Genomic DNA, 69,897 nt, shown 5'->3' with positions numbered 1-69,897 from the left:
TATATCCTTTCTGATTGGTGTTTCTGGTTTCTTGGGATATATTCCTAGAAGTGGGATCACTGGGTCAAATGGGAGTTCCATTTTTAGTTTTTTGAGGAAACTCCATACTGTTTTCCACAGTGGCTGCACGAGTCTGCATTCCCACCAACAGTGCAGAAGGGTTCCTTTTTCTCCACATCCTCTCCAACACTTGTTGTTTGTTGATTTGTTGATGATAGCCATTCTGGCGGGTGTGAGATGATACCTCATTGTTGTTTTGATTTGCATCTCTCGTATAATTAGTGACTTTGAGCATGTTTTCATATGTCTTTCGGCCTTCTGTACATCCTCTTTCGAAAAGTGTCTATTTAGGTCCATTGCCCATTTTTTTTCTTTTTAAATTAAATCTTTATTGTTCAGATTATTACATTTGTTCCTCTTTTTTCTCCCCATAACTCCCCTCCTCCCAGTTCCCACCCCACCCTCTGCCCTCACTCCCCACCCACTGTCCTCATCCATAGGTGCACGATTTTTGTCCAGTCTCTTCCTCCATCCCCCACACCCCTTTCCCCCTCAAGAATAGTCAGTTCATTCCCTTTCTATGTCCCTGATTCTATTATAATCACCAGTTCATTCTGTTCATCAGATTATTTATTCATTTGATTCTTAGATTCACTTGTTGATAGATGCATATTTGTTGTTCATAATTTGTATCTTTACCTTTTTCTTCTTCTTCCTCTTCTTAAAGGATACCTTTCAGCATTTCATCTAATACCAGTTTGGTGGTGATGAACTCCTTTAGCTTTTCCTTATCTGTGAAGCTCTTTATCTGACCTTCCGTTCTGAATGATAGCTTTGCTGGATAAAGTAATCTTGGTTGTAGGTTCTTGCTATTCATCACTTTGAATATTTCTTGCCACTCCCTTCTGGTCTGCAAAGTTTCTGTTGAGAAATCAGCTGACAGTTGTATGGGTATTCCCTTGTAGGTAACTGAGTTTCTTTCTCTTGCTGCTTTTAAGATTCTCTCTTTGTCTTTTGCTCTTGGCATTTTAATTATGATGTGTCTTGGTGTGGTCCTCTTTGGATTCCTTTTGTTTGGGGTTCTCTGCGCTTCCTGGACTTGTAAGTCTATTTCTTTCACCAGGTAGGGGAAGTTTTCTGTCATTATTTCTTCAAATAGGTTTTCAATATCTTGCTCTCTCTCTTCTTCTGGCACCCCTATAATTTTGATGTTGGTACGCTTGAAGCTGTCCCAGAGGATCCTTACACTATCTTCGTATTTTCGTATTCTTTTTTTCATTTTGCTTTTCCGGTGGGTGTTTTTTGCTTCTTCGTATTTCAAATCTTTGACTTGAATCTTGCGATCCTCTGGTCTGCCGTTGGGAGTCTGTATAATATTCTTTATTTCAGTCAGTGTATGCTTAATTTCTAGTTGGTCCTTTATCACAACATCGAGGGTCTCATTAGATTTCTTGTACATCTCATTACGTTTATCGGCAGTCTCTAGAAGACTCTTGAAAGACCTCAAAAGTGTGGTTTTGAATTCTATATCCAGCAGTCTGCTTTCCTCCATTTCTGTCATTTGTGTCCTGTTTCTTTGTCTCGGCATTTTTTATGCTTCGCTGTGTCGATAGAGTGGCTGTATGTGCTAAGTGTCCCAATTACTTGAGGTAGACACTCTTGGTGCACACCCTTGTGGTCTTTGTGCACAGCCTTGTTGTAGCTAAGCCTTGATTGTTGTAGGTAACACTGGGAGGGAATTGACCTCCAGGCCAATTGGCTGTGAGAATCAGCTGTGTCTGCAGTGGGAGAACTTCTGTCCTGGAGACACCCCTCTGGGGCAAGACTTGCTTCAATGGGGCTTTGGTGCTCACTGAGTCTGCCCCCTGAGTGCGTACTTTATGTTTCCACAGAGCTGCAAACTGGATGGTCCCACTCTGACCTCTGGGCTTCCAGCAAATACCTCCGTGCAAGGCTTGGGTGGGGCGGGTCCCAGGGGATCAACAGGACGGTGGAGCAAGCAGTTATGGCTGCTCTCAGTCCCGTCCCCAGAGGCTCTGCCTCTCAGTGTCCCAGCAACCGCTGCAAGTACCTCGGAGAGAAAGCTGCCCTCGAGTTCCGACTGATGCCAGACAGTCCCGCTTCTCCCGTTTGAGTCTGGGTCCCCAGAGACTCGCCCAGAACTGGAGCCCAGAGCCTGAGACTCCCTACCGATTGAAAACGACAACTGCGTCCTCAGCCGCCAGTCCTCTCTGCACGCACCTCCGCACCTTTGTATTTTACTTCAGCACCGCACCTCCTCTGAGTCTCGGTATGTTTTTCTCTTTCTAGTTGTAGAATTTCCCCTCAGCCAGCCTTCCTGTGGTTCTGGGTGATGTCCTTTCCATCTTTTAGTTGTATTTTTGAAGTGGTTGTGCGAGGCAGCAATCTCCGGTGTTTACTTATGCCGCCATCTTGGTTTCGACATTGCCCATTTTTTGATTGGATTGTTCATCTTCCTATTGTTAAGTTGCATGAGTTCCCTGTAAATGTTGGAGATTAAACCCTCATCGGTGATATCGTTGGCAAATATGTTCTCCCATGCAGTGGGCCTTCTTGTTGTTTTGTTGATGGTTTCCTTTTCTGTGCAAAGCTTTTTATTTTGATGATGTCCCATTTGTTTATTTTCTCTTTAGTTTCCATTGCCCTAGGAGCAGTATCAGAGAAGAAATTCCTTTGGCATATGTTTGCGATTTCGCTGCCTGTGGATTCCTCTAGTATTTTTATGGTTTCCCGTCTTACGTTTAAGTCCTTTATCCATTTTGAGTTTATTTTTGTGTATGGTATGAGTTGGTGGTCTAGTTTCATCTTTTTGCATGTATCTGTCCAATTTTACCAACACCATTTATTGAAGAGACTGTCTTGACTCCATTGTATGCTCTTGCCTCCTTTGTTGAATATTAATTGGGCATAGTGCTTTGGGTCAATTTCTGGGTTCTCTATTCTATTCCATTGATCTATATGTCTGTTCTTGTGCCAGTACCATGCTGTTTTAGGAACAGTGGCTTTGTAATACAGCTTGATATCTGGTATTGAGATTCCACCTACTTTGTTCTTTCTCAGGATTGCTGCAGCTATTCGGGGTCTTTTTTTATTCCAGATGAATTTTTGGAGCGTTCATTTTAGATCTGTGAAATATGCTGTTGGTAATTTAATGGGGATTGCATTGAATCTATAGATTGCTTTGGGTAATATGGACATTTTGATGATGTTGATTCTACCAATCCATGAACACGGTATGTTCTTCCATCTGTTTATGCCTTCCTCTATCTCTTTTTTCAGTGTCCTGTAGTTTTTCGCATATAAGTCTTTTACCTCCTTAGTCAAGTTTATTCCTAGGTTTCTTAATTTTTTTGGTGCTATGGTAAATGGGGTTGCTTTTTTAGTCTCACTTTCTGTAAGTTCACTATTGGTGTAAAGAAATGCCTTAGATTTCTTGTCATTAATTTTGTATCCTGCTACATTTCCAAATTCATTTATTAAGTCTAATAATTTTTTGATGGAGTCTTTAGGGTTCTCTATGTACAGTATCATGTCATCTGAAAATAAGGACAGTTTTACTTCTTCTTTTCCAATTTGGATGCCTTTTATTTCTTCTTCTTGTCTGATCACAACTGCTAGTACTTCCAGTACTATGTTGAACAGGAGTGGTGAGAGGGGGTGCATTTTTTTTTTTTAGTTTATGTCTGAACCTCTTCTATGTGTGTGGGGAGGTTCAGGGTGGTGAAGAAACACAGTTACTGAAAGCCTGTTATGGGCCACACTCTATATGGCTCTACACCTATTAATTTCAACAATGGGACCGCAAATTAGGTGACAATTAAAATCATTTTATAGATTATGAAAGTGAGTTCTAGAGACTATAATTATTTTTTTTGGTCATATAACTTGTAAGTAGTGGAGCCAGGATAAATCCTGGTATATCTGACAATACTACCTTGCTAAATTTTCTACTGCTTGGTTTTGAATCTGGTTTAGCTACTTACTATGTATTTATGTGACTTTCATCAAGTTTTTTTTAACTTTCCTGAGCCTTAGTTTCACTATAAAGTGGGAATAATTATTCCCACTTCATAATCTTAGAGCTGCAGTATTCAATACAATAACCACTAGACATGTGATTACTACTTATGGCTAGTATTAGTACTGTTGGGGGCCAAAGCAGGCCTCCCCAAGATATCCCACAATGGCATATTGATTATTTATAAGTAAAGTTTGAGAAGCAGTAGAAGCAGAAGGAGCTCTCTGACTCTCCTCTGCCTTTCTAAAAGCAGGAAATATCCATGTGATAAGTGCCCTCCCTTCTCCCGAGGACTAAGAGACAACCGTATCACAAGAGTTAGAAAATCCAGAGTCAAAAAAGTCTATATAAACAGACCTTATAAAGTTTTTAGTAATTTACTACCTAAGCCCAAACCTTGCTTAGATCCCTTGCTAATGAGCACTAATTTTTGTCCTGTCAATTGTTTACAAATTTATTGTTTCTTTGTGGGAAAAGGTTAAAAGGTGCCTAGTTTGATCATTGTTTTGAGCCTCTTTTTATGATCTGAGCATCATAATGTGATTATCCAATGTGCAAGTATTATATCTTTTGTTTCTTCTGTTAATGTAGTCTTGTGTCAATTTTATTACTGTCCATCTGTAAGAATTAAAGAAGGGTAGAAGTGGGGAATTCTTCTCCTCCCCAACAGTATTATATTAGATACCAGTAGATACAGAATATTCTATTACAGAAAGTTCTATGGGAAAGTGCTAATTTAGAATATATGTTATGTAAAAGGGCCAAGCATAGTGCATATTCATGGCAAGTGCCCAAGAAAATGATTTCCTGCTCTTTCCTTTCAGTATCAGAGCTAAGCATGTTCTCTTGTTTTATTGATGGGGTCAGGAGTTGGGAGTAATTTACCCAAGGTGATGTGTCTGGCATTGGGACTGACATCTCTTGACTCTTGTTCCCATATTCTGTCTAGTAGACTCCTTATAATCTACTAAGGAAGGTTTCAAGGCCAAGGGTGTTAATGTGCATTAACTTTGTAGTCAGGGTAGTAGCAGAAAAAGACATAAAAACTGAATGCCTTCTATGTGCCAGACAGCACTGTGCTTAGTTAGCTCTTTACATCTATTATCTTAGTCTTCTGAAACCCCCAGAGAAATTAAATACTTCAAGTTGCCGGCTAATAAATGTCAGAACAAAGATTCTGACTCCAAAGCCCATGTTTCCCCCCCATTATGTCATGCTACCCTCATATATGTGAGTACTCTTCTGTCCCTTCCACTTATTAGTGGGATTATGTTTCAGCAGATTCCTGAGTCTTAATGGGTATTCAGAAAATGGGAGTTACGAACCACTGTCTTTACTGTGTTTCAGCTGGAAGGGAAAGATAGCTTAGGTCAGTGCTTGTTTGGCTTCAAGACCCAAAGCCAGACAAAGACTACTTATGGCCCTAGCCTTCACAGAATGCCCAATGGCTACAAGATCTGTGTTAATTTTCAAGGCCACCATTTGCTCATACAATGTCTTTGTGCTGATTAGAAACATGTGCCACCTGGGGGCAGACAATTTGCAAAGAAGTGTCCACTCTAGTGGAACAAGGAGAAAAATACTCTTCTTCTTCGGGGATGTTGGAACTTCATCAGGACAGTTGAATGAATTTCAGCCTCCACTTGTCCCCTTTCAGTTCAGTAACCTTATACAGGGTGCAACATGCCCTGTCCAATAGTATCTGCTGGCCTTGCCTATCTTGTGGCTATGAGAGCCTTCCTGGAAAGTAGTGGTCAGTCTGTTCTGGATGATGGAGAGGGACATTATTGTCTTCCCATGACTTCTGGGTAGTAGATAAAATTGCTCCATTCTAAAGTCAATTTGATATTTTTTCATTTGGTTCCCACTAATTTATTGGATAATGTTTAAAAGAACATTTGGTTAGTTTAAAAGTTAAAAAACCCTAATATTTCAAGGCTTAGCAAAATGATATTTCTTTAATAAGTGTTTTCCTATCTATTTGTACCTGCCTCATTCCATAGGGATTTCCTAAAACCAGTTCAGCAAATTAGTCTGGATCAGTCTAGTTAGCTAGACAGGGCAATTAGTCTGGATCAGTCTAGTTAGGTAGACAGGATGGAAATAGTAATGGGAAAGTTTTATATCCTTTTAGGGGTATCTATTCTCTTCTATCTCTCTTCTCCTCCTCTAATCAACCTTTTCCCTTCCTGCTCCAACTGACCCATCCATTGGCAGAAATAGGTTACTTCAAATCACTGAGAACTTTAATTTATTGAATGTAGTTCTTGAGTGACCTTGGGATGCCAGACTTGCACATAATCCCTTGTTTTCCTCTATCTCAGTCAATAGTTTAGTATGCAACTTACAGAATTTGTGGCTTTACTAACCACAGACTTCACTTGGAATGATCATGTTAAATCATCTGTGTTACACATCAACCAACAGAGATGAGTACTGATTTCTACCAATCTATGCTGACTCCTGCAATACAAGCATTGCCTAAGAGGCTGCCTTAAGCCAGTTCTCCAGAGGTAACTTTGTTCATGCTTATACCCTGCACCCAAAGTCCCCATTTTACTGAAAATCTTAAGAGCTATACCTTTCAGAGATTTAAGTTGTCATATTATTGAAGAGGACAAACCAGGAGTACTTAAAATACTGCATCTTTGGTCTAAATCATCTTGTAAGTAGTGGAGCCAGGATGGGTAGAAATAAACTATGCTTCCCGCGAGTGGACATCAGTTATACAAGGAAAGCACTAGCACCGGAGGTCGCCAACTGGTGGTTCGCAGACCACTGGTGGTCCGTGAGGTCCGAAAGGTTGGTGACCACCGATTTAAGGAAACCAATTGTTGAAGCTTAATGATGGCTACATAGAGAGTTCATTATACGATTTTTCCTACTTTTGTGTATTTTTGAAGGTTTCCACAATAAAATCCTATATAATAAAAGCCCAGGGACCGAAATGGCGGAATGACCAGAACAACCAGAGACCAGAACGCCTGCGGCCCCTCCTCCCGGCTGGCCCTGCCCCATAGCAGGGACCCCCACCCTGATTGGGGGGTGGGGCCAGCTGGCAAACCATCCCTGGCCCCTTGCCCCGGCCGGCCTTGCCCCCCAGCGGGGACACCCACTCTGATCTGGGGCCCCCATCAGGGTAGGCCAGCCAGTCCCCACCAGTGCACCGGGACTCTATCCTATATAATAAAAGCATAATATGCAAATTGACCAAATGGCAGAACAACCGGTTGGTGGGGGTTGGGACCAGTGAGCAGGTGGTGCCAGGCCAGCCAAGGCATATGCCAATAGGAAGAGGGAGGGGATGGTGATGGGAGGGGGTGGCGACCAGCAGAGGGGCATTGGGGGCCAGCACCATCCCCTGATCGCCCGCCCAGTTGCCTCCTGCAGAGGGAGGCTACCAGCGACCACAGAGGAGCGAATGGGGGCAGGGCCGGCCACTTGCTGTCCCCAGATTGCCTCGCCAGGGTTGCCTCCTGCAGAGGGAGGCCACCAGCAGTGGTGGCGCAATGGGGGCATGGCCAGCGCTTGCCACCCTTGCCGTCCCCTGATCTGCCCGCCAGTCACCCCCCTGCAGAGGGAGGCCAGAGTGCAGCTTATTTGGACATCCCTTGAGGGCTCCTGGACTGTGAGAGGGCGCAGGCTGGGCTGAGGGACACCCCCCCACCCCCCCGCCGAGTGCACGGATTTTCGTGCACTGGGCCTCTAGTATTTTATAAAGACACAAAATTAATGTCCTGGGGAGGAGAACACACGTGGGTTTCTCTTTAGAAGAGTACTTATTCACCAAGGGGTTGGGTGGAACGCACACCTCTTTAGTAGCAATGTGCCATGTAAAAAGCTGGGGAGGGAGGTGTTTTAGGTTGAAAAAGCCTCTGTGCCAGAAATTCTAAGGTCTCCTAGAAGGGGAATCATCTCCAGCCTGTAGTTCTCCTCCACCAGACCCCTGAAGAAGCCTTGCTGTAATGAGCTGCTGATAATGAAAGAGATGAATTATTCCTTGGGTGTTTGGGAATTGGGGGAGGTTGAAAACCATGGAAACAGGCCCAAGTGAATTGGTGAAAACTCGGTTAGACAGCAGGCAGAGAAACACAGGCAAAGGGAACCTGGGGACAAGAAGCAGTTAGTGTATCAGGCCTTAATTCTCACCTCAGGTGAGTGGTGAGTGCCAGAGGTGGCAAAGTTATTAAGGAAGGAGTAGACCAGGGAACAGAATGTGGCAAAGAGGCTCTCATTTGGGATCTGAAAGGATATTCTTTGAAGGCCTCAGGACCCATCTGATTTGTATGTCTCCAGCATGCCCTCCACTGGGGATCGTGCCTGCAACCGGGAATCGAGCCCCCCATTGGAATCGAACCAGCTACCTTTTGGTGCATGAGACCACCCTCACCTAACTGAGCCACGACAGCAACAGGTTTGATTTGAAGGTTTAAAAACAGTGGAAAAGCTGTCTGAAGGCAAAGATTACACATGCATGTGCACAGCCCAAGGACCTGAATCCAGTCTACTCAGCTTAGAAAGGCAAGCTCCATAACACATTGAAAACTGTGGTTTGGTCCTTTTGTGTGGTGATTTACTATGTGACTGAGCAAATGAGAGTGTTGGTACACTGCCGAGAGTGAGAAGATATGGTTGGAGACATGGGGTATTGTTTAGGGTGAGGGGACCTAGGAGGGCATGTTCATGCGAGGCTCTGAGGTTGAGGTAACATGATTAGAAACTGGGGACAGAGAAGAGAGTAAGGGCAGTTCCTAAAAGGTACAAAGCTGAGATTCACCCAGCTGCTCCCAGGCCAGAGTTGTGGATGGGACATCAGTGAGACCCAGGCGGTGTAGCCAGCTTTCAATAGAGCTGGTCTGTGAAACTTGGCTGAGAGGACAGAGGAAGATTGATATTTGCTCCAGAGTGGGGCTGTCAGCTGTGCTCACCGCCTCACCATGGTCCCAGCTGTAAACAAAAGTCCTGGCCCTTCATGGCACTGTGGAGCAGTCCTGGCTGGTGTAAGTCTCTGAGGACAGCTAGACCATTTTCTCATCCTGGCTGACAACCAGAAGACAGAAGAAACAATAGAAGGTGGTGGTGGTGGGAGGGGGCAGGATTGTAAGGGGGTGAGAAGCAGTGACCAGTGAGAAGGGGCTATTGACTTCACATCTTAGGACTTTGGATGCAAGTAGTAGAATCTTTTAGGGAAAGCAGACCCCTTTTCCTTGTCAGTTTTACAGATAATAGTGAATCACTAAAGGAGGCCTGTAGGGACTCTAGGGCCTCATTCATTCATGTATTCAGTGAGCACCTTACTGATCAATGCCCATCACTGTGCCAGGTACTCTGGCAATGCCAAAATAACTGAAGACAGTTCATAAATTCAAGGCGCTCACAAGGGGTTTGGGGCTATGCATCGAGTTAAGTAATAACATTAAATAGTGTATTTTAAAAAGCTAAGTGACAAATATGGAATAGGAGTCTAGAAACAAGAGAAACCACATCTGGGTGTGGTCAGAAAAGGTGGGATTTGAAAGGGCCTTAGAGAGATAGACATCATTTGGTTAGGAGTAAAAGGCACATGACATTTCAGGTTGGCACTAAAGCATTAGCAAAAATGAGGAGTGTTTGGCTAAAGCAGAAGATTACTGTTCTGGAGCCCTCTTCAGTCCCCCTGCCCCCACCACACACACACCTCAAACTTCTTACCATGGCTGACCCAGCCATCAAGTCTCAATTGAAATGTCCCTACTTTGGGGAAAGTACCCTTGCTTGCTTACTACTATGTTCCCCTAGGGGTGGGCAAACTTTTTGACTGGAGGGCCACAATGGGTTCTTAAACTGGACCGGAGGGCCGGAACAAAAGCATGGATGGAGTGTTTGTGTGAACTAATATAAATTCAAAGTAAACATCATTACATAAAAGGGTACGGTCTTTTTTTTTTTTTTTTTTTTTTAAGTTTTATTCATTTCAAACGGGCCGGATTCGGCCCGCGCGCCGTAGTTTGCCCACGGCTGCTAGCATCTACTACTTTCATCCTTTTAAGCCACGACCATTTTCACCTAATGACCTACTCTTGTCTCCCTACAATTTGTTCTCCACACTGCACTAAGAATGTTCTTTGCAAAATGTAAATCTGTTACATCACTTCCCTCTTTAAAACTCTCCTATGCCTAATCCCTTCATTCTTTTTCTACATCCCTTTATGTCCTTTGTGCTTCCTTTCCTCTTACTTATTTTAAGAATTCTATTTAAAATATTTAAATATTTTAGAGAGAGAGAGAGAGAGAGAGAGAGAAACATCAATGATGAGAGAGAATCATTGATCAATCAACTGCCTCCTTCATGCCCCCCACTGGGGATTTATCTCATAACCCAGGCATGTGCCCTGACCAGGAATCAAACCATGACCTCCTGGTTCATGGGTTGGTGCTCAACCATTGGGCCACATCAGCCGGGTCCTTGAGGTTATATCTTAAATGTCTCTGTCTCAGAGAAGCCATGATATCCCTCCCCCAACTTCTACCACAACTAGGTCAAGTCCCCCTCATATGTTTCCATAGTACTTACACATTTTCTCCATTTTACTATTCTCCAATAATTTAGTCCAAATTTGTCTTCCCCACCAGGATATAAGCCCGTTGAGGCAGTGGCTATATTTCTTCTTCACTGTGCTGCCCTTATATTTAATATAGTGCCTGGCATACTTTGGTAGATGTGCCACAAAAATATGTGAATTAATACAAGGGAAATGAGGCAATATTGGTTTGTGAAAGTCAGCCTGAAGAGATTGTTTTTACATTTGTGGGCAAAGGGAAACCTTTACAAATTTTTGATTATGGGATGAAGAAATCATTAGACAACACTGACTTTTGAAAAAACAAACAAACAAATAAACAAAAAACCTCCCAACTCAAACAAAACCAAGAACTCCATCCTCAGCTTACCCCAAACCTTAGCCTCCTAATTATTGTGTGGACTCATTTTCTCTCTTTATCTCTTACCACCATCACTCCCTCCTCCAAAAACACAAGAAAACATTGGTTTTTGTAACCAGACAAATTTGACAGTAGGACCAAATGCACTTATTTCTACATGTGCAATTGTTCATTCAGTAGGCATTTATTGCCCACCCCCACTGTTTCAAGCACTTTGCTCTTATCCACACATTAAGAAGACCTTTTTTTTCCTGCCTTAATAGAGTTCAAAATTGAGGGAACCCCTCTTACCGATTACTCACTTGATGACTTCACATTTCTGGTGAAAAGCTTTGCCTTATCTGGACTCAGTTAGGGAGACTTTGCAGGGCACTAAGTGACTAAAAGGACCTAAATGTCAGGGGTAGGTCCTCTGTAAAACAGCGTTCAGTGAGACTCAGAGGATGGATGCTTATGCCAATTCACTAGACTTTTACACTTTCATGAGGAGGCTAAATGGCAGGGTGGAGATTGTCTGGAAGGGTGTTCAGGCAGTAGCCATTCCTTAACCTTATGAGTCTGGGCCTAATAAGGTGATTCACCACTTGAGTGAGGCAGAGTGGAGAAACTCAAGGAATGACAGGAAAAGGAATTAGATTTCTCAATAAAAATTGAGCACCTGTCCTGAAACAAAATGTGGCTTCAAGAAAACTTTCTAAGATAGTCAGAAAGCACCCAACTTCACCCTTGGGTAGACATTAATGTCCGGGGATGGTTTCTTTTCATTTTAGATCCAGATCCCATATGGCTAGGAAGATTTCAATTGAGGATGTCAGAGAGGCAGTACACCCCTACTCCCTCCCCAAGGAAGGGTAAAGGGAAGAAATGTGTACTATTTTGTAGCTGCAGTCCTAACTGGTTATTTCTTGATTGAGGGCTAACATCAAACATGGTATAAGTTATACTTTGAAGATATATTCATTAGTCTTATCCCTCTCTCTCCTAAATCCTTTACCCTGAACTCAAATCCACCACCAGGATACCAGGGAGAGAGGTTACATAAGTAGTAAATAGACAAGAATGAGATTAATTTTCATGATTCATTGCTCTACTCTGTTAGGAAGCTTTGGGTGAAGAGGGTTCATACACCTGGAATTTGAAATCCTGAGAGATGGGACAGGAAGGGTTGACTCCCAAATCAATAGAGTATATTTCATAGAAGGATAACAGTGTATTAATGAGAAACCACATTGTGTCCTCCCTTAAAGGAACAACCTGAAGCTTAAGCCAATCACACTATGATAACAGGTTATGTTTCTATTAGGGAAAGGCTAGAAGAAGTATAAGTCTAAGGGATTCGTAAATAAATTCCCAAAGGAACTCTGAAGAAAGATAGCCTGAGTTGGTAGAATTTGGAGATTAGCACGACTATTTCACACCTGTAATATAATAACTGTTGCCAAGAATTGTGATATCCTCTTTCTATGGGAACTATGGACATCTAATATGGGTATCAGCCAACAGATTAACATGGCAGAGATTGGGGACTGAATGATGATCACAGGAAAAGTTTTCTTAGCTAAAGCCTTGAATCTGTCACAATCTATGTGTCAGACCAGTCTCAGAAGTGAGACTTTGGAGCTAATAAATTATGAGACACTTTGGTTTTTCACTTTCTATTTCATTCTTTCCTTTCCCAGGTTCAACTAAGTTGCAAAAATGAAGGAGTTACACTTAGGGCCTAAATCAGATTCCCCATATTGTGTGATGAGCAGATCAGACTAAAAGATCTGGGAAGGCCCTTTCAGTTCTGGTGAGCCAGGTTTCAGAATTCTAAGACATTGTGATCCATTGACTCAGTTGCCTTATGGGAATCCCATCAGAGATTAGTTTTCTAAAAAAGCCAATTATTTGTTTCTCTGTGTGAGAATAGTGGTACATGCAGTCAAGATAGCAAATGTTCTGCTATGACCAATGGCCCCAAGCAGTCTTGCCCTTGTGATGGTCAGGGATTACTTTATAACAATGATTCTCATGGCCTGAAGTAGTAAAGGATTAGTGTTAAATTGGGAATGATAAATCAGGAAGGCAATGTTAGTAAGTGTAAGGCAAGGGATGCTGATAGGATTCAGGACTTATGTAGGTTGATAACTTGAAGAACTTCATATAAATGTTCAACTTTTAGATTCCTTTGTTATTATAACCCTTCATTTTGGCTTATTCTCAAAAAACCAAGATCTTTCAATACTATTATCCAAATAATACAGTTATAATAGTCATTGATCTAATAAATGGATTATCTCTGAAAGTTGTAGATGATGCAGTATTTTTTCAAAAATGTAAAAGCAGCAATAAACTCTCCCTTTGCCCCCCTTCCCACCACAAACAAAATATTATGGTGAAGGAAATATATCAGCTTACAGTGACTCTGCCTGAAAAGTGTGTAGTGTGTGTGTGTGTGTGTGTGGTGGAGGTGGCTGCCTGTTCTAGGACTCCTTGAAGCTGACTTTGAAAATCCCTTGCCCAGTAGATAAGTATTGAACTGAAAAATAGGAAACCTGGAATTTGGTTTTGCAACTGTCACTAACTCGATGTGAGATTTGGGTATGTCACTTGGCTTCTTTGAGCCTCACTGCCTCATCTTCTGCATGGATACATGGTTATTTTACTCCTAAGGTTTGCTTTGAGGGTGACATACCACTTAAGTGCTTTGAAAAGGAAAAGAATACAGGATGCTTGTTACCTTCATATTATAGTCTTTCATGACACAAACCTTACAAAATAAGTATAGTTGGTGAGGACTAATGCTGCAATTGGGTGGTTAAATTTTTTTTTTGGAGAACTACAGTACTCACTACTTAAAAAAATTAACATACACTAATTCATTTTGTGCTATGAGCTTGGTATGGGGAATTCAAAGGTAAATACATTATAATCCTTTACCTCAAACTCATGTTTATTTATGAGGGAGAGACAAAAGAACACTATATAATCTCACAAATACAGATGTAGAGTTATGTACAGGACATTATTAGAGAACCCAAATCTATCTGGATGCTGAGGTGACAGGGGTTTGAGAAAGCCTTACAGGAAATGTGATATCTGGTTAGAGTCTTGATAGATGAGTAGAGTGAAAGAAGCCAGAGGAGGGCATTTAAAGCTAGGGAACAGCATGTGCAAAGTCACAGAGCATTAGGCAGAATGAGTTATTGGGTTCAGGGGTATGTAGGTGGATCAGCATCCCCAAATGCAGGGTGAATTTAGGGGAAGCAGGGGAGTGATGAGAGAAGCTGGAGGCACTGGCAGGAGCCAGAGCAGAAAATCTCTTGGGGGTCAATTTAAGGAATATGGACTTTTCCCTGAAGACAATAGGGAACTATTGAAGGATTTAAAGCAAGGAAGTGTCATAAATAGATTTATGTTTTAGAAAGGCCAAATTAATGATACTGTGGAGGATAGGAAATGAGTCTAGACTCAAAATCTGAACCAAGATGAGGTCAGGGAGGATAGAGAAGAAGAGACAGATTTCTGAAATGTAGACTCAATAGGACTTGGTGCTTGATTTGATTTGAGGGCTGTGGAAAAAGAAGTTATCAAGTCTGACTCCCCATTTTCTGTCTTAGGTGACTGGGTAGGTGGAAGTGACACTCATCAAGATTGGCAAGATTGGAGGATGGAGTGGTGGAGGAGGAGGTTTGAAGGAGATGATTGTGAATTGTTTGGCTCTAGACATGTTGAGTTTGAGGTACTTGTGGTATATTCAGTTGAAATTATTCAACAGAGAATTAGAAAATAGGACTAGAGCTGTGGAGAATCTGAACTGAAGGTAGAAATTTGAGAATTGTCATATCACATCCATAGAAACAGTTGACAACAGCCAAGCAGTAAGTATATAATGAGGAGAGGTGAAGGGCAAAGATGAAATCCTGGAGAATAAGAACATCAAGAAGCAATGGCCAGAGGGGTGAGAAAAGAAACTGGAGAATGAAAACCAAGGGAAGCCCTAGCTGGTTTGGCTCAGTGGATAGAACATTGGTCATGTGATAGCTAATTTTTATCGAGCACTTTGTGCCAAGCACCGAGTTAAGCACTTTATCTACACACTCTCATTTAATTCCCACAACAACCTTATGAGGTAGGTACTGTATCACTTTCATTTAACATATGTGAAAAATGACCCACAGAAAGGTTCAATGATTTGTTCAAGGCCACGTAGTTATTCTGTGCTAGATTTTCAGAGCCTTCAAATGACCCTTTAGTGGAGGAAACTGAGGCCGAGGGAGGTGAAGTCATTTGTCCAAGAACCCATATCCAGTGAGTGTTGGACTTGTAATGCAAATCCAGGCTCTGCCTGGTACCGTAGCCGCACTCTTAATCACTACATTGTCATGAATGAAAGCTATTAAAATAGAGAATATGTGCATATTTTTCTAGATTCAGCTCTGTAAGACAAAGCATTCCCTGCACTTAAGGGATGTTGACAGTGAGCATGTACTCCCTTGGTAATGCACCACCCAGAATAATGCAGCCAGGACATTTGTAGAAAGCCACATGGTGAAAGCAGCAACTGAGAAAAACAGCTACTCAGGCAGGACGGCAATAGCTGAATTCTCATGTGAGTTTTTCACATGACTTCATGACAGCAGCCGTACTTCATTCTTCCATGGAAAAAATGTTCTGAGTGAGAAAGCCCCTGAATCAGCTGTCCTTCCTCCTCCTGGCCTAGGACTTTCTAAAATGCTGTTCTGATGTTACCAGTCCAAGTTTGTAGACTTGTAAATGTTATCCTAGATGTGAAGTATAATGGAGCAAGGAGTGTGAGGCTAGGAAGAATAGCCTAATTGCCACCCCTTCAGGGATGACTGGCTCTCCAGTGGGAACAGTATGTGGATCAGGGAGAGGCAGGTGGTTGTATTGACAAAAACCCCTCGACTGTACTCCCTTGTCACTTCCAGAGTTTTCATTGGTAATTGGTTTTTGAAATATAACTCGATACTAGTCTTCATATTTGGAATATGATTAATGTTTAATCAGATCATTATTGTTCTTTATTCAAAAATATAATTTACTGGGTTTTGATGTCTTTTTAACTTTGGTTCTGTTATACCCAAGGAACAGCCTGTATATGTGTGTGTGTGTGTGTGTGTGTGTGCACGCACATACGCACGTGTGTACATGCTATCTGATTTTATGTTTCCTTCCAGGTCTGTTTTTCTGTGGTGAATAGCTGAGTGGAAAAAGAATGAATAGAAATATTGTATATATAATAAGCTATGTGAGAAGTATACTTTTATTATTTATATATATATATATATGCTCTATATCAGGAACTGTGTGGACTAAAAAGTTATATAAGAGCCCTGGCTGATATGCACAATGGTTAGAGCATCAGCCCATGCTACGGGTTCAATTCCCAGTCAAGAGCACATACCTGGGTTACAGGTTTGGTTCCTGGCTCCAGTTGGGGCACCTGTGGGAGGCAACCAATTGATGTGTCTCTCTCACATCAATGTTTCTCTTCTCTCTCTCTCTCTCTCTCTCTCTCTCTCTCTCTCTCTCTCTCTCCCTTTCTCTCCTCTTCCCTCTCTTCCCCCTTGCCCCCTCCCTCCCTCCATTCTACTCTTTCTAAAAATCAATGGAAAAAGTATCCTCAAGTGAGGTGTAAAGAAAAAAAATATATATAAGATGCAATCTCTACTCTCAATGGGCTGATTCTACACTTCTTCCATTCAGCAAGTGATCATACTACCTGGGTTCCTAATTCCTTGGTGGATCCAATGCTTGGCTCATTTGTCTTTCATCAGCAGGGCAGCCTGGGAAGATCTTTAATCCCAACACAGTGAATTGGAATTTAAGGTTTTGAAGCCAGAAATGATAAGATAATAATAATGAACACAACGCTAATAATAGTAAATAAAAACTGGAGAGAGGTAAGTGGAGACACATATAAAGATTTCCAAGAGGTGATATGTTCTGGACAAAGTTGGGATATTTTCATGGCTCCGTGAAAATGGAAAAGCTTCAAGAGTCAACATTTCAACTAGAAGAGTGTCGGTTCTTTGGTGATGGGTGGGGGAAATACTTGTGGGAGAAAAATAAAAGGAATAGATTGTATTCCTTAACTTTTCTTCCACACAGAAAGCTCTGTTTGATTTGATTGTGAATTCTGGGAGAGGAAGAGGCCCTGCTAGTACATTGAAGGGCAAGAGGAAGACAAATCACTGGTGCCGGGGTCCAACCCCAGCGGGTCCAGGGCTTCCCAAAGGCGTAGACGGAGTCGGCGAAGAAGGAATGACACGGAGACAGCGTTCAGTTGATCAGCAGCCTAGCCAGGATCTCCAGCCAAGTTCTGGTCTTGATCTCCAGAGAGGCTCTGCTGTTTATTGTCTTGTTACATCCGTATTTATCCCAGTTGATTTTAATCCTGTCAATTTCTATTACAAAGGTTAGGGCGTTTCTTATCTCCATTCCAGGGAGTAAAGATTATGTAGCTTAAGCATGATTGTTTGTAGTGATTAACTACCCGCCTGGCACTTAGTTAAGGAGTTTCATCCCCTCCCTGACTTCAGGGAAAAATTCCTACCTGGGGAAACAACCTTTCTAGGAGAGGCATCCCCTCCCTGACTTCAGGGAAAAATTCCTACGTGGGGAAACAACCTTTCTCGGAGAGGTGACCTTGGTTAAAACACACAGCGCTAAGGGGAGCAAACATATTAAGAACAGTATGCTATATACGCCAGGTCCCTTGAAACATATGCTGTGCAGATGTTTCTTTCCTGCAGCGACTGTGTCAAGCAGCAAGGATGGACCGGCTTCTGGCACACTGGTTTTTCAAAGAGTAGAGAAAGTTGAAGAAAAGATGGAGGTACTGATAGCCTCAACACCTGAAAAAGCATTTTCTATGGAAAAATATATGTATAAAATATTTAACTGGCATTAAATATCAACAGTGAATCAATTAAAACACCAAAAACACTTTATTTATGTATGAAGTTTTTTTTGTTTTAGAAAATATGCTGTTTTAAAACCTCAAAATCACTTCATATGTAATCCAGGCAAAAAGTAGTGTGGGCCTCTGGAGGGGTGAGTACTATTAGAATGAGGAATAATGGACGTGATCTCCAACTGACTCTTATATTACTTCCTGCCAACTCACTGTGGTGAGAAGGGTCCAAGTTCAAGAATTTCATGATCAAATGGATTTATAGGTATCAGATGTTTCCAGTGGAACCCAGTATTCCTCCCTTCCCCAATACTTGTGTAGGAAAGGTGAAGAAAATGAAAGCCATTTGTACCTGATTCTGATACCATGTGTCTCCCTTCTCCACTTGGGAGCACTGATGGGGAGGGAGAATACCTTCCACCTGGCATATCCTCTGAGTAGCTTTGTGAACTCCTTTGGACTATTATGTTGGTTTGTACTTTGGCTTCTTTGGCTCCCGGAACCAGCTGATGGCCTGATCTGAGTCCCAGTTGGGCAGGCTCTTTTGCTCAGTGCTATAGCTGTCTCCAGGGCATTGTTCTTGAGACTTCCAACAGGGCAGATTTGTGCAGTTGGCCCATCTGGACAAGATCTATAACAAGTAGAGCTCTGTGCAATAAGCTCATCTCCATAGTCCACCCCCTACTACCCCCGCTTTCGGGCTGCAGCAGCCTGACACCCCAGCCCTGCACAGAGAGTATCAAAGAGGCACTCTCTGCTTCTTTCAAAAGGGTATTGCTTGTGGCATCTCATTGATTGGCACTACCTTGGCAGAAATGGGAAAACAGGGACTCTCTGCCCCTTAATTCAACCTCTTCCCTTCATCTGGCCCTTTAGTTTTGAATCTCCTTGGCACCAGAGTCAATATCATCAATAAGATTAACTTCTGGTCTAGCTATCTTGGTCAGCTCAGAATGCTCTCTTCAAAGTCAAGAGATGGGCAAGAGATGTATCTCAGTGAACAGGAAAGAGCAGGCAAGATCAATAGGAAAAAGGGAGAGGGAGTGGGAAACTGAGTTCTTGGTTTTAATATAGGATTTACTTTGGTTACTAGATTTATTGACTTTTAATTCTGAACACTATTTTGAGGAAGAGAGGAAGGAAAGAGAAGGATGGAGAGAGGGGGGAAGGAAGGAAGGGGAAGGAGAGAGAGAGAGAGAGAGAGAGAGAGAGAGAGAGAGAGAGAGAGAGAGAGAGAGAGATTGGACTTACATAGTTATTTATTTTAGGTCCAGGGAAAGGTCAAGATGTTTAAGAGATCATTTGATCACCTCTGCCTTCCAACTGTTAGCTCTGAACTTTAATATTGCCTTTTTCGTTCTCACCACAGTTGGGTCATTTCAAAGGACTCAGTGTACCAGGTCCATGCTTCCCCATGTCCATGTGGTATATCAGGCTCAAAATGGACTCTCCTACATCCCCTCTATTCTGACATTTCTGGTATCTTCAAATGACTGCTACCCTTCCTCATTATAGAAGGAGAAAGCAAGCAAGAGAAGGGTTAAGAAATAATTCCAACTTATGGCTGTCTAACTTCTATAACTGCTACCCTAAGGTTGGCCAAGTCAATGTTTGTTCACGATAGGGGTCCTCTATCCTGGGAGGATAGAGTTCCTCCCAGGCAAATCAAAACCCACTTTATCCTGGAAAAGGTTGCATAACACTATTGTTTGCTTACTAAAAGGAAGTAATGGGGCAAGTTGGAAATGAGGGGCCCTGGGAAATAAAGAGACTTTGAAGAAAAGAAACAAATGAAACCCTAGCCAACAAAAGACCTCTCTGAGGATAATTTCTCCTGGGTTCTACTACCTTAGATTTCACTTTTCTTAAAAGTTTTCTAACATCAGTGGGTAAATTCTTTAAAAAGTAAGCATTTTTAATACTCTCCAACAGCTAAACATGCCCTGTCACCATGCTAGTTAGGGAAAAAACATATTTCGGAGACCAGGAAGTTCAGGTAGGTCTGGAAGGATGGTCTTTTTGAAAGTCCAAAATTCCTGATCTCATTCTGACAGTGTTGAGCATCGTAGGAGATCTGAAGACCTCTTGTTGGCTTGTATAACAATGCCCTACCCCAGTGCAGCCCATGACTGTTCCAACTTTGCTGAGAAGTGGGGAACCTGTCACCTTGCCTTTCTCCTACAGTCAAGAAAACCTGGCTGAGTCATGCAGGGGAGCACCTGTGGATGGGAAAGACTTATTATTTGCGCTTGTGGTAGGAGGAGGACAGAGGGCACAGTAAAGGCCCGGCTCTGGGTGGGAGGTGGCAGAGCAAAGAGTGGTGCAGTTTAAGATGATAAGTGTTGGAATCTAGTAGCAGTGATCTGTAATCTCCACTAGAGAAATGGAAAACAGAGGCTTCAGCAAGGGAAGGTCATCCAAGAGTATGTCCAAGATTTACTTTCATGAGCAACAGGATAGCATGGAGAAAATCCGGATTAGAGTAGACAAACTATCTTGTGCAGCCACTGTTGGCATTATATAGTATAGACCCACATAGTTTTGGGATTGGCTAATGAAGTTCTGTGTGGCAGATCATGAAGAAACTGTTTAACCTCCTGATGGAATCTAACAGAAGGGGAAAGTCCATCCATGAGGAAGAAGGAGGCCAACAGTTAGACTCTCTAGTCCTGATCCTATTCACAGTGCCTGGTGGATATCTTCTGACCGTAATACTTTATAGACAACCCAGTAGAAGATGTTGAAGATGAGGAAAGTGAAAGGGAAGACAGCTCGAGAGATGGTGTCAATCCTCTTGGCTTGGTCCACGTAGAGTTTCTGCATGGTTTCTCTCTCCCTTAGAAGAGGGGCTGGAGGCTGGGAGCTATAAATGCTAGAACCTTTTATCGGACCTTCATCCCTTGCCTGCAGGAAGTGGCCCAGGCCATAGCCATGGAAATAGAAGCGACTTTCTTGGATGATGTCTTCCTCCTAGAATTACATGGGAGAAAAGACAGAATGTAAGGACACAGCTCTAAGACAGAAGGATAGAGAGCCATCCATACAAATATCTCACAGGTGAGGCGATGCAGACAAGGTATCTGGGTACACAGGCCCTTTGCATGCTTTTTTTATGGCCACAAAACTACTCATGAGATACATAAATGTTAAGTATCATATGGTATGTTACTATTCCATTTCCATTTGCAGATAAGCCCCAAGGTGCTTTTTAAAAATGCATAACATCATTTAGAACCATCTAAAAGCTAGTGAAGTACCAACCCACTGTGGGAGGAACATTTCAATGTTAAATTATCTCTGACTGATAAACAGAATAAACAAAAAAAAAGAAATCTTTAGAAAGCACAGTTGAGATTTTTAGACTTGTTGAATTTGAATTCAATGACTTTCAAGAGCTACATAATTAATTCTCCGTTTACATAGACATAGTATCTTTTAAAAATTGTTTATCTCCACTCAAAGATAAAAATTCCAAAAATTTAAATAACCTAGTAGGTTATCCAAATGAGGGTAAAGCTGATTACTGTATTGCAGATACATATGTTTCTCTGCAAATCAGATGATTTAGACATAGGGATCAGTTCATCTAGGGTAACATTTCTTACCCAGTACACATTCTTTTCTCTATGCTACCTGCATTATGATGAACACATTAACATTGAGGAAGTAAATTTTATATAAGCACTAAGTAAGGTAGCAGACTATGCAAAGTTCATTTATCTAATCTTCAGCTGACAACTTTGCATAGCTATAACACAGCTGAGAACCAGGAAGTAAGGACAGAAATATAGAGTTAAGAGTAGAGATAGAGAGAAATATAGAGATAGAGAATGAGAGAGATAGAGGAGGGGGGAGAGAGAGAGAGAGAAAGAGAAAGAGAGAACCAATGCCCCTGGATGATGAATAGAGAGAGCTTTACTCATATAAGAGCCTTTCAGGCCCCCCACTCAGATCCTATTTACTCTTTGTTTATATACAACTCAAACTCGCCTAATTTTGTCTACACTGCTATCAGAAATGATAGTTTACAGCTTTGAAATTAGACAGAAGACAAGTAAATATATCCCAGAACCTAGAAATACTTCATTCAAAGATGGTTACAATTTTTAAGAGAATTGATGTTTACAAGAGTAAAAGCTTCAGCTAAGAAAACACCTGAAGTGAAATGCCCTCTTGTGTGATGATGTTAACTACTTTCTTGGTTTGCCCAGGACTGAAGGCTTCCTGAGACTGGGGGATTTCAGTGCTAAAACAGAATAAGAAATATGCTTGTTGAATGGATGTGACATAGATATACATAAGATGTGAATAGAGTAGATTTTTACACATGCCGTGCAATTAGAAGGACATCATAAGGTTCTTATAATGGGACCTCTGAAGTTGTGATAACGTATTGTAAAGTGGCTTCATAGATAAGATGTTGGTCTGTTGGGTCCCAATAACCTTTAATTATTATATCACTAGAAGGCCTAGCCTATCATCAGGCATCAGGGAAAGGCAAGCTCAAAGCAGAGATTCAACAACAGATCCCATTTCTTTTCCTGCTTCCTATGGGCTCCTGGTACCAACTTGGGAAAAAGCATTAGTCCTGTTCACTGCTGTGTCCCCCATGCCTAGCACAGTATCTGGCATCTAGTAGGCATCCAGTGGATAGCAGTTGAATAAATGAATCATCTGATGAGCCACATTCTTCAGCATATAGGACAGGGAATGGATTTGTTCACATGGAGGCAGATCTTACTCAGTTACAAGTCTTTGCCAGAAAAAAATTACTCCTTGCCCCACCTCCGCACAATGTCCTCATGCTCTCAGCCTCTAGAAAGGGTAGCACCTTTGGCATAGGGAAAAATCTCTCTTAAATCTGCCCACAAGAGAGCTTTGCTACCCAATCATTGATTTTACAAGGTTTTGTGGAGATAGTTGTATAAATAGTAGGCCAGAGACAATTCACAACTGTGGTTTTGCTTTGGCCCTGAGTTGTTACAGTGGGGCAGCCTTAGCTCTCTGCTCAGTTATTTATGTAACCTTAGTCACCAAAGTCCCTGGCTCACCTAACCTGTATTTTCAAGTTCATTTACACATTATTCCTACATGAGAGATTGTGCTAGACCCATTTTAGAGATGAAGAACCAGAGGTAAAGAAAATAACCCCCAAATAATTGAAAAATAAGTGAGTAAATAAAATGATTTTCTGTTTTGCTTTCCAGTTCAGGTTCCTCAGATCCCCCATTCCTCACTGCTCATCTTGATCCCCTCAGTGCCCCCCCTCCCAGCAAGAAGATACAAGCATGAACTATATGTTTGCAAAAAGCTCTGAAAGAGAATTGAATCCAATGGCTGTTTCTATAGATCTAATTATTTACCCCTTTCTGCAATCACAGTAAATTTAAAGGAAAATATTTCCAAGGCTGAAAAATGCTATTTTACACAGGAGAAAAAATGTGGCTAATATAGAGTAAGTGGTTCTTGGCTTTAAGAAATTTTTAAAAATGTGTTCTACCAGTTGTAGTTGGGGGAGCAAAGATAAGTGGCCTGAAATCCAAGGGCGGGGGTCCTGGATTTGGTTATTATCTATTTAGGCCCAGATTCTGAAGTGTGTGTGTGTGTGTGTGTGTGTGTGTGTGTGTGTGTTGGGAGGGACAATGGAGACTTACACAACACATTATTGCTTCCACAGTTATTGAAATAGAATATTTTTTGTTGTAGCTATATATAGGGGAGGAGGGCTGGAGAACTAGAGAGGGAGGATATTCCAAAACCAAGCTGGTAAGGGAATGCACAGTGTGGGAGGTGAGGTGTGGAGATGGGAAAGAGTGATAGGTATTGAATTATAAGTATTAAAGTGAAGAGAAGAGATTGGAGAATGGAAGAGGGTGCTGGGGAAGGGACAGAGGCAAGCAGCATTCTGGGGCCAAGCCCCTGAGAGGACTTGGCAATATTTTGAAATTTCTTCCATTTCTCAAGGTGTTCTATTGATAATGTCAAGGCTTCCTCTCTGTCCAGCTTGAAAAATAGCCCTCACCAGTCAGCCTACAAAGGTTGGTGAACTGGGTTAAATGGTACTGTGTCCAGAGCCTGGTGCTAGGCTTCAGTGAGGTTATAAAAACAAGAGAGACAGACCCTTCCCTGTGACACTTAGACTAGCTGGGAAGACAAATCAGAAATATATGGGAAAAGGGTAAACTACTTTAGACAGTGACATGGAAGAAGACCATCATGCAGTGGAATTTGGTGGTTGAGGAGAGAGTAGAGAAGAACAATATTAAGCCTGGAGTTGGGTGATCAGTTGGCCAACTCCTAGAACACACCTAAAATTCTCTTGGATATGGGTTCCCTGAAAAGCATATGGATTATCTTCCTTCCCTTAAAAGGGCTTCTTTCAGACTAAAAACTGCTGCTTCTCCAGCAGGGCCCGGAGAGAGGTTCCAGAAATGGATCAACTCTGCATCAATTTTTCCAGCCAGCTTAGTGATTTCCAGGATCCCTGCTACCATTCCTCTGGGATAGCAGTAGCTTTAGGAAACTTGAAGTGGGCCATGGACTAATGGTTTGGATTTTCAAGTTTTATTTACATTAATAGTAAGCCCAGCCCACTTTCAGGCAGGATCCATGAGCCTAAGCAGGGCCCAGGCTACTGTTATAACTGTCATAATTGAGCACTGGTTATGACAGACTCCATTATGAGATCAAGATCCACCTATATACAAGTAGGAGGGGATAGGCTGTGGGCAGTTCGGGGAGGAGAGGTGAAGGGGAGATGGTGGGGCTAGTGTCAACCAGTAGCTCTACATTAACTGCAGCAGTCTTATGTTGCTAGGACACTCACACAGGCAATTGAGCTGTAAAAAGGAATCTGGAACTGTTTGGAAGTCTACTCTTTTTTTCCAAGGTAGGCATTGAGAAGGCATCAAGATCAAAATTCCTATAACAATAGGATTTTGGTAGCTGCAGGAAGGTTTGACTTAGCTAAAGAGGGGGTAGGGACAGTTATATTAGACAATAGTGCACCCTCTTGCCCTTATGCCAAGTCTGTATATTTTTTCTATCCTTCAGCATGGGATAGGAAGGGCTTATAACAGTAGGTCTGTTGAAGAATGGGTCTTACTCAAGGAGATGCAGTTACGAATAATTCCACTAGAGGGCGGAATTCCTAGGTCCCAACCAAAGGATTAAAGCAGGGCAAGAATTGATAAATTCCTAAAAACCGTAAGATGAGACAGGAGCCCTGCCTTCATCATGACATATGGTAGGGGTATCTCGGGAGCAGCTCAGGTGGGAGGTGGGGTGTTAGGAGGAGAGGAGCGTTAGTGCTAGAGTGGCTTCAACAGTGGGCTCAGAACATCATTTTTCTCCCCCCCTTCCCTCTTCCTCCTCCCCAGAGATAATATGTGCTTGCCCCTCTGGCTTTTGAGCATCCATACTAGGCAGAAAGCAATGAGACAGACCTGAACTCTGTGTGTGATGATTAAGCGACTAGTATGTAGATCAGCAAAGCTTTCAGCTTTGCTCATACATTGGCATTTGTTTCTGTGAGTGGCTCAGGCACCTCTGTTGCCATGACAATGTACCTAACACCTACTGTCTGGGCAATGGGGGTAAACTGCCTCCGTTGTCATGACGACAAGATCCTTACTCAATTTCCCCAGGTGATCACTCTATTGTAGAAGATACGGGGTTAGCAAGCAAGAGTAAGAGAGAACAATTCATATCCAACAACTCTGATGCATCTAATGAAGATCAAGGCAAAGAAATCTAACAGCTAGAAGAGGCAAGTGATGGCTTCTCAATTACAGCATAGCTATGAGAGCCCTTATAAAATCCTCCCCTAAAAGGCACCAATGCTGGACTCTTGAATTCTTTTGTTCTGTTTTGTTTTGTTTGTTAATCCTCACCCAAGGATATTTTTCCATTGACTTTTATTTATTATATTTTATTGATTTCAGAGAGGAAGGGAGAGGTAGAGAGAAACAGAAACATCAATGATGAAAGAGAATCACCGGATCAGCTGCCTTTTGCATGCCCCCTATTGGGGATTGAGCCCACAACCCGGGCATGTGCCCATGACCAGAATCAACCTCGGACCCTTCAATCTGCAGGCTGATGTTCTATCCACTGAGCCAAACTGGCTAGAGCTATTGAATTCTTAATCAGTATATGACAACCTGGAGTACCTTTCTCTTGGGTGGAAGGAGAGCCAGGAGCAAACATTACTAATTCTCAAAGCAATCTCATATGAACAAATTTGATAAGGTTCTAATACTGGCTAACATTTTTTTCAGTGTTTATGTGCCCAGCCCTGTGCCCATGCTCTTAATCACTCTAGGAGATTGCCCTATAGGCATTAGTGTTCCAATGGACAGATAAGGAAATGGAATCAAAGGTGTTAAAGTACTTAACTTCTCTGTGACCACACGGGGACTAGAATCCAGGGTTTCTGATTGCCTGTCTAGTCCTTGCAGACCTAGGTTTGGTCTAGTTTGTGGGAGTAGTGGTAGGGAGAAAGGAGTCCTGGGAAGAAAGGAAGTTGGCCCCTCCCTAATTATACACACCATGTGCTGGCGCCTCTGCCTTCTTCGAAGTCTTATAAATTCTTTATGCTGACAGGAGACAAAATTCACAGCAGCGTACTCCAGCAGGGCAGCGAACACGAAGAGCAGACACACAGCCATCCAGATGTCGATTGCCTTCACATAGGACACCTGTAACATCCATCAACAGAACAGTCAACCTTTCTAGAGTTCTTCCATGGCCTATCCAGTGGGTTGTCAGCCCATATCAACTACCTGCTATTCTTCAGTTTTATCTTGAATTTCTTCTGGTTTTTAAAGAAGCTTTTTTTACCATATGTTCCATTGTCTGAAGTCCTATGTCAGATTATCCTTCACCTCTCTACACTGTTCAACCTGCACTTCCATCTGCCTTTCCTCCCTACACCTCTCTCTCTCTCTCTCTCTCTCTCTCTCTCTCTCTCTCTCTCTCTCTCTCTCCCTCCCTCTCTCCCTCTCTCCCTTCCTTCCTTCCTTCCTTCCTTCCTTCCTTCCTTCCTTCCTTCCTTTTGTACTTCTAATTCTGATTATTCTTTTTATTCTTATCTTCTTCTGATGCTTTTTTTGGTTAAACCTTACCCAAGGATATTTTTTCCCATTGATTTTTAGAAAGAGAGGAAGGGAGGGAGGGAAGAGAGAGGCAGGGAGAGAAAAAGAAACATCAATCTGAGAGAGACACATAGACTGGTTGCCTCCTGCATGCACCCTGACTGGGGCTGGGGATCAAATCTACAACCCAGGTACGTGCCCTTGACTGGAAATCGAACCTGTGACATTTTGTTGTGTAGGCTGATGCTCTAACCAGTGAACAACACTGACAAAGGCATCTTCTGAGTCTTTTCTTTCAATAAATAGCAAACAACATGAGTGTTGCATTTGTTGGCCCTTTTCTTTTTTCCCCCTTTTATTTTCTAGAGTTCTTACAACCATGGTGGTAATTGGTCAGGGTTCGTTATTCCCCTATGAGACATGTGAGGACAGTTGAGGCCTAAGAGAAAAAGTCTTAGCCAAGATCACCCAGTGAGAAGGCATAATCTTGGAGTTAGGGGTTCTGAGCTTTTGATTCGGTGACACTGCCATTTACCTAGGCTGAAGTCTCAATATCATATTAGGAGTTCCTCCCTTTTCCTCCTCCACCCCTGTTCTTCCCTTGACATTGTGGTTTTTCCTACAGCTCTTTGTGAGAGTCCTCTGCTAAGGAATTGAGCTCAGTGGCAAGTTGGGGCCTCATATCCTACACAGGAGAGCAGAACAAGGAAGGGGTCCTCAGAGAGTGCTACCCACCCTGGCTATGGAAACTTCTCTATGCTTGCCATCTCCAATCTGTTTTCAAAACAGTAGCTAGAGTTTTGTTTTCAAAATGTAAATGTGATTATATCACTCCCCTGCTACCAACTCTTCATTAGCTCTTCAGTACCCTTACAATACAGTCTATACTTCCCAGAGTGTAACATCTTAGTTACCTCTGCCTACTTCTTCAGTTCCATCTTACCCCTTGCAATCTATGATCCTGCCATGGTGAACTATTTCAGTAGTTTCCCCAGGAGACAATATCTTCCTGTCTCTCTTACCTCAATAGCTTTTACTCTACTATTCACTTCAGATACCACATTCTTTAGGAAGCCTTTCTTAAACATTCCAATCTGGATTGGTTGCCTCTGCTCTATGTGCCCATGTTACTTAAAATTTCTTAGCATCCATCAAATACAACTGGCCATTTCCTTCACTAGACTGAACTCTTGGATGGCACGGACTATTTCTATCATATCCACTGTTCAATCACAGTGCCTAGCTGAGTGTCTGGCACATAAGTATATATTTTTTGAAAGAATGGGTGGATGGATGAATGAGTGGGTGGTTTAGCAATGTATTTTTCTGTACTGGTTTCTTTTTCCTGTTTTTGTCTTCCTCACTACTACCTACCCCAAGAACTATGGGCCATTTAGATTGCAGGATCTTGAGAGAATTGGGTCACTTCTCCAACTGTTGTGGCTTTAGGTCTAATCTTTCAGTCCCTGGTAGAATATTCCATTTAGCCTTTCAGTTCTACACTGAGCCACCTGGCATTGTATACATCAAGAATGGCAAGGAGACAGAGATCAATGCCTTTGGGAACCCCCATATGGCAATAAAGAAGTAGTTTCCTGGGGACATGAGGAATGACTATCCCAGCCGAGTTCCTTCACAAAGTGAGCCTCTGCGTCTCTCACCCTCCACACTAAAGTTGTACTGGGGTGGGATTGGCGTGGTTTTCAGAAGCCCCTGACCTGGCCCCACCTCTTTCCTTGGGGCTTCCACCAAATTTAATATTGCACAAACTCAAGAATGAGCAGAAGCTCCCTGATTTACTCAGTCCCTTGTTCTGTGGGGCTGGTCAGTGAAACTATTTTGTTTGGGGTACATGTCTTCATATTTTGCTTACTGGATAATAGGTCAACAAAAAGGTCATCAAAATCTACCCAGAGGGCAAGACAGAATGAGTTAGAGAAGAATCTCTTTGCATGGCTGTGGCAGTAAACTAGGGCAGGGTTCTTAGGTCTGAACTACTTTTCTGCCTCTGGTCTTCATGCAAGGCCATTAGCACAAAACGGCCATCATAGACCCTCCTTAATACCCCTGGTCATTTAGAAAACATAATCATAGGAAAAGATCTCTGACAATTTCCCCTGGGACACTTGATACTAATTTGAACTTTGTCACCAATTATCCCTAAAGGTGTTGGTCCACCTCAAATATTTACTGGTATCTTAAAAATAATTGGGATCATAACCAGCTGCTTTAGCTCTAGGTCTACCACTCAGTTATTTCTACCCTGACAACTAATAATTACAATAATAGCTAGCATTTATTGAGTGGTTACTATTTGCCAAACACTCTTCTGTGTTAATACATTGTCTTATTTATTTTTTAATAACCCTCTAGAAGAGGTAATATTATTTTTTCACCCTTGTTTTTGGAAGAGGTAATATTCTTATTCCCATATTATAGGAGAGGAGATTGAAAGGTTTAGAAATTTTCCTAAGGTCACCATTAGTAAAGGATAATGCTGGGACTTAAGCTCAAATATGCCTGACTCTAATCCCTCTTAACCACTACTCACCCTCATTTAGCAAATTGGTAAATTTACTATGGATCTCCAGATTACTCCCTTTTTAAGTCCCCAGTAAACTTATTAGGAATGAGCACTAGGAGATGAGAGATCACAGGTCCTGGTTCCCATCAAATCAGAACAAGAGGGAATATGTTCATTGTAAAATCCACAAGGAATTCTGTTGATTTTGCTTCCCATGATTTCTCTGTGGCCTAGTGCAGTGTCTGGTACATAGTATATGCTCATTAAATATTTATAGAATGGATAGGCTTTCTCCCTAATTTTTTCAGAGACTTGCTGACCATAAGGACTTTGAGGTGACCTCTAAATTCCATACATGAAGACACAAGGCAGGGAGATCCTAGCCCAGTCCCATCAGCACAAATCTTTTAGCATAATCAAAATATCATCAGGCCCCAGATGAGCAGAGTCCACTGATTTTAATCACTATTTGCTACCTCAACTTTTTCACACCCCAAAAGAACAGACATTGTCTCTAGAGCTCTTTGTAATAGTATCTGATTTCTGACATAGTGAGAGACAGCTGTTGGTTTAAAATGCTTATATTTCTTTGTTTCTTATGGGCTATGACCTTGAGAAGGTCATTCTGTATTGGGCTGTATTGTCCTCATCTGTACCATGGGGGAGGGAAACTTCCTACTTGCTAAGGGTCTTTTGGTTTTAGACATGCTAGTATTTCCTGGTGAAAGTCAAAGTAAATCAGGCACTATCTCTACTTGTTCCCTAGACAGACAGCATCCATGACCCCAGCTTCCACACTGTTAGCCGTATGTTATGGAGGAAGAGAAAGAAGCCACTTGTTCTTGCTCAATGGCTCTTCTCTACCTTAAATCCAAGGAAAATAGTGAGCAGGTGGGACTTGGGATGAATGGGAAACAGCGAACTCTATGGCAAGCAAGTTCTATTGCACGTCTCTTCACCTTTGGCAAAGAGGCTCGGGAGCCAGAGCTCTGAGTGGTCATGGTGAGCACGGTCGTGATGCCTAGGCCCACACGGGCAGGTGCAGCATCCATGTTGATCCAGAAGGAAACCCAGGACAGGATGACGATGAGTAGGCTGGGGATGTACATCTGAATCAGATAGTAGCCCATCTGCCGTTCCAGGTGAAACTTTACCTCAATGCAGGTGAATTTCCCTGCAAGGAAAGAGGTGAGTTATGAGGCCCCAGGTCTCCAGCCTGCAGCTGAGCCTGAGAGGCAGGACTGGGGCAGTCTTATCTCCGAGGGCTAGCCTCTGAGTTCCTCAGCTGGACCAATAAATGAGTCTTCAAAATGGTCCCAGGGAGTGCCAAATGTGTTTTGAGGAAGCTCTCAGAGCAGCCATCAAGGACTTGACCTCCTGCTCCCAGCATTTTAGTTTCCAGCAGAAGGCCTTCCACATGGTATCACTACAAGAGGATTCAGAGCAGAAGGGCTGCAGAGACAGACTGCCTGGGCTTGAATTCTGAATCTTCCATTTACTAGTTATGTGACCTCAGGGAAAACACCTAACCTTTTTGAGTTTCAGTTTCCTTGCTTGTAAAACAGAGTAATAACAATATCAACTTCATCACTGGGCTATTGTGGGAATTAAATGAGATAATGTATTTTTGGTGTTGAGCACATAGGTAGCTGGTACTACCATCATTATTAAGAAAGCAATGAGCTTAGACTCCACTCAAATCTCAGCAGCCTTGCTGGTACCCTGGAAACTCTCTAACAACAATGATTCACTGAAATAAACACTATCCATGTCTTAAGCAAGTGAGAGCAGCCGACTAGCAAACATCTGGAAACAATGTCCAAGAGAGACCAGCTGTAGACAGCATGCAGCGGGTTGGTTCCTACAGAGTACTGGGCAGCAGCATTCTAGTCCACCAACAAAAGCTCCAGGCACATGTACCAATGCTTTGCCTCCTCTGCCAGCCATCTTTATTTTGCCTTGCTTCCCACACCCTGAGATGAAGAAAACACTAGCTCAGAGCTTCTCTTAGAGGCAGAGGTTCAGAATAACCAAAGCAAAAAGCAGAGGATGTGTATACTGTTATTTTATTTTGGCTTAGGCTTGCTGTTATCAGGCCTGTCTTATTCCTCAAGGCTGGTGATTTCATGAGTGACTGATTATGGGTTTGACATGCTGTGTGATGCTGTGATCTCCTACTGCTCCTCCCCTAGTCCAGCCCACCTCACCTCACTCTGGGCTTCTTGTCATGAAATGCCTTTGCTAGGTATCCATATTTTCTTTTCTTCTTCTTTTATTGGTTATAGCAGTTTTGTTTGTAATGACAAAATTCACACTTGTTTAGTACAGAAAAGAGTGAGAAGTAGAGAAGGAATGATATTCATAAGCTGACAAGCCCCTACTAAGTACTCTGACTTTACTAAGTTTGTCTCATTTAAATCCCATAGAAACTCTTTAGGGCAGGAAAACATTATTTTCCATTTTACAGATAGAAATACTGAGGCTTGAGGAGATCAAGTTATGCTTCTCAAGGGTACCCAACTGGTAAATGATGGAGCCAGAACTCAAGCTCTGCTCTGACTCCAAAGTTCTTGCTCTTATCTAAATACATCACACTACTTTAAAAACATTTTGTGCTATTTCCTTCCAGAATTTTTAACCACGTGCTTTTGATTTGTTTCTTTTACCACAATATATTATTCTGTTTATACAACTTTGAATCTAAGCCTTTTCCACTTGTAATTTCCCCTGTTGCTATAAGCAACTTGCAAGCATCCTATTAAACATCTGGGTAATGAGGCATTATGTAATTTATTTAACCTCTTTCTTATTGGTGGATAGCTACAATTCCATGTTTCTGCTAGTATAAACAGTGACCCAGGAACCTTCTTGGGATCTAAAGTCAATATGATATTTTAAAATATTTCCTTATAATTCCAAAGAATGGGGATTCCTGGATCAACACGGAGGAAAACATTTATAGCTTCTAAAGTTTCTCAAAACATGCCCCCTGGACCACCTGCATCAGAATGCTCAGGATGGTTTGTTCAAATGCAGACCAGAATCTCTGAGGGGGAGAGCCCAGGAATCAACATTTGAATAGGCTCCCCAGGGGACTACATGCAAATTTCCAGGTTTCCCCCCTCAATAAAGGTTATACCAATTTCCACTCCCACCAGCATTTAAAAAAATTCAATGGTCCATTCCTCTCTTCACTCCCTACACAGAAACTCACATATTCATAGGGTGGCACACCATAGGAGGTACCTAGGATCTCTCCTCTTCACCCTGTGATCTCTATCTCAGGGTCCTAAGTCTTAGCAGTGAAATTGCCAAGGGAATTGAGAAAGAAGCAAGGGGGCAGATCCTCTGGCAGCTCCTCTCTACCCAGTAGCGGCTAGCCCATATTTCACACCTGGGAAGACAGGCTAGTCCAAGAGAGTTAGGCAGTAGTAGGAGGTGTGGAAAAGAAGCTGGCAAGTGCCCTGAGGCCTGTTCCCTCCTGGTTCAGCCAAGTCATTAACTACTTCCAGAGGTATTTTCACCAACCTTCCCCATGAAGTTGACCCCAAGGCAGGTGGAACGCTCCTTCCATTCAGTGGCACAGGCCCATTTGCTCTGTAGCATGTGACAGGGACAAGAACATGGGCTTTGGAATTAGATAAATCTGAATTTGAATTCTAAATCAGTCATTTAGTAGCTGTATGATTTGAGCAATTGATTTAACTTCTTAGAACCTCAGTTTGCCCTTTCAGAAAAATGGGGCTGATAACTCCTGCCATAATGAGATGAGGAATATAAAGCACTTAACACTATGTCTGACATAGACTGAACCTTCCATAGAAGTTGGCTGCCTTGCCCCCTTTCCTCCCCTCTGGAGGCCCTCCTGTGACTCAGCCAGTAAAGACCCTGGTTTTTTACCTGTATTGTAGTGTTTGGTACAATAGCTTAGATCCTTTTCATCTCGCAAGATAAACTGGGGCAGAGTCAGCCCCTCAGCCACTTGGACAGCAGGAGCATCTTCCAGCCACTCAAACACGAGGTCATTCATGGTATAGCCAACTGAAAGTGACAGAGATGGCAGAGGGTTGCAGATTGTGGGTGTTGGATAGGGGTAGGGTGAGGGTTAGAACTGGCCAGAAAGAACAGATGAGGAGTAAGGCCTGGATTTTAGGAGCTCCATGCTCATCTGGGGAAGGGAAACCTTTCTGAAGAGATTACTTGGTCAAATGTCTCATAGGCCCATCTAAGTGGACAAATCAGAAATATTTCCAGCTTCTCTCCTACCTAGTTCTCAGGCATTAGTAAGGCCCAAAGAGAAATTATTCTGGCAGACCTAGAAAGCAGGTCAAAAGGTTGGAAAGATGTCAAGGAACCCAGCTGGGAACCTCTTGCCATCTCTCAAACCCAGGGGAGTAAGCATGTGTACCAACCACATGTCTCAAGCAGAGCCAGCCTTAGAGCCAAGGCTTCTGCTACCTCACCCCGGAGAGGAAGAGCTGTTTATGCCCTGACAGTTATGAGTGGGATAATGTGGACAACATAGACTTTTAGCTGGAGCCCTAAACTGAGGAAAACGGAGAGCTAACACATGAACACGCCAAGTTGCTCACAGAGAGAAGTTTGTGAAGGCTCCTGTTACATCTATGGCCATATTTACACATGTCAGATAGAAATGGAAGCAGAAACACCAAGGCTCACAAATGTCCAGAGTAGAGCCTTGACCCAGAGTAGCTTGTCATAGTAGGAAAGTCCCATCCCCTTCTGTAAAATGCTCTACCTACTTTTTAGAATTGTGAGAGGGTAATGGGAACCTGGTCATGAAATTGGTTTATGAACTCTAAAGAGCTGACCACATATGGCACATTCTAGCTGACAAACTTATTACATGCTGGAAACAGCTTACCGAGCCTTGTTCTCTGAGGACTGTGGATGCCTGCTGATCTCAAAGTCTCACCTTGCCCATGTGATGGCAAAGGAATGGACATAAGTGATGGTTCAACCTTGTCCTTTAGCTTCTCTGTTCTTGGGGCAGCCCCTGCAGGCTGGAACCTCTGCCATAGAGTAGATCTTGGCTGACTTTGCCACCCTGGACACTGTCCTAAGCCTAGAACTGTCCTCTTCCACCTCTCTACAAAAGTTATCTGCGTTCATGAAGTATTCGGATTCAAAGAATACCCCGCCCCTGCCAACTCTGGCAGTTTTACAGGCATCTTGAATGTCTTAACTCAGGAGGAGTTGAAGTAGAATTACTTCAGGCACTGTGAGAGGGAACGTATTTTGGGCAGAGGAAGTGCCCCTTAAATGGCCCCTCATAACAAGCATAAGGAAATTTGTATATAAGATGGGCCTTCCCATTTCCAGCCCCATGAAACAGCCAGGTCAGCAAATTGTGTGGGAATGGAAAAACACACTGGGTTGGGTGTTAGTGAGCCCTGGCTTCTAGTCTCATCTGTGTCAAGAATTGTGTGTGCTTGGCGATGTCCCTCCCCACTCTGGGATGCCCTTTTCCTGTCTGGAATATCATGAGATGGAGTTAACTAGCTGGGATCCCAGGCCTTGCTCTGTGACTCTCTAGGGACACTTACAGCTCTCCAGTTGCATTATGCAGGTCTGGATGTCCATAGGGAAGTTCTTGAGGTCCATTGGACAGGACAAAATGAGGGTCAGCCTGGCAGGGACAGTAAGAAATAAGTGACATTGGTTCACTGGGGCCAAGTACAACACAGGGGACCCCCTTCCACCCCTCAGATTCCACCTAGCTTCTTTTTGACCCAAACTCTCCCACATACCTGATGCTGTAGAGCACATTCCCATTCTTGAAGATGCGCAGTAACTTGTTGTCTGTGGTCACCTCATGGAAGTTGGCCCCTTTCTCATTGGCAAAGAACAGGTCTGGTTTCCAGATAGAATCCAGCATGGAAGGGTCAAGGTCCAGCGAGTCATCAGGATATTCTTGGTAGGCCAGTCGTGGGTCGTGCCATTGCTGCCGCAAGAAGACATTCACCCGATAGTCCTGCAAGGGTGTAGATATGGGTCCATCTGAGGCAGTGATATTCCAGGAGCCCAGCAAGCCATACATGGACAGGAGGGACATGGGATAGAAATGCTGAGATCACATCTCAGAGGTAATGGGCATTATCCACTGGAGAAGGAGCCTGTCTTGGGCTGATATGTCTTCCAAAGATGGAAAGGTAAAAGACATTTATTAAGCACTTACTATGCACCAAGTTGTCTGCTAAGTGCTTTCTTTATGTGTTTCACCTCATTTAAATTTCACACCCACTCTGTGAGGAGGGTGTTGTAATGACCCCCATGTTACAGATGAGGAAACTGAGACAGAGATTTAAGTAACCTGCCTAAGGTCACACAGCTATTTGAGGTAGTCAGGATTTGAACATAGGCTTTCTGATTCCAAAGCCTGTGCTCTGCAGCAAGCTACCTCCCAATCTGGACCATCTGCTGCTTAGAATAGTCTTCCTTTATCACTGAAACCAGGAACTGGGGAAAGAATTCCTCCCAGTGACCAATTTTACACGTACCATAGCTTTAGCTATGACCATGAAACTGGAAGAGGACAGCAGAGGGAGAGAAGGCTTGCTATCTAGAGGGCTTCACCCATTCACATTAGAGTGGAAGTGGGTAACAGAGAGACCTTACCATGGTAGTCTCAGTGACAGAGCCAAAACTATTGATGAAGATGTTGCAGGTCACATTCACGGGTGGGCCTAAGGGAGCAAAGCACAGTCACATTGGCACAGTCACATTCCATGTGGCTGGGAGCAGGTTCAAGGACTCCCTCCTTGAGCTTAAGGCTAGAACACTGATAGGAGAGGGCAGTGCCCATAGGCAACAAGGAGGAGAAGCTCCTTCTGAATTGTAAGAGCTAGCCTTGTACCTCCAATTTCAAGCAATAGGAGCTGTCTTGGCAGTGTGTCCTCAAAAAGGTGAGGAAAGGGAGGGTTTTTTTTTTTTTTTTTTTTAGAATGAATGATTCTTACCTTTAAAATTGGGCCGAATCCTGGCATCATATCCAGATGTCTGCCCCATAAGCTTGTCAAGGAAATCAGAGGGCGACATGGTCTGGGACCCCTTGGTCCCAGATTCTATTTCCTCTTTTGCCAAGGCCACCCTGGACAGGAGAGATAACATGTCTGAGGCCAGTTGTATTCTGCCTTTACCACAGATCCTTTTTTCCCTGTTCCTAATCACCTCTGGCTGATCTTCCCATCAGGCAGAAGGATGGGACAGAATGCGTCTCTGGGTGCCACAGCCATAAACCAACATGGCAGTTCACCAGTTAGGTCTAGAAAATGGCTTTCACATATATTAGATTTTTTACCCTCACCATTCTCAGTGTCATGGGGGTGAGGACGATTATTTCCATTACACATGAGAAAACTGAGGCTTCCAAAAGTGGAGAGACTTATGGGGCTCTAAACTTGTGCAACCACTATGCAAAACAGTATGGAGGTTCCTAAAAAAAATTAAAAGTGGAATTACCATATGATCCATCAATCCCACTTCTGCGTATTCATCCAAAGAAAACAAACAGTCATTTGAAGAAAGAGATATTTAGCCATATATTTATTGCAGAATTATTTATAATAGCTAATATATGGAAGAAATCTAGGTGAACATGGATAGATGAATGGATAAAGAAGACACATACACTGGAATATCACACAGCAATAAAAAGGAATGAAATCTTGACATTTGAGACAACATGGATGGACCTAGGGTATTATGCTAAATGAAATAAGTCAGAGAAAGCAAATGCTGTATAATCTCACTTATATGTAGAATATAAAACAAATAAACAAATTGAAAGATGACTGGCTTGCCCCAAATCTCACAGCTGGTGAGTGACAAGATCAGGACTCAAATCTAAGGCTCATCCAGCATTCTCTTTCTGAAGATGCCTTGAATGCACTCAAAGAAGAGTGACCACTCACTGGAAATAATGTGGCCATGGCAACATTTTGCCTACCTGACCTAGCAAAGGATTGGAAGGGCTCAAGGATAATGGCATCCCTGAAAGTTGGTTTCAGTTTTTTGGCCTTCATGCTGAGCCACTCAGGCTTTATAACCTAGCTTCTGGAGAGGGAGGCTTGGCTTCTGGCATTTGCTCTGACAGGAAACTGTTTTGAGCTGGACTCATTTCAGCATTGTGGCAACTGCAGGCAGGTAAACATGCTTTGGCAACAAAACAGGTGAGGAAGCAGGGTTCTAGGAGCATGGGAAAGCCTCCCAGTAGGATGGCTATACTGAGAGGGTCAACGACTATCTTTTCTTCCTAACAGCTTGATTTTGAGGAAGGAGCCAGTGTGCTTGGCCTAGGCTAGAAGTCATCCTTTTTTTTCCCCCTTGACAAGTTTCCCTCTAAGAGCAGCAAAGACTCTTCTGCATGCCTGCTTTTCTGCTTACCAGCCAACAGCTAGAGGAGGGACCAGGACCTCAGGAAAGCCTTGAGGGTAGGGGTGGGGCTCAGGGCCTGAGCTTAGGCTGTACTCCTGGATGGAACCTTTGCCTCCTGCTTCTCCTGCCATCACCACTGCTCCAGGTCTAGAGCTAGCTCCTCCACTGCTGCACCGTGAGGCTGGAGGCAGGGTGGCTGCGGTTCTTCTGGGTCCGAGTCTCCTTTGAGCCAGCGGGCTCTTCTTTCCCAGTAAATCTATACACCCGCCAGTGATGGATACAACAACAAAAATAGCTAAGGCACCATACTAAATGTTTTGCTCACCTTATCTAGTTTAGTTCTCACATCAATCCTCTCAATAAGTACTATTATTATCCCCATTATACAGATAATGAAACTGAATACCAGCAAGGTGAAGCCACTTGTTCACAATCAGAGAGCTAGTAAATGATAAAGTTAAAACTCAAACCTAGAGCTATTGACTTCAAAACTAAGTGCATCTACCACAATACAATGATGCAAGCAGGTCAGGGTGGGCTTCCAAGGGGGAAGACCAGTGGCAGCTGTACCCTGACCACCTAAAATCCTGCCTCCTTGAATCCCCTGAGTGGGAGGAAGCCCTTACCCTGACACAGAGGCTACCTTGGCCCCAAGCAGGGCCTGCGAGAGCAGGTGGCCTAAGGAGACTGAAAATCTGAGAAGGCTGGTGGTGGTGCAGGAGTAAGCAGAAGTCCATGTCTTCACCACAGGCCATCCACACCAGCCAGGTGCTGCTTTTGGCCACCAGCCACCTGTCTGTGGAGCAACCAGACCCTTGCCACCCTCCTCAGCCCCACTCTCAGGTCACCTCTCCTACTAGCCCCAGCCCCAGGACCCTGGCACAAGCCTTGGTATTCACTGTCTTGGGCTCCAATCACTGTTTTAGCCCCTTTACTCTGGGGTTACCTTGTCTGTGGACCTGAGAGCAGAGTCACTGTGTGTAGCCACTCCTTCCTCCCTTTCATTCCTGGGAAGACCCAAATGCTGGCAGATGAAGAAGGTTGCAGAGCTGAAAATCTTGCTCATGCAAGGCCCTGCAGTGGGGTAAGAAGAGAACTCTGATCTGCTCCTGGGTACCTGAGTGACCTTAGACAGGTCATATCCCTTCTCTAAGCCTTAGTTTCCATATGTACAATAAAGGAATTGGATTCAAGACTTCCTAAGGGCCTGTCTTGCTTTAATTACTCAAGCGGAAATGCTGCCATTGAAGCTTGGGCCTCCAGATAGCCTCCCTTCCCCTCCCCTCCCCTCCCCTCCCCTCCCCTCCCCTCCCCTCCCCTCCCCTCCCCTCCCCTCCCCTCCCCTCCCCTTCCCTCCCCTCCAGAAGGTCCAGCAAGGCCCAGCTGGGTTTCCACTTCTGCCTCATCTTCCTATCAACTCCAACTGAGTTGCCATTCCACTTTGGACTGTTTTTCACTTTGCAGAAATTTACACCCCCCTGCCCCCCTGCCACGATATTGCATCCCTGTCTTCCAGCCAGCCAACATGTATGCAAGCAGTAAGGCAGGAGGCTCCTCAGAGGCAAGCAGTTCTGGGTGTTTATTGAATTAAGAGGAGGAAGATAGTACTGCAGTACTACCTCACCCCCCTCCACTTTGGGAGGTACCGTTCTTATGACCAGTTCAGCCCAAGCTACAACAATCTTTCTTCCTCAGCACATCCTGTTCACCTAGACTGTCTCCTGGTCTAAGGAGTGGGAATGGGTTGGGGGACATTTATAGGGAACCTAAAACATGTCTTGCTCCCTAGCCAGGAAATGACTTACACCTAGTGCCCACCCAGGGACAGTGAGCAGCTATGTGCACACAGGCAGGGTGACTGCAGAAAGCCAAGGTTTGGTCAGCCTAGATTCATTCTGATGTTGTTTGGGGCAAGCCCCTGCTACTCAAAGCCTCTTGAGTGGGCATCTGGCAGATGTTGGTGTCATCTTTAGGGATCTGAGCAGTGTAGGGGGATAGAATTGGATGACAGGACAGATGGCCTCTGTTCTGCGGCTTAGCTACCTACTCCCTCCCCAGGCCCAGAAAGCTCCCACCCATGCAGAATCCTTCTTATTAACTCCAGGGCCTTTACCCACTTCATGAAAGGCTCCTGGGTCCTGATTGGGGGAATGTGTGTCCTCCCCTGGAGCCCTCCAGAATGTGGGGTTTTTGCAAACTTAGAAAAAACTGTGACAAATGCCCCTGCTGCCCCCGGCCAGAGTTTGCATGCACCTCCTTCTTACCCCCACTCAGCTCACCTGAGGAGGACCTGCCCTGGCAGGGTCCAGAGGAAAAGGAAGGAGAGGGTTGCAGGAACTCGAGTTGTCATTCTGCAGGGACCCTGAAGAACCCTTTCTCAGCCTGGTTGCCAAGGTGAGAGGGGATATCCTGAGGGGACTGCCGAAAGTACAGAGCTTTCCTCCAACTTGGTTAGCTCACAAGGAGCCTGCTGGGCCAGGCTAGGAGTTTTCTCTCTCTCTCTCTGCTCCTTTTTCCTCTGCCCTGCTGTTACCAGTCAGGGGCCAGAACTCTTTCCCTGGAAATGATCTTGACATAGATAACCCTAACAGCTCCTGCTCTGGCTCGCCTAGAGCCTGGACTCCGCCGGTGGCAGGAGCTGGAAGAAATTTTCTTTGGGCAGTAACTAGTCTCCAAACCCTGGGGAGTCTTGGAAGGGAGAGAGGAGGGAGACTGGGAGAAAGATGTTTCCCTTCCTCCCACCTTCCCCCAGATGCACCCTCAGAAAGCAGCAATTTAAAGATACAGTCGCTTGCAGTTGGAGTAGGTTTTGGAGCTCATCAGTGTGTTAGGGAGGGGCGTGGGGCTACCGATGCTGCTCTGTCTAGCTTCTAACTCTCCAACTGAAGGAGTGTATGCTGGCTGCCCTGCTTTCTGCTCCCCAGCAGCGTCCCTTTTACCCTGGAGCTACACTGGGGCCCATGCTGTACAGTCTTAATGATTTTTATAAAGGGGGAAAAGATCTGAGAGGCTTTAGGTGGAGAAGCCACTGGGTATTCTCAAGCTGACAGCTTCATGTCTGAGAGGAGGATAGAAGGAGGCAGGGGTGCCTTTTCCTCAATCCCCTTGGTGGAGCACAGGGATGGTGGATACAGAACTTTGGAGTCCTTCACAAATTTGGTCTCCTTGCTTGGCAGTCCATTTGTCTGTCTGGTTGCTTCATATCCTTCATCCTTACAGATGCACATCCTTTTTCTGCTTTCATCCCTTGGGTCATCTCTGGCGAGCTTGGTGGGCCCTCTGAAGTTATCAGAATCCTCCTTTCCCTGACACCCTTTCTCTAGCCTGGCTCCACTGTGGAAGGGATAGGTAGGTGTCCCTGGCAGGGCCAGGGCAGGACTGACACACAGCAGGCTTTGTAAGCTTCAGAGGAGTCAAGAGGTCAAAAGCAATGACCCAGCAGCTGGCAGCCATGGACAGAGGAGAAAGGCAGGGAGGGTGGACTTTCCCCACCCTCGCCTCTCCCTATTTGCTTACAAACATCCAGGTGGTTCAGCAGCTCCATGTCCTCTGCTGGATCCTTCCCCAAATTCCCTCATGCATAATCTAATCTACTCTGGCACTTACCCAAGTACCTTGCCCTCCCTCTCCTCCCCCACTCCCTCCATACTCTTCCTTCCTCTCTCTCTGGAGCTTTCCTTTATCCTTTCTCCATCTCCATTTCCCTCCCTGTTTTTTCTCTGTCTCACCTGTGTCTGCCTCCCCTTCTTATTTTGCTCTCACTTTCTTTCCATCCCTATTTCTCTTTCAATCTCCTGTCATCTCCATTCTCTCACGTTCTCTTCCTAAATTACAGTAGTGAAAAGCCAAGGGTTTTAATTTCTTCTTTATTGGAAATTCACACACCTGCTCTGCTGAGTTCTGAGTGTGTGTGCTTGCGAGGGGGGGGCAGTTTGGTGTCACTTTACAGGGGTCAATAACAGAGTTAACTGCAGCCTCCAGCCTCACCAGAGAGGAGTTTGTGGGGATTCTAAGCTCTTCTACGGACCCATTGGGTACTTAGAAGGGTTAATGATGACAAGACAATAATGGATGGGACGTGTGGCTGTGTAATTATTAAAGAGAAGGAATTTTAAAACCACATATGAAAGGGAAGGAGGACAATTTTAAATAATACACACTGAAATGTTGATGGGGAAGTTGGGCTTTTGGAATTGGTACTGGGAGGATTACAAACCTCAAATAATGCTTATATGGCCAATAAGTACCAAGTACAGTATTAATTTTCCTATAAACATTTTTAGCAGCCTTTTTACCTGCTGTTCCTCCCTCCTTGCTTTCTTTTATCATCATAATCCTCACTCCAAAGGTAGGAACCTCCCCGGGAAGGGCTCCAGGCCAGGGAGCTAAGGGCAGGTGGTGGTGGTGGTGGGTGTTGGGAGGCACTTGGCTTCTCTGTTTAACTCCCTCCCTACAACAAACCTAATCATGCCCCTTGTGATACCTCAACTGTTCCTTATTGTTCTCGGGCTAAAGTTCAAGGGGCCAGTCTGCTTGTCCCACTAATGTATCTAGACTTGTCTGTCTTTTCAGCTTCCAGGTACTTTCACATGTTGTTTCCCTCTACCAAAGTACTCGTTCTTCCACTCTTATTCATTCTTCTAGACTAAGTTTTGCTGTCACTTTCTCTAGAACTTCTTGAACTCCCTCCGCCATCCCCAGGTCTGGGTTAGGAGACCTTCCAAGGTGTTCCTGCAGGATCCTTGCCTTCTCTCTTCCCAACATCCCTCACATTCCATTATAGTTGCCAGCTTACTTGCACTTTTCCCTCACTATACCACAAGGCTATACCATGAACTCCCTAAGGGCAGAGATGCATTATCCACCAAATCCCCAGGACCCAGGTCAGAGCATGGCACATTATTGGCAAATGGTGAACATTTGTTAAAAGATGCATCATGGGCACCCAGAGACACTTCCTCAAGCACAGTGCCTCTGTATCTTTCTCTGTCAAATAAGAATGAGAAGTTTGACATGCAGAGAGAGGTCCAGCATGGAGTAATAGTAATAAGGAGAAAGGAGGAAGCAGTTTTCCTTCCCTTGACCCTTAGGCCTATGGCATCACATTCAGTCATCTGGAATTCTTGGCTAATGGAAGGCAGGTTCATTGTCTTGGTGTCACCTCCTGTGTGCCCGTGGGACCCCTGAGTGCTGAGAGCAGAGCATGGTCAGCTTGCAGGAAGGAAAGATCCCTTTTTATGAGAGGCTGTAGCAATGACCAAATGTCTGTCTGTCATGAAAAAGGGATACAGCTTTCCTAAGATGCTGGAAGAAGACACTTGGGAGAAGAAGGGAGAAAAAAGAGGCAAAGAGCTGGGTAGGCTACTTCTAGAAGTTGATAGGCATCAGGGAAGATGACCATTCAAGAGTTTCCTGTACCAACAGGAAACCATACTCTCTCAAGATGACCTCAGCATTCTGGTCTGGGAAAAGTACAAAGTTGTGTTCAGCCTTTCCTCATATCCTTTTGTCTTTTTTAAAAAATATTTTATGTTTTTATTGACTTCAGAGAGATAAAGGGAGAAAGAAATAGAAACATCAATGATGACACTGGGGATTGAGCCCAAAACCCAGGCATGTGCCCTGACTAGGAATCGAATAGTGACCTCTTGGTTCATGGGTCGACACTCAACCACTGAGCCATACCAGCTGGAACTTTTTTATCATTTTATTATCAAATTATGGTGTATATTAATCTCCAAAATACAGTGGGGCTTTGACTTACGAGTGTTGCGACTAACGAGTTTTTCGAGATACAAGCCATCTCTCAGCTAATTTTTTGCTTTGAGTTACGAGCTAAAATTCGGGTTACGAGCCAGCTTCAGATACCCCACCGCTAGTTGGCGCAGCGAACGTCACAGTGAACGCCTCAACATCAGCCCAGCATCACGTGTCTCACTTGTTCACTGTTGATTTGACATATGAGTAATTTGAGTTACGAGCTCTGTCACGGAACAAATTAAACTCATAAGTCAAGGCCCCACTGCATATTGTACCCATTTCCTGTTTTGCAATTGGCTGCCACATTGGTCCAAAGGCTGGTTGTATTGTGATGCTGAGATTGTGTAGAAGCTATAATAAGCAAAGTTTTTTCAGTATGAAAGATATTATTTCATAATGAAAAAATGATTGAGCTGCTAAAAATGGATTAAACATATTTTCATAAATGTTTCATTTTAGGAGTCTGTCATATTTCAGCCCTATGTAAGGCAAATTACAATTGTGCTTTCCTGACAAGCAGGCTTCCTGAAACCTCAGTCTGAAGAGCAGTAGGTCTATATTGGGATGGGTATTATTTAGTGATTTCTAGGGCTTAATTTTGGAGGCAAAGTTGGAGAATCACTTGGCATACCTTCCTGAACTCCTCCATATTGTCTATATCCCACTATTGAAGTAGGAGGTGGTCTGAAGGGTACCTCAAAGAGGCAGGTTGTGTCTTCAATTTGAGGAAATTCCCAGAACATTAGATACTTTTCAGAAGTGTTTGGGAGAGAGGGGGAGAGAGAGAGAGAGAGAGAGAGAGAGAGAGAGAGAGTGTGAGCGCAGATGACTTTTTAAAATCTGCTGAGGAGGACCCAGGAGTTTCAATTGCATCTCCAAGGAGCAATGCTGCATCTTTTTGCTGTGTGTATTTTTCTTTTCAGGGTCATTTTCAACCTCCAAATTTGTGACGGCTTACTTGAATGTGAGGGTTCAACCTTTGGTGCTGAGTGAATACTGCTGGCTGAGGCAGGGAGTCCTTTTGCCCTTCAGATTCAAGGAGACATACTTATTGTGTGGGGGTAGTGGTGACAGTGGGAGTTTCACAGTCCTCAACTCAGCTAGAGGAAGAAAGAACAAAATGGCAGATGAATTAGACATGTTCAGTGCTCTCCTAAGATTTTTGGAGAGTGATTGGTTTGATTAAGTCGGATGTTTCAAAGATTCGCCTTCTTTCTTTTTATGGAATATTTCAGTTGGGTTTTGCAGACAAAACCTGGGGTAATCTAAACTTAGAGAGGGGGGAGCCTGTGGAGAGGTTAATTGAACTTCCAGTTCTCAAAGACAAACCAGGTATCAGCACCAGGATAGTACCAGTGAGCACTGGTCCTGAGAGCCTCTGTTGCTAGGCTTTCTGTTTAGCGTCAGGGCACAAGAGAGAAGTGGGGCTCCAGCCAGGGAAGGTGTATTGACTAGCACCTATGTATGCACCATTTCTCCCCTGGATCCTCAGAATCATCATTTATCCCATCAGCCACTTGACAGTAATTCACTAGATATGTAGAAGTTTCATTAAGGTTTCTACAGTTTGCATTGACTCTCCTTGTCTCTTGGCTCCCATAACTCTGAAACATTGTTTTTGGAGATGATAGGACCGTATCACGCCTCTCCTCAATGTAAATTGGTTTTTGCTTGTAATCATGCTCATGAATATCTTATTTCACTCATCTGGTGATTGTGATCATTCATGCTACGTAGAGGCATGAAGCCTTTACATAACATAAAAGTGACAGAACTTGGAAAGTTGAATAAACATTTACTGTGTGGAATGGATTGCTTTCCAGTAATTCATGGATGCACTCAACAAATATTTATTGAGCACAAATAATATGACATATGTTCTGGATGCTGGAGATACAATAGTGAGCAAAACAGATAAAGTTCATGCCTTCATGTAGCTTACACTCTAGCGGGATAGTAATGTACAGTTGACCCTTAAACAACATGGGGGGAGGGGTGCCAACCTTTCAGTGGAGTAAAATATTGGCATATAATTTTAAAAAATATTTATAATCATCCTAAAAGATACAAATACTTGTATATTTGTTTAGTTAACAATAAAAATTATCCATTGAAAATGAAAATACATAAACTTTAGATTGATACAGATATTATATCTGAGTTTATAAATATATGAGTATAGATTTGGTATTTGGATTGACTCTGTTCCCACAATAACCATCATGCTTCCTTCCCAAAATCCTGTAAGCTACTGTGACTGGGTGATTGCCATGTAAAGCTATTATGTCATCTAAATTGTAGTGTGATGTTATACATTGGATTAACTTAAAATTCTGGCATTCTGGGAGCCAGATAGATTGGACTCATCTTGTTTAGCTTTTTACTAACTGGACAACTTAGGGAAAGTTTTTAAGTTTCTGATATATTTTTTTCATCATCCGAAGGGCTATAATGGAGAAAAATATATATAATGCATTTGGAATTACTAAAATAAAGTACAGTTAATAGATGTTAGTGCCCTTCTTCCCATTATCATTTCTATTCCCCCAATATAATGGAATAATCATGATATAGATACATAAAATATTTTTTCCTTAAGTTCAAACCCATTAAATCAAATCAGGCACAAAGGTGCCTGAGAAATCATATAAATGTCACTGTGAAGGACTGAGTGTAACTATGAGAATGAGAAGAGGTAAAGAAGTGCTAAAGTCAGCTCTAGAAAATGTTCCTTGAACCAAACCGCCTCTGCATGCTAGACAACCTGAGCAATTGAAATTGTGTTCAAAAGATAAACTGTTTGTAGGATAGATAATCTATAAAAGAAAATGCCAATGTTTAGAATACAGGAAAAATAAGGAAAACAAGAAAATAGAACATAGGAGCAAAATGAGAAAAAATGCTAGAGTGGCTATTTTAATAAACTCTGGGAGAAAGGATATATAGGAAGACTCCATATTAAGACGAAGCAGCATACTCCCATGTATACTTCATGTCAGTCTTGGAAGATGAACTAGCCCAGTGGTTGGCAAACTGCGGTTCACAAGCCACACGCGGCTCTTTGGCCCCTTGAGTGTGGCCACGAAGTTTCAATCACACTGTACGTGCATGCCCGCATGTGGTATTTTGTGGAAGAGCCACACTCAAGGGGCCGCAGTTTGCGGACCACTGAACTAGCCCATGTTCTCTTCAACTAGGATAACTCAGGAGTTACTCTGGGATGTCAGAATGACTGAGCTGAAAAATATGTATGTATTTAGAGTTCTTAATTAATTTTTACCTTTTTATTGAATTTATTGGGGTGACATTGGTTAATAAAATTATATAGGTTTCAGGTGTACAATTCTATAATACATAATCTCTATATTGTATTGTGTGTTTACCACCCCAAGTCAAGTCTCCTTCCATCACCATTTATCCCCGCTATGCCCTCTTCTGCCTTCCCTGATTCCCCTTTCCCTCTGGTAATCACCATATTTCTGTCTGTGTTTATGACTTTTTTCTTAATCTCTTCATCTTTATCAAGCCCCGCAACAAACACTCCCCTCTGACAGCTATCAGTCTGTTCTCTATGAGTCTTTTTCTATTTTGTTTGTTAGTTTATTTTGTTCATTAGATTCCACATATAACTGAAATCATATGGTACTTGTCTTTCTTTGACTGGCTTATTTCACTTAGCATAATGTTCTCCATGTCCACCCATGCTGTCGAAAAGGATAAGAATTCCTTCTTTTGTACAGCCGAGTAGAATTCTATTGTGTAAAGGTACCACAGTGTTTTTTTGTTTGTTTGTTTGTTTGTTTTTTACCAACTAATCATGGACACTTGGGCTGCTTCCAAATCTTGGCTATTATAAATAATGCTGCAATGAACATAAGGGTGTACATATTCTTTCAAATTAGTGTTTCGGGTTTCTTCAGATAAATTTCCAGAAGCAAAATTCCTGGGTCATAAGGCAGTTCCATTTTTTAAATTTTTTTTTTATTGCTTAAAGTATTACAAAGGGTATTACATATGTGTCCATTTTTCCCCCCCGCCCTAGACAGTCCCCTAGCCTCCCCTATCCCCCGGTGTCTTATGTCCATTGGTTATGCTTATATGCATGCATATAAGTCCTTTAGTTGATCTCTTACCCCCCTACCTCCTGCCCCCCAACCCTCCCCGGCCTTCCCGCTGCAGTTTGACAATCTGTTTGAGGCAGCTCTGCCTCTGTATCTATTATTGTTCAAAAGTTTATAATGGTCTCTATTATCCATGAATGAGTGAGATCATGTGGTATTTTTCCTTCATTGACTGGCTTATTTCACTTAGCATAATGCTCTCCAGCTCCATCCATGACGTTGCCAATGGTAAGAGTTCCTTCCTTTTTAGAGCAGCATAGTATTCCATCATGTAGATGTACCACAGTTTTCTAATCCATTCATCTACTGATGGGCACTTAGGCTGTTTCCAGATCTTAGCTATGGTGAATTGTGCTGCTATGAACATAGGGATGCATATATCCTTTCTGATTGGTGTTTCTGGTTTCTTGGGATATAGTCCTAGAAGTGGGATCACAGAGTCAAATGGGAGTTCCATTTTCAGTTTTTTAAGGAAACTCCATACTGTCTTCCATAGTGGCTGCACCAGTCTGCATTCCCACCAGCAGTGCACAAGTGTTCCTTTTTCTCCACATCCTCTCCAGCACTTGTCGTTTGTTGATTTGTTGATGATAGCCATTTTGACAGGTGTGAGATGGTACCTCATTGTTGTTTTGATTTGCATCTCTCAGATGATTAGTGACTTTGAGCATGTTTTCATATGTCTCTTGGCTTTCTGAATGTCCTCTTTTGAAAGGTGTCTATTTAGGTCCTTTGCCCATTTTTTTATTGGATTGTTTATCTTCCTTTTGTTAAGTTGTATGAGTTCCCTATAAATTTTGGAGATTAGGCCCTTATCAGATATGACATTGGCAAATATGTTTTCCCACACAGGGTTTTCTCGTTGTTTTGTCGATGGTTTCTTTTGCTGTGCAGAAGCTTTTTATTTTGATGTAGTCCCATTTGTTCATTTTCTCTTTCGTTTCAAGTGCCCTAGGAGCTGTATCAGTGAAGAAATTGCTTCGGCATATGTCTGAGATTTTGTTGCCTTTGGCTTCTTCTAGAATTTTTATGGTTTCCTGTCATACATTTAAGTCCTTTATCCATTTTGAGTTTATTTTTGTGTATGGTGTAAGTTGGTGGTCTAGTTTCATTTTCTTGCATATATCTGTCCAATTTTCCCAACACCATTTATTGAAGAGACTATCTTGGCTCCATTGTATGTTCTTGCCTCCTTTGTCAAATATTAATTGAGCATATTGGTTCGGGCCGACATTTTTTAAATTTTTTAAAAAATTTTTGTTTTATTGCTTAAAGTATTACAAAGAGTATTACATATGTCTCCTTCCCCCCCCCCCTTGACATTCCCCCGGCCTCCCTTACCCCCCAGTGTCTTGTGTCCATTAGTTATGCTTATATGCATGCATACAAGTCCTTCGGTTGATCTCTTACCCCTCACCCCCAACCCTCCCCGGGCTGCCCACTGTAGTTTGACAGTCTGTTCAATGCTGCTCTGCCTCTGTAACTATTTTTGTTCATCAGTTTATAATGGCCTTTATTATTCATAAATGAGTGAGATCATGTGGTATTTTTCTTTCATTGACTGGCTTATTTCACTTAGCATAATGCTCTCCAGTTCCATCCATGCTGTTGCAAATGGTAAGAATTCCTTCTTTTTTACAGCAGCATAGTATTCCATTGTGTAGATGTACCACAGTTTTCTAATCCATTCATCTGCTGATGGGCATTTAGGCTGTTTCCAAATCTTCGCTATGGTAAATTGTGCTGCTATGAACATAGGGATGCATATATCCTTTCTGATTGGTGTTTCTGGTTTCTTGGGATATATTCCTAGAAGTGGGATCACTGGGTCATAAGGCAGTTCCATTTTTTTAATTTTTTGAGGTAACTCCATAATGCTTTCCACAGTGGTTGCACCCATCTGCATTCCCACCAACAAGTGCACGAAGGTTTCCTTTTCTCTACAATCCTCATCAGCACTTGTTAGTTGATTTGTTGATGATAACCATTTTGACAGGTGTGAGGTGATATCTCATTGTGGTTTAATTTGCATCTCTGAAGATTAGTGACATTGAGCATCTATTCATATGTCTATTGGCCATCTGTACGTTCTCTTTAGAGAAGTGTCTATTTAGGTCCTTTGCTCATTTATATAATAGGATTATTTGGATTTTTGGTGTTGAGCTTTATAAGTTCTTTATAAATTTTGGATATTAACTCCATATCAGATGCATCATTGGCCAATATGTTCTCTCCTTTAGTGGGTTGTCTTGTTATTTTGTTGATGTTTTCTTTTGCTGTGCTAAAACTTTTTAATTTGAAGTAGTCCCATTTGTTTATTTTTCTTTTATTCCCTTGCCTGAGGTGATAGATCAGAAAAATAATATTGCTATGAGAGATGTCCAATATTTTACTGCCTATTTTTTTCTAGGATTTTTATGGTTTCGAGTTTAACATTTAAGTCTTCCATCCATTTTGAGTTTATTCTTGTGTATGGTGTAAGAAGGTGGCCTACTTTCATTTTTTATGTATATGTCTGTCCAATTTTCCCAACACCATTTATTGAAGAGACTGTCTTTACCCTCCTTTGTCAAATATTAATTGACTCTAAAGGAGTGGGTTTATTTCTGGGCTCCCTATTCTGTTCCATTGATCTATATGTCTGTTTTTCATAAAATCCTCACTTGAGGATATTTTTCTGTTGATTTTTTGAGAGGGTAGAAGGGAGGGGAAGAGACACAGAGAGAGAAACATTGATGCGAGAGAGATACATCGATTGGTTGTCTCTCACACACACCCTGACTTGGGCCCAGGATCAAGCTTGCAACTGAAGTACGTGCCCTTGACCGGAATCAAACCCTGGACCCTTCAGTCTGTGGACCAACGGTCTATCTACAGAGCCAAACTGACTAGGGCTATATATGTCTGTTTTTGTGTCAGTACCATGCTGTTTTGATTATGATAGCCTTGTAGTAGAGTTTGAATCAGGTAGCATGATTCCTCCAACTTTGTTCTTTCTCAAGATTGCTGTGGCTATTCGGTGTCTTTTGTGGTTCCACACAGATTTTTGGAATATTTTTTCTTTTGTTGCTCTTGTCCTATGAGATGTATTGCCAAAAATTCTGCTACGTGAGATGTCTGAGATTTTACTGCCTATGTTTTCTTCTAGGATTTTTATGGTTTCATGGTTTACATTCAAGTCTTTTTTAAAAAATATATATTTTATTGATTTTTTACAGAGAGGAAGGGAGAGGGACAGAAGAGTTAGAAACATCTATGAGAGAGAAACATCGATCAGCTGCCTCCTGCACACCCCCTACTGGGGATGTGCCCGCAACCAAGGTACATGCCCTTGACTGGAATCGAACCTGGGACCCTTCAGTCCGCAGGCTGATGCTCTATCCACTGAGCCAAACCGTTTAGGGCTACATTTAAGTCTTTTATCCATTTTGAGTTTCTCCTAGTGTATGCTGTAAGTTAGTGGTCTAGTTTTATCTTTTTACATATGTTTTCCCAGTTTTCCCAACACCATTTGTTGAAGAGACTTTCTCTACTCCATTGTATGTTTTTGTCTCCTTTGTCAAATATTAATTGACCATAATTGTGTGGGTCAATTTCTGGGGTCTCTGTTCTGTTCCATTGATCTATCTGCCTGTTCTTGTGCCAGTACCAGGCTGTTTTGATTACTATGGCCTTGTAGTATAGTTTGATATCAGGTAGCATGATTCCTCCAACTTTGTTTTTCTTTCTCAAGATTGCTGTGACTATTCAGGGTCTTTTGTGGTTCCATACAAATTTTTGGAATATTTGTTCTAGTTCTATGAAATATGACATTGGTATCTTTTTAAAAAATATTTTTTATTGATTTCAGAGAGGAAGGAAGAGGAAGAGATAGAAACATCAATGATGAGAGAGAATCATTGATCAGCTGCCTCCTGCACACCTCATATTGGGGACCAAGCATGAAACCTGGGCATATTCCCCGACCGGGAATCAAACTATGACCTCCTGGTTCATAGGTCAACACTCAATAATTCTGAGTCACACCAGCCATGTTCCATTGGTATCTTGATAGGAATTGCATCAAATCTGTAGGTTTCTTTGAGTAGTATAGACATTTTAATAATATAAATTATTCCAATCCATGAACATGGTATATGCTTCTACTTATATGTGTCTTCTTCAATTTCTTTCTTCAGTGTCTTATAATTTTCCTAGTACAAGTCTTTTACATCCTTGGTTAAATTTATTCCTAGATATTTTTAAAGCAATTGTGAATGGGATTGCTTTCTTAGTTTCCCTTTCTGATATTCATTATTGGTGTATATAATTGAAACTGATTTCTGTATATTTATTTTGTATACTGCCACTTTACTGAATTCATTGATCAGTTCTGGTAGTTTTTTGTTGGAACCTTTAGGGTTCTCTATATTCAGCATCATGTCATCTGCAAATAATGACAGTTTTATTTTTTCCTTTACAATTTGGGTACCTTTTATTTCTCCTTCTTGTCTGATTGCTGTGGCTAGGATTTCCAGTACTATCTCTCTATATAAAAGCCTAAGTGGCTGAATGACTGAATGACTGGTCGACTGGTTGCTATGATGTGCACTGACCACCAAGGGGCAGACACTCAACGCAGGAGCTGCCCCCTGGTGGTCAGTGTGCTCTCACACCAGGAGTGCTGTTCAGCTGACTGACCCGTCCTGGTGGCCCACCCGCCTGGCAGCAGCCACTCACTCCCTCAGTAGTCCTGCAGGTACAATTTCCAGAGAACAGGCCAGGCACCAACGGACTGGTGCCGCCAGCATGATCCTGACATCACTGTGGCCACTTTCACCCCCTAGATGCTCCACAAGGAAGAAATGATATAAAAGCAGCTGCCAGGTGGCTCCTGACAACCGGCATGATCATCAGCAGGATGGATCCAGATCCTGGGCCAGCAAGGACAACCCACTGCCTGCCCGGAGGGCCAATTGCGTCCCGGGCCTCCCCACCCCCCTTGGAACAGGTGCCAGACTCAAGGCTGGCGAGTGCAACTATAGTGGTGCAAGCCTCTCCAGATCAGGACTGACTGGGCGTGGGCCCATGTCAGGTGCAGTGGTGCCAGGATGAGTGGGAGCATCAGGCAGGAGTGGCAGGTGGCATTGGACTGCCGGTTTCGACCCAATCCCTGCAGGCCATGTGAGGGACCCCACCCATGCACGAATTCATGCACCAGGCCTCTAGTATTGAATAAGAGTGGTGGAAGCAGACATCCCTGTTTTATTCCTGTTTTTAGGGGAAATAGTTTTAGTTTTTGCCCATTGAATATGATGTTGACTGGTGGTTTGTCATATATGGCTTTTATTATGTTGAGGTATGCTCCCTCTATTCCCACTTTGCTGAAAGTTATTTTTTTTTTTACTATAAATGGGTGCTGGATTTTATAAAATGTCTTTTTTGCATCTACTGATATGATTATGTGGTTCTTATTCTTCATTTTGTTTATATGGTGTATCAAACTTATTGATTTCAGATATTGTACTAACCTTGCATCCCCAGAATAAACCCCACTTGATCATGGCATATAATCTTTTTATATAATGTATTGTTGTATTCAGTTTTCTAACATATATATTTTTAAATTATAAATTTTAAAAAGTCATATAGGCCTAGGCCTGGCATGATCTTAGATGATATAGTTCTGGCAATTCATAAGTGTCTTTTATAAAAACAATTTTTTAAAATTTATCTTTATTGTTGAAAGTATTACAGATGTCCCATTCCCCCCCCCATTGATCCCTCCACCCCCCCCCCCCCGACCTTTGTTGGGGATTTAAGCATCTATGTTCATCAGGAAAATTGGTCTATAATTTTCTTCCTTTGTCATGTTTTTATCTGGTTTTGGAATTAGAATAATGCTGACCTCATAAAATGAAGCTTGGGAGTCTTCCTTCCTCTTGAATTTTTGGGAATAATTTGAGAAGGATAGGTGTTAGTTTTTCTTTGAATGTTTAGCAAGATTCACCTGTGAAGCCATCTGGTCCAGGACTTTTGTTTGTCCAGAGCTTTTTTTTTTAAATTACTGCTTCAATTTCAATAGTTGTAATTGGAATATAATTTTTGATACCCTAAGAACTTAACTGCTAATAGTCTACTGTTGACTGGAAACCTTACTGATAATATGAAGAGTAGCTTAACACATTTTGTATACTGTATGTGTTGTATACTATATTCTTACAATAAAATAAGCTAGAGAAATGAAATATTATTAAGAAAATAATAAGGAAAATAAAATACATTTATAGTACTGTACACATTTATTGAAAAAAAATTCATGTACAAGTGTAATTGCAGAATTTAAACTATGTTGTTCAAGGATCAACTGTAATTACTTCCCAAATAAGGTTCTGCATGGGTCATCAGCAGTGCTGCAGGGTCTCAGTACCTCTTACAGCATTTGAGTTAGGCATTTATTACATGGCTTATAAAAAAGGCTACTTTACAGCAGGCAGGAATTAATTTCATTTCCATTCATCCCAGAACCTGTTTGCTAGTCACAACACAGAGGTCATCACCTTCTAGATACCCTCCCAATGCCGGGAGCCGGTCCATCCTTGCTGTTTCAAGGGACCTGGCATATATGGCATACGGTTCTTAATATGTTTGCTCACCTTCTTGGCGCTGTGTTTTAACCAAGGCCACCTCTCCGAGAAAGGTTGAATCCCCAGGTAGGGATTTTCCCCTGAAGTTAGGGAGGGAATAAAACCCCTCAACTAAGTGCCAGGCGGGTAATTAATCCCTTTAACTACGAACAATCATGCTTAAACTACATAATCTTTTCTCCCTGGAATGGAGATAAGAAACGCCCTAACCTTTGTAATAGAGATTGATAGGATTGAATCAACTGGTATAAATACAGTTGTAACAAGACAGAAACACTCAGAACTTAAAACAGAATCAAGAACACAGGGCTTGGAAGACAGGACCAAGAGAGACAAAGCCTAGGCACAGAACCTACACAGAACGTTCTCTAGAGACAGAAGAACTTCGCTGGAGAGAGCATGCCGGAGGATCCTGGAGAGGGACTGGCTTTGGAGCCTAGAGACAGAGCCTAGCGGGAGAACATGGCAAGGGATCCTGGACTGAACCTGACTACAGAGATTGGCAGGAGAACCTGACTGGAACCTGGACACTGAACCTGACTGGAGAACCTGGACCGAACCTGGCTGGAGACCCTGACAAGAGAACCTGGCTATGATGATCACCTGAACACTGCCTCCATGTCCTTCCTTCTTCGCCGACTCCGTCTACACCTTTGGGAACCCCTGGACCCGCTGGGGCTGGACCCCGGCATATGGCGCCCGAACAGGGACTTGAACCCTGGACCCTCAGATCGGGCGCCATATGCCGGGGTCCAGCCCCAGCGGGTCCAGGGGTTCCCAAAGGTGTAGACGGAGTCGGCGAAGAAGGAAGGACATGGAGGCAGTGTTCAGGTGATCATCATAGCCAGGTTCTCTTGTCAGGGTCTCCAGCCAGGTTCGGTCCAGGTTCTCCAGTCAGGTTCAGTGTCCAGGTTCCAGTCAGGTTCTCCTGCCAATCTCTGTAGTCAGGTTCAGTCCAGGATCCCTTGCCATGTTCTCCCGCTAGGCTCTGTCTCTAGGCTCCAAAGCCAGTCCCTCTCCAGGATCCTCCGGCATGCTCTCTCCAGCGAAGTTCTTCTGTCTCTAGAGAACGTTCTGTGTAGGTTCTGTGCCTAGGCTTTGTCTCTCTTGGTCCTGTCTTCCAAGCCCTGTGTTCTTGATTCTGTTTTAAGTTCTGAGTGTTTCTGTCTTGTTACAACTGTATTTATACCAGTTGATTCAATCCTATCAATCTCTATTACAAAGGTTAGGGCGTTTCTTATCTCCATTCCAGGGAGAAAAGATTATGTAGTTTAAGCATGATTGTTCGTAGTTAAAGGGATTAATTACCCGCCTGGCACTTAGTTGAGGGGTTTTATTCCCTCCCTAACTTCAGGGGAAAATCCCTACCTGGGGATTCAACCTTTCTCGGAGAGGTGGCCTTGGTTAAAACACAGCGCCAAGAAGGTGAGCAAACATATTAAGAACCGTATGCCATATATGCCAGGTCCCTTGAAACAGCAAGGATGGACCGGCTCCCGGCATCCCAAGAAGCTTATCCTCCAATAATCCAATCCCAAACTGGATACACATGGTCAAGTCCCATGGGTATCTCTGGTGCATACATGTTTGTGACTGCTAATAAGCACCTTTCTCACTAGGAGAGTTCAGGAGATTAATGGCACTCTTAATCCTCTTGCTATGGTGCTTCTCTAAGTGATCTCCAGTTATTTAAGATTCTCTTCACCTCTCCCTCTCCCTTCTTTCCTCTCTATCTCCCTTCTTCTCTTCTGTATTTCTTTTTTTTTGGTTTTGCTATGAATGAATTTAATGTCTGCTTCAATAGGACATTGGACACTGAAATAAGGAAAAGTTTAGTTGGTGACGACATATAATTATACAGAAAGCTGAATTTATATTAATGATAGCAATCATATAAAGTTAAATCAGCAAATTTTATATGGCAAGAATTAGAAATTTAACATTAAATGTACTAGTTTAATTGCCATTTTATAGTATTCATCGTCTGAGTATACTCATGTGTGTGCAAGCAGACAAACCCACAAACACAGAGTTCTTCCTGATGACCCAAAGATGATGCCCCTGCTGCCAGTAATTATTATTCAAGAGTGTGACTATGGGGTGTAATGAAGTTGGGATGTGATGAGTAGTCCTTTTCATCCTGAGTCCAGGTAGATCTTGTTCTTTGATTTGTGGCGGTGGCTTCTACATGTACTGGACTAATGAAGCCCTTTTAGCCACAGTCACATAGAAAAATTGGAATCTCTAGGTAAGGTACCAAATTGAATCACTTCTCTTTGCACAGAGTGGGTTAATTCATTTTGTGAAAGTTATGCTGTATTTGGCCCAAAGTGATAGATTCTAATTAATGACAGGTGCTCCCAGAGACACAAGAGATGCTAATCAGGCAACAGGCTACTCCAAACCTTAGCAGACCATTCATACCAACTTTTTGGCCACCCACTCCTGCACATCATCTTTCAACACCAAGAGAGTGTTACTTTGAGAACTCTGAATTCTCTTTTCTGCCCATTCATTGTCAGTTTCTTTCTGTAACCTTCACATTGCCTTTCTGATAGGGGGGCTTATAACTTGATAGAGTACCTGAATTAATCTGAAAAATAATCATATTATTTTAAATCTTAGAACATATATGTTTATGTGAATAGGGGGTTAAGTTTCTCATATGTGAACAGGGCGTTGTTTTTCTTAAGTTTCCTTTTCAATGCCTGTGGAAGTGATTGAGGAAGTGACTGAGCTGTGAATCCAGCAAGCAGAACTGACAAGCATGATCAGACTAACCCACCAGGAGTCAAAACATCATCTCATCAACATCATCTCATCGCCTGCTGACTAAAGACAATAGCTGATGTCTGTGGACCCCCCAAGACTTCATGTCGCTGCATTCCATTCCCAGCCTCACCTTAGCCCCTTCCCCTTTTTAATCCTGCCCCCTGAACCTTGCTGAGAAACAGGATTTGAATGTAAGCACCCTGTCTTCTTGGTTGGCTGGCCTTCTCAATAAACACCTTATATGATTCTACCCTGCCTTTGTCATTGGACCCAGCAACAGGCAGCCTGAGCCCAACTGGGGGTTTCCCGGTAACATATTTACCATGCATTACATCCCACATGTTTTGTAATCCCCTCACTTTCCACAACAGTGTGCCCAGTGCTGAGTCAAAGACAGGTGCTGTTTCACAACTGCAAACCCAGTTTAACCAACCTCAATTACAAGCCAGTTTTAGGAGAGACAAATAAGATGCTGAGGTCTTCACATCTTCAGGCAAGCAGTGGCACAGAGTCAGGGAAGTCTCTTCAGGTGCATCACCTTCAGCAAAAGTGTTTGGGAGACCAAATTATTTTCCACGCATAGAACCAGATCTATGAAATGGTACAATGGAGGAGAAGAGGACCATTTAGATAGCTCACTGAGTAAGAAAGAACATTTTCACATCTCAGAGAAGCACCCAGGAGGAAACTGGAAGCATGGGTAGGGGAGCTCAGCTCATCCTGAGCTGCTAGAGCATTTGAAGTGGCTCTTTTCTGATGGCTCAGATTCTGGCAAAAAGTTCATTGAGATTCCATTCAAGGTCAAGTAGCAACTAACAGCAGTCAGAAGATTCCCAGAGAAAACTCAACTAAAGAGATATGTCTCAGACAGAGATCAAATTCTGGAAAAGCTGTTAATCAGTGCTAAGAAGGCCAGTGCCTGTGGAGTCTTAGCTCATGTTAGTTGCATCGATTGAATCCTGTGGTAGAACTGAATCTACCATAGACTAATGACACCAAAGGGGCCTCCTTTTCCTCTTTCTAAGAGAGGATTTTCTTGTACCCATAAGACTGGAAAGGAGTTCTTATTACAGTGGAAGAGAAGTTTCTGACATTCAACTGCTTCCAACTGTCAGAGTAAAAGAAGTTTTTTGTTTTTTGTTTTTTTGTTCCAAGTTGGTGGGATTCATAATTATTATATACATTTCACTGTTTTTGCTTTAACTCCTAATTTCAACCTGATCTATTATTTTTGGTCCTTCCTAGATCCATTTTCAGATGGGAAAATGAAGCCCACGACACTATTCATGTGTTTCTCTGCCTCACATCCTGTACCTCCACTCTCATTCCACCTGTTTACAAGTTGGTGAAAATCAAACCAAACAATAATAGAGACTGAAGCAAAGATGACACTAGGCTTCTTTACATAGTTCGTGTCTAGGAAATGTTTAGATGTCTGTCTCATGTCCAATTCCATATTCAGTTCCTGGCTTCGCTACTGCTCTGTACCTACTCAAATTTCTTCTCACCTGCACATTCAGAGTGTCATCTTCCCAAGATGAACTGAAGTCTACTGATGCCTAGTAAGGGTCAGTGTAGGTCTCTTCATTTGAAGAATGGGGCAATAAGAATTATAGAATGATTGATTCATCATGGGACTTGATTCTGTCACGTAGCTCCCCTGGGTCTCAGAAGGTGAGTGGAGAGTAGAGAAAGGACAAGTGTCCTATTTTCCTAGGAATCAAAGGCCACTTTGGAGACTTTGTAGGAAGAAATAACACATTCTACTGTCTGCATTCCACACAACTTGGTCATGGAATAAGCCTTTTCCCCAAATGGTCAAACAAGTTGGCTATGAAGACAGGAGACAAAGTCAGGCAGGCCTATCTCCCAATTGGCTGCTCTAGCCAAGTGAGAGCAAACTTGATCCTTAAAACATTAAGGATTGGTGAACAGTCAGTCCACATTCAAAACTTCTTTCCAAATCAAAATTTCCTGTGGTTAGTGGTAAAGTTGTCTCCATCATAGTGAGAGAATTTTTCCATCCACCAGATAAATTATAGATCAAATATATTTTATTTGAAAGGTATGATTCTTCTCTGCTCTGCTCCACTGCTTCCTGCCCCATAACCACTCCTCTTCAACCCTGCTCTGTACTTAAGTTGAGTAGGAGAAAAATGTTGTTGATTCTCAAGTTCCCTCTAGTGTGCATGCAGACAGTTGGCCCAGCCAACCATGAGCAGAGATAGCAGCAGCTTTGACTGCACTCACAGGTGGTTTATAAAGGCCTTATGGCTTCCATTTGGTGCCTGAAATACATTGATTTGGTAAAGAATGGGGGAAAGACTAACATCCAATAGGAGAGACTTTAATGGAACAAATGAAAAAGGGCTAGAACCCCCCTAAAAATTTCATGCACAACGAACAAGTCATAGAAAATTAGAAATGACTATGACATTATGGGTCAAACCCACTCCCCTCCTTTTGAAAGCCAAAAAAGGATTAAAAGGGTGAAATGACAAGCTGAAGGTGATTCAGCTGTTTGGTACAGAGCTTGGAGTAGCTCTCAGACAATTTGCTCCCCAGTCAGCTGCTCCCCATCACAGTGCTGCCTTCCACTAAAAGTCCAAACTGGTCCTCTGCTATCCCCATTATTATCTGCTTTGGGTTCTGTGACATTTCCCATAGGCCCCCTTCCACCAGGCATCATTGCACATCTACACTCCACACTGCACCTGGTAGCCAGGAGCTCTTCCTGGCAGAGCACAGGTCCAGGCAATAAAAGTTCAGCAGCAGGGCCAAGAGAGTCCCTTTATATTAAGCCACAAGTCAGCTAAATTATGCACATGCAAGCTGCTTCCTCCACTGTTTGCTCAGTAACTCATTCTCATAAAAAACAAAAAAGAATAAAAACAAAGAAACAGAGGAGAGAAATGAGAAATGAGGAGAATAGATGAGAGAGCAAGACAGGGGAAAAGAAATGAGTGGATTTCCTTAGAATTTCTTGGCACCTCCCTCTCCTTAGCCAAACCATTTCTGTAATCCCTGTTCTGTGGTGCCAACTTCCTTTGCAATCCTGGGCACACATCATCCCATTATAAAAATGATAATGCTAAAAAAATAATATTGCCTTGGCAGTGTCTTTCTTTACTCAGGGACCTTATTAGCATAGATTAGTGTCAGAACCAAATGCTGTATTCTACAGAGGGCTAGGTTTCCTTTGACCATAAGAAGTAAGCCATCTGGAAGAGGAAGCTGTGTTTTCCAAGAGGCAAATAGGTACATACCACGGGCAGCCTTGGGTTCTCTTGTTTTGAGAGACCCCACTCCTAAGAGAGTTGGTACAGGGTCCAGCACCCATACACCTATCTGATCTCTGGGAGAATTTGGCACCATTCCCCTTTGTTTCAGGTAGAACTTCCCCGTGTAGAAGTAATTCTGCCTCTACAAAGTTGACTGTGTCAGGCACCATGTTAGATTCTTCTAGAGTCATGGTTTCTATCAGCTCAGAGATGGCAAGTGGAGAGCCAGGCCTCATAAGCAGGGTTACAAGCACCCAACAGTATTTCCACAATAACACTGAACCCTGTGGATAGGCTGAGTAGGGCCTAGCTCATGGGATATATTTGCTAAATGTGTTGAAAGAATGCCTAAATCAGGAATGGATAATCTTAAGAGAGAAGAAGCTCACAGTGAGGGCTCCTCAACTCCTGTGCTCCTCTTTCTACTCTAGGACCTAGGCAGAATGACAATGTATGTTATCCAATGCCTTATTATTATTTAAATATTTATTGTGTTTTTAAAAAATATTTTTATTGATTTCAGAGAGGAAGGGAGAGGGAGAGAAAGGTAGATGCATCAATGATGAGAGATAATCATTTGATTGGCTGCCTCCTGCACTGGAGATTGAGCCTGCAACCTGGGCATGTGCTCTGACCCAGAAATGAACCATGACCTTCTGGTTCATAAGTCAATGCTCAACCACTGAGCAATGTCAGCTGGGCTAAATCTTTATTGTTGAACGTATTACAAATATCTCCCCTTTTCCTCCCATTGCCTCCCTCCACCAGATTTCAGCCCTGGCCCATCCCATGCCTTCACTACCCTATTGTCTATGTCCATAGATAATGCATATCTATATATATAAAAGCCCAGCTACCAGAATGGTGGAACAACCAGAATGACCGGAACAACTGATGGCTATGACGCACACTGCAGTAGCCAATCGGCCTTATCTGGGCCCCGATTGGGACCCCCCTAACCTGATTGGGGGCAGGGCTGTCTAGCTAACCTCTTGCAACCCCTCCCCCTGCTGGCCGGGCCTGATAGGCTCCCATCAAGGTGAGCTGGCCAGACCCCACCCATGCACAAATTCGTGCACTGAGTCTCTAGTATGCATATAAGATCTTTGGTTAATCTCTTCCCACCACCTCTCCCCCCACTTCCATCTGAGATTCGTCAGTCTTGTCCATGTTCCCATGCCTCTCATTCTATTTTACTCACCAGTTTATTTTGTTCATTAAATTTCTTGTTCATTTATTTTGATTTTTAGATTTAATTGTTAATAGATATGTATTTATTGCCTTCTTTTTTAAAAAAATTTTATTGATTAAGTTATTACATATGTGTCCTTATCTTCGTGTTACCCCCCATTCCCCCCACTCATGCCCTCACCCCCCTGTTGTCTGTGTCCATTGGTTAGGCCTATATGCTTGCATATAAGTCCTTTGGTTTATCTATCCCCCTTACCCCCACCCTCCCTTACCTACCCTCTGAGGTTTGACGGTCTGATCGATGCTTCTCTGTCTCTCAATCTGTTTTTGTTCATCCGTTTATGTTGTTCATTATATTCCATAAATGCGTGAGATCATGTGATATTTATCTTTCTCTGACTGGCCTATTTCACTTAGCATATTGCTCTCCAGTTCCATCCATGCTGTTGCAAATGGTAAGAACTCCTTCTTTTTTACTGTAGTGTAGTATTCCATTGTGTTTTGGTTTGATGGTAAATGGGATTGCTTTTTTAGTCTTCCTTTTTGTAACTACATTATTGGTGTATAGAAATACCATATATTTCATGGCATTAATTTTGTATCCTGCTACATTGCTGAATTCATTTATTAAGTCTAATAATTTTTTGATGGAGTCTTTTGGGTTTTCTATGTACACTATCATGTCATCTGAGAATAAGGACAGTTTTACTTTTCCAATTTGGATGCCTTTTATTTCTTATTCTTGTCTGATTGCAATGGCTAGTACTTCCAGTACTATGTTGAACAGGAGTGGTGAGAGTGGGCATCCCTGTCTTGTTCCTGTTCTTAGGGGAAATGGTTTTAGTTTTTGCCCATTGAGTATGATGTTGGCTGTGGGTTTGTCATATATGGCTTTTATTATGTTGAGGTATGATTCTTCTATTCCCACCTCTCTGAGAGTTTTTATCAGAAATGGGTGTTGGATTTTGTCAAATGGGTGTTGGATTTTGTCAATTGATATGACTAGGTGATTTTTATTTCTTAATTTGTTTATGTGATGTAGCACGTTTATTGATTTGTGGATATTGTACCATCTTTGCATACTCGGGATAAATCCTACTTGGTCATGGCGTATGCTCTTTCTGATGTACTGCTGGATCTGATTTGCTAGAATTTTGTTGAGGATTTTGGCATCTATGTTCATGAGGGATATTGGCCTGTAATTCTTTTTCATCGTGTTGTCTTTATCTGGTTTTGGTATTAGGGTGATGCTGGCTTCATAGAATGTCCTTGGAAGTGTTCCTTCCTCTTGATTTTTTGGAATAGTCTGAGGAGGATAGGTTTTAGTTCTTCCTTGAATGTTTGGTAAAACTCCCCTGTGAAGCCATCTGGCCCAGGCTTTTGTTTGATGGAAGCTTTTTGATGACTGCTTCAATTTCTTCCATAGTTATTGGCCTATTGAGACTTTTAGAATCTCCTGATTGAGTTTTGGAAGGTTGTATTTTTCTAGGAATGTGTCCATTTCCTCCATGTTGTCTAGTTTGTTAGAAGAGAGTTGTCAATAGTATTATTTTTTTTACAATCCTTTGTATTTCTGTGGGGTCTGTTGTTATTTCGCCTCTATCATTTCTGATTTTGTTTATTTGGGTCCTCTCTCTTTGCTTCTTGGTGAGCCTGACTAGAGGTTCATCAATCTTGTTTATCCTTTCAAAGAACCAGCTCTTGGTTTCATTGATCTTCTGTATTTTCTTTTTGTCTCAATGTCATTCATTTCTGCTCTGATCTTTATTATCTCCTTCCTTCTGCCACTCTGAGCTTTTCTTGTTGCTCTCCTTATAATTCTTTGAGTTGTAGAGTTAGATGATTTATTACTATTTTTTCTTGTGTTTTTTTAATTTTTTAAAAATATATTTTATTGACTTTTTACAGAGAGGGAGAGAGATAGAGAGTTAGAAATATCGATGAGAGAGAAACATCTATCAGCTGCCTCCTGCACATCTCTACTAAGGATGTGCCGCAAACCAAGGCACATGCCCTTGACCGGAATCAAACCTGGGACCTTTCAGTCCGCAGGCCGACGCTCTATCCACTGAGCCAAACCGGTTTTGGCTTTTCTTGTTTTTTGATGTAGGCCTATAAAGCTATAAACTTCCCTCTCAGGACTGCTTTCATTGTGTCCCATAAATTTTGGATTGTTGTGTTTTTATTGTCATTAGTTTCCAGGATGTTTTTAATTTCTTCTTTGATCTCTTTGGTGACCCAATCATTGTTTAATAGAATGCTTTTCAGCTTCCAAGTGTTTGAATTTTTTTGGATTGTTTTTATTGTAGTTTATTTCTAATTTTATGCCATTGTGGTTTGAGAAAATGCTTGATGTTATTTCAATCTTCTTGAATTTGGGAAGACTTTGCTTGTGACCCAATATGTGGTCTATTTTTGAAAATGTCCCATGTGCACTTGAGAAGAACGCATATTCCGCGGCTTTGGGGTGAAATGTTCTGAAGATGTCAATTAAGTCCATCTTATCTAGTGAGTCATTTAGGATTGCTGTTTCCTTGCTGATTTTTTGTCTAGAGTATTTACCCAGCGATGTTAGTGGTGTACTAAAGTTCCCTACTATGATTGTATTGTTGTTGATCTCTCCCTTGATATCCTTCCAGGAGATTTTTTTATGTATTTGCGTGATCCTGCATTGGGTGCATATATGTTTATCAGGGTTATATCCTCTTGTTGTATCAATCCCGTTAGTATTATGAAGTGGCCTTCTTTATCTTTTGTTATGGCCTTCACTTTGAGGTCTGTTTTGTCAGATGTAAGTATTGCTACCCCAGCCTTTTTTTAAAATTTCCATTTGCCTGAAAGATATTTTTCCATCCCTTCACTTTCAGTCTGTGTGAGTCCCTCATTATGAGGTGGGTCTCTTGTAGACAGCAAATATATGGGTCATGTTTTTTTTTTTTTTCAATCCATTCAGCCAATGTCTTTTGATTGGAGCATTTGGATTATTTTACCTTTTTGTTTTTCTGATTGGGTGTTTTTTGCTTCCTCATATTTCAAATCATTGATTTGATTCTCAGAATCCTTTACTTAGCTGTTGAATCCCTGTAAATTATCCTTTATTTCCATTAAGTGTATGCTTAATTTCTGCCTGATCCCTTTTCATGTCTTTGACATTCTCACTAAGATCCTTGAAAGTTTCACTAAGTCCCTTGAAGCTCTCCTTGAGTCTCTTGAAGTTCTCATTAAGATCCTTGAGTAATCGCCAAACCGGTTTGGCTCAGTGGATAGAGCGTCGGCCTGCGGACTGAAAGGTCCCAGGTTCGATTCTGGTCAAGGGCATGTACCTTGGTTGCGGGCACATCCCCAGTAGGCGGTGTGCAGGAGGCAGCTGGTCGATGTTTCTCTCTCATTGATGTTTCTGACTCTCTATCCCTCTCCCTTCCTCTCTGTAAAAAATCAATTAAAAAAAATCCTTGAGTAATCTTATAACCATAATTTTGAACTCTGTACTAGTAGTTCGCTTGCTTCCATTTCTTTTATTTGTGACATGTTTCTTTGTCTAACATTTTGGCTGCTTCCCTGTTTCCCTGTGTTTGTTTCTGTGTATTAGGTAGAGCTGCTCTGTCTCTGGAATTAGTAGAGTGTAGTAGTTGTCCTGTAAGGTCCAGTGATTCAACCTTTCCAGTGACCTGAGCTGGGCATTCTAGGTGCTCCCCTGTGTGGGCTCTCTGCAATGTCTCTTGTTATAGTTGAGCCTTGATTGCTCTTGGCATCAATTGAAGGAATTGACCTCCAGGCCAATTGGCTGTGAGGACCAGCTGCAACTACAGTGGAAGAGCTTCTGTGTAGAAGACATTCTTATAGTGCAGGACTTGCTTCAGTGGGGCTTTGGTGCTTACTGTGTCTGCCCCTTTAGTGTGTTGCTCATGATGTGTATAGTTGTAATCTGGTATGGTCTGAAGCTGTCCACTGGGTGCACTGCCTCTGGGGCCTCCTGAGAACTGCAAAGTCAGCCACTGCCTGGGGCTACCTGGCAGGAGCTATAGAGAGGCCGCAGATGGCTGCTATTTTTATTGGGCTTAGAAGTGACCAGGCGAGACCCAGCTGTGAAGCAAGGCAGCTGGAGCTATTGCCAGGTCTTGGGCATTTTATTGATAGGTTTGGGGCACACTGATGCCAGCTGCTGCTTGTTTAAAAGATTTTAGCAAAATCTGAAGCCTGAGCCAGATTCTAGGTCTAGACCGTACCCTTTTATGTAATGATGTTTACTTTGAATTTATATTAGTTCACACAAACACTCCATCCATGCTTTTGTTCCGGCCCTCCGGTCCAGTTTAAGAACCCACTGTGGCCCTCGAGTCAAAAAGTTTGCCCACCCCTGATCTAGGTGCTCCCCTACTACATTTTACCAATTCCACAGTAGTGTGGAAAGGGAAGGCTTTGGCGCTAGACTACCTGGGTTAAATCTTTGCTCTATCACTTACTAGCTGTGTGACATTTTACAAGTAACTTAATCAGTCTAAGCTTCTGTTTCCTCTGTTTAGTGAGATAAGTAATACATGTGCCATATGGAAAAGATGCTGCAAACAGTTTGGGTGGGGCTGTAAATTGGATGGGGTGGGGTCTCAGGAAATCACCACAGTGGAGGGAACAGTGTGAGCCACGCTGATAGTGACTCAGATATGGCTTCTAGTCAGTCCAGTGATGGGGGAGGTCCCTGCACAGGAACAATGATCCCTGCAAGAACTCCCATCTGGGAAAAGCTGCCCCTGAATTACTGCCCCAATGCCAGGCAATCCAGTTCCTGCCCATATGTCCCTGGTCCCCCAAAGCCACCTGGTGCTGGAGTTCAGAGGGATTGAGTCCGAGTAAGTTCATGCACTGGCCCTTTAAGAGGAACACCTGGATCTCCAGCAGCCTCTGTGTCACTCAGCCACAACCCCCGCTGGTTTTTGCAGCTTGAAGTTACAGAGACTTCTCTTTCCAGCTCTGGAACCTTGGGCTGGGGGTCTGGTGTGGAGCTGGGACCCCTTTCTCCTCCCCATTTCTCCTCTTCAGCTGAGATATCCCTCCTGATTAAAAAAAGTGGCACACATGGGTGTTGGTTCAGCCCATTCTGTGCCTCCGCCCCTCCTACCATCCTTAATGTGCTTTCTTCTTTACTTCTCTAGTTGCAGGTCTTCTACTCAGCCAGATTTCAAGTGGTTCTGAATGATGATTGTTTTGTATTTTAGTTGTAATTTTGATGCAGTTGTGGGAGGCAGCGAGTACCAGCATTTACCTATGCCACCATCTTGGTTCCCAAGACCTTTTTATTCATTAACCAGCCCCCCTTCAAATAATGCTGATTAAAGGACTTGCCTGGAACCTGTTCCCATTCAGTGAGTTAGGACAAGATCTTTCTTTTCAAACGTCTTCTGAAAGTAGTGTGGAAAGGGAAGGCTTTGGTGCTAGACTACCTGGGTTTAAATCCTTGCTCTACCACTTACTAGCTGTGTGACATTTTACAAGTAACTTAATCAGTCTAAGCTTCTGTTTCCTCTGTTTAGTGAGATAATAAATAATACGTGTGCCATCAGGGTGGTTATGAAGATTAAATGGGATAATAGCCACAGAGTTTTAATGTAGGGCCAGGCACATAGTCAGTACTCGACAAACTATCATTATTCTTAGCTCTGGAGCATCTTCTTTCCTTTCATCTACTCTGTGGGCAAAAGTGGTTTTACTGCAGTGTGTCCCCAAGCTGGGGATACCAGAGTGGAAGATGTGGGCTTTGGAGAGAATACCACATAGAGCTCACTCAGAGCAAAGACCAATGCTTACTAGACTGATAAAACTGCAGCTGATAAAACATCTTTGCTGAGGGTTTTGCTCTGGGAGAAGGGAGATGGTTAAAATATTGCTCCTAGGTGAGGAGCAGAAAATTTAGGGGACAGACAGAATAAACAGGAGATAGACAGCAGGGAGGGAAAGGATGAAAAGACAGGGGAAGAAAAGGTTTGGGAGAGACAGGGAGGGATTGGAGAGCTGAGGAGAAGCTAAATTGCTACTGGAATATTAAGCATAAATGAGGGGAAATAAAATCAACATCTTTATTGAAAAGAAAACCACGGAAGTAAGAAATATCCCTGTTTGGGGAAATCTTAGGGAGAAAGGAGCAGGTGCTGGTAGCCTTCAGCTTGTTTCCATGGTGATGCTATATGTCTTTTTTTTCCCCATTACCTTGTGAATCTGGCAACTGATAGTTTCTTTCTGGTCTGGTTTCTAAATCTAAGGCTTACTCCTTGGTGAAGCTTTGGTGTTTCCATGTTGAGCATTTTGGTTATGCTGCGGAACCTGCTGGCTTATTGTCAGGGCTCCTTTTTGATATGAAAGAAAATGGAGAGAGCGTGCATGCTGGGTTGTTGGAGGGAGAAGCACTTTGTGCAGCTCTTTCTAGATGAGAACACAAGTTTAGCAGGTAGGAAGCACTTTAGTCAGAGGGATTTGGATGCAGGGGGGAATCTTTTAGTGACTCCTCCCTTTTCAGGGTGAATCTAGGTGGGCACTTTAAGAAATTAAGGTGACTAATTATCCTGAGAGGTTTCCTGGGACATGGAACATTCAATAATACAATGAAGAGAATCCCAGACAAACAAGATGGTTGGTAACCCTAAGAAAAAAACCTACTCAGAAAGTCCAAGATGAGGGGAGCCCACACTCTTTAGAGCCTGACATTAAAATATTGTATTCAGTGGCCAAGAAGGGTCTTGAGAGAGAGTCACTATTTAACCCAGGATCATGGGCCATAATTTCATAGCTTGGTTTTTGCCACCAAATCATCTTCCTTGTGCTAGAGAATATAAAGAGGTTCCTCAAGTTCCAGGAACATCAGAACCATTTGGAGACCTTGTTAAAAATTCAAATTCTTGGGCCTTACACAAACCTGCTTAATCCAAGTCACCAGGGGACAGTGAGGCCCAGACATTTACATTTTATCTAGCTTTCTAGTCAACTCTGATGCATGCAGTCTGAGGGCTGGACATGGAAAATCCCATGTTTCCATGCCTTTCATTCTACTTTATTCACCAGTTTATTTTGTTCTTTCTGACTGGGTGGCAGCAGTCAGAAAGTTTATTTGACAAGTAAAAGCCAACAGTCATTCAGAGCACAGAGAACCTGACTCTGCCAAGGAAAAAGGGCTTGGAAATACCTTGGACTCCGGGGGGGGGGGGCGCTCACACCTCTACCTCCTGAACCCACCACTCTGCACTTTTTGCCTGGCTGGTGCCTTCTCTTCTTCAGGGTCAGGCCTAAACATCTCTGGCCTCTTACTTGATCTTAGAGGGATTCACACCATCTTGCTTTTTATTTGCTTCTGTTTATTACAATTTGGGATCTCACATTCATGTGTGTGGTTCTTCACAAATGCCACTCGCCCGCTAGACTGTAAGCTGCTTAGGTTAAGGACCTTGCCTGTTTTTCTCTTTTCTGAGCACCCTACAGCACCTAGTGCAGGGCCAGGCACAGGATAAGTGGCAGCTAAATATTTTGGAATTCATGCATGGATGAATAAATAAAAGAATTGATGGGAAGCACTGGTGGGAGCCCCAGATTGACAAACAATACTGAGTGGCAATCCTCCATGGGGCCAGTCCTAGTTGCTCTGTTGTCAAGGTTGCTTGCAACACCATCAGTGGCCTTGAAAGGTGACAAACCAGGGCCCCTTTTTCATAGGTTCCCAAATAAAGCCAACAGAGAAGCTAAAGCAGCCAGATCTGGGGTAAGAGACCAGTGGATGTGCTACATTTCCTGTTTGTTGGCTGGACACCTGGAGGCTGTGGGTGGGGAGGCCCTGGGACTTGCTGCCCACTTGCCCTGGCCCTGTTTCTGGCTCACAGGGGTGGGCATAGAAAGGGAGCAGAATTTGCCACCCAAAAATATGCCTCATAAGCATAAGGATTATTTTAGACTGATTATTTAAAAAAAGAGAAAACAGTAGACATAGGAAAAACTCTGAAAACTGAGTAGGTTACCCTTTTGTTATAGACCTTTATATTAATAAAGGACGTCTCCATTTGTAAGGGTGTTTCCCTCCATACCAGGAAGAGGAGGATGACTGAATCTCTAGAAACTTATCAATGGAGAAGGCAGGGACTTAAATCTACATAACAGCCTTACCCTGTTCACTGTGCTTTGCCTGGTAACCTTCCATAATTGCCCCCCACACCAGCACCTTCTTTTGTCTCTAACTGGAGATATTTAAGGTGGCGGCTTGGGTAATTTGGAG

General features: G+C 42.7%; 1 protein-coding gene across 1 annotated transcript; it reads right to left on the bottom strand.

Annotated features, from left to right (window-relative positions):
- Nucleotides 1-20,561: 20,561 nt before the first annotated feature.
- On the bottom strand, nucleotides 20,562-40,248 carry LOC132224053 (glycine receptor subunit alpha-4). The gene is made up of 9 exons (XM_059679125.1): nucleotides 40,178-40,248; nucleotides 36,482-36,612; nucleotides 36,141-36,208; nucleotides 35,273-35,496; nucleotides 35,069-35,151; nucleotides 33,402-33,542; nucleotides 30,461-30,675; nucleotides 26,432-26,581; nucleotides 20,562-20,852 (listed from the first exon to the last, which is right to left on the bottom strand). The coding sequence occupies exons 1-9, from the start codon at nucleotides 40,246-40,248 to the stop codon at nucleotides 20,562-20,564; spliced, it is 1,374 nt and encodes a 457-aa protein (XP_059535108.1).
- Nucleotides 40,249-69,897: the final 29,649 nt, after the last annotated feature.

The sequence above is a fragment of the Myotis daubentonii genome, chromosome X, assembly GCF_963259705.1.
Source record: "Myotis daubentonii chromosome X, mMyoDau2.1, whole genome shotgun sequence".
NCBI classification, from domain to species: Eukaryota; Metazoa; Chordata; class Mammalia; order Chiroptera; family Vespertilionidae; genus Myotis; species Myotis daubentonii.
The sequence above is the reverse complement of the archived record's forward strand: the minus strand, read 5'-3'. Positions and strand labels throughout refer to the sequence as shown.

What these genes read in the sequence shown, in the direction of transcription:
- LOC132224053 (XM_059679125.1), bottom strand. Translation starts at nt 40,248, where the DNA reads ATGACAACTCGAGTTCCTGCAACCCTCTCCTTCCTTTTCCTCTGGACC. An exon ending in CATAATGCAACTGGAGAGCT is followed by an intron (nt 33,543 to 35,068) that starts GTAAGTGTCCCT and finishes TGTCACTTTCAG; the next exon opens with TTGGCTATACCATGAATGAC. An exon ending in CCCGAGCCTCTTTGCCAAAG is followed by an intron (nt 26,582 to 30,460) that starts GTGAAGAGACGT and finishes TGGATGTTACAG; the next exon opens with GTGTCCTATGTGAAGGCAAT.